At 39.7% G+C, this 71,641-nt stretch overlaps 4 protein-coding genes across 5 annotated transcripts; all 4 read left to right on the forward strand.

Moving 5' to 3' along the window:
- Positions 1-337: 337 nt before the first annotated feature.
- On the forward strand, positions 338-9,241 carry snx22 (sorting nexin 22). Its single transcript, XM_084364257.1, has 7 exons — positions 338-580; positions 4,376-4,459; positions 5,360-5,464; positions 5,903-5,997; positions 6,476-6,508; positions 8,201-8,268; positions 8,406-9,241. The coding sequence occupies exons 1-7, from the start codon at positions 494-496 to the stop codon at positions 8,516-8,518; spliced, it is 585 nt and encodes a 194-aa protein (XP_084220383.1). The 5' UTR covers positions 338-493; the 3' UTR covers positions 8,519-9,241.
- A 2,601-nt stretch (positions 9,242-11,842) lies between these two features.
- On the forward strand, positions 11,843-20,357 carry adpgk (ADP-dependent glucokinase). 2 transcript variants are annotated; one of them, XM_084364255.1, is made up of 8 exons: positions 11,843-12,081; positions 13,833-14,079; positions 14,723-14,948; positions 15,040-15,102; positions 15,845-15,965; positions 16,047-16,243; positions 16,996-17,094; positions 17,244-20,357. In XM_084364255.1, exons 2-8 carry the CDS (start codon positions 13,850-13,852, stop codon positions 17,805-17,807), a joined length of 1,500 nt encoding a protein of 499 aa, XP_084220381.1. In that variant the 5' UTR covers positions 11,843-12,081; positions 13,833-13,849; the 3' UTR covers positions 17,808-20,357. The 2 variants fall into 2 exon arrangements, with proteins under 2 accessions (XP_084220381.1, XP_084220382.1); XM_084364256.1 differs by having other exon boundaries at positions 17,247-20,357.
- Positions 20,358-21,551: 1,194 nt separating this feature from the next.
- ppib (peptidylprolyl isomerase B (cyclophilin B)) lies at positions 21,552-26,969 on the forward strand. Its single transcript, XM_084365118.1, has 5 exons — positions 21,552-21,812; positions 23,765-23,878; positions 24,206-24,299; positions 24,860-25,044; positions 26,780-26,969. The coding sequence occupies exons 1-5, from the start codon at positions 21,678-21,680 to the stop codon at positions 26,900-26,902; spliced, it is 651 nt and encodes a 216-aa protein (XP_084221244.1). The 5' UTR covers positions 21,552-21,677; the 3' UTR covers positions 26,903-26,969.
- A 24,188-nt stretch (positions 26,970-51,157) lies between these two features.
- oaz2a (ornithine decarboxylase antizyme 2a) lies at positions 51,158-68,059 on the forward strand. The gene is given in 6 exon segments (XM_084365208.1): positions 51,158-51,367; positions 61,106-61,172; positions 61,174-61,254; positions 63,086-63,258; positions 64,049-64,134; positions 65,673-68,059. Coding segments are annotated over 6 exon segments (648 nt in total). The 5' UTR covers positions 51,158-51,257; the 3' UTR covers positions 65,804-68,059.
- The last annotated feature ends 3,582 nt before the right edge of the window (positions 68,060-71,641 follow it).

Raw genomic sequence — 71,641 nt, forward strand, 5'->3', positions numbered from 1 at the left:
TTATTTGTTTGTTTGTTTGTTTGTTTTGTTTAAAATGTTCAGTGGTTGAGGGAGCACACAAATAAAATCCTGGTAAAATCTGTGCACGTGGGTAAAAGTTTAAAAATCTTACATCCACAAGTGTTACAAAACAAAAAGTTTTGAATCTTATTCGGTGCATGTGGATACCAGCCAGCTACACAGTCACAACAACAAACCAGCCCTGTGTTGTTGTTGTTGTTGTTGTTGTTGTTGTTATAACCTCGTGGACTTGTATTCCTAAATGTTGGACTGCACCTTTAATGTCCCTGGATGCGCCTGACTGTTGGGTTTGCCCAATTAGTGTGTAGGTGGAGCGCAGGAGCGACCGACCGACCGCGGAGCGACAGCACACACACAGACACACACGGACACGGTCTGTTTCAGTTCCTGGAAGCGGAGAAAGGCGTGTAAAGTTTCCTTTCAGTTCGTGATCAGCTGTAGAAAGTAAATCTCAGACAGTTTGTGGAGTCCGATGGTGTTGTCGGAAGATTTCCCGATGATTGAAGTGTCGATACCTTCGATGGAGAGGGAAGTGGATGAGTCGGGGAAGTCCAAAAAGGTGAGGACGATGATTTGTCAGTCTCACCTCCTGTCGCTTGAATGTAAACACACTTTAACTCGTTATTCCTCCATTAGGCTATCACTTCTCGCGCTGTTATTAGACTACCGCATGTTCATAGTTTGATAGTAAAGGTGAACTGCGACGCCAGGTGAGCCAGGTGACCTGCAGGAGAGAAGTGAAAGTGCGTGTGGCTCAGAGGAGGCGCAAGAAATACTCAGATCTTTACCTGTCAGCTAAAACAATGGAGTTTGGTGTTAAAGTGTTGCTTTAGTAAACCTAACAGTGGTGTGTGTATATATGTGTGTGTGTGTGTGTGTGTGTGTGTGTGTATTATTTAATAGGGTTAATGCATAAGAGATATTGATATTATTGGAGCTCATTTCTGCAAGTGAAAGAAAAACATAACATTAAAAATCAGCTTGAAAAAATATTACCATGGTAAATCATAATTATGAAATAGAAAGTCAGCATTATGATTTTAAAAAGTCGAAATAATGGGATGATAAGTCATAACTATGAAACAAACGTCAAATTATGAGATAAAATATCAGAATTGTTAAATAACAAGTCTGAATTATGAGATTTAAAAAGTTAAACTATGAGATAAAAGTCAAAATTCTGAGATAAAAACTTGTGAGCTAGAAAAAGTCGAAATTGTGAAGGAGAAAGGCAAAATGTTGAGATATAAAGTCGAAATAGTGAGATAAAAAGTCAGAATAATAAGAAAAAAAGTGGACTTATGTGATTAAAGTCCAAATTATAACATAAAAAGTGATAATTCTGAAATAAAAAGTCATGATTATGAATTATTTTTATGTTGAATCTTAAAATATAAACATTCAGGTAAAAGAAGTGGCTCTCTAAAAGTATAAGTACAGTACAGGAACAGTTTTTCCTGAAAGTAATATGTTCTTTGCCTTAAATGTGTTTGCTCTTAACATGCATGACCTCAGTTATACTCACACACCTCCAGGTGTGTGTTTGAGCAGGAGGAAGAAACCATGTTCTCAAAGTCTTTATCTTACCTGGCAGTAAAAGTACTCTTTTAATTAGTAACAGAGTAATACACCTGTCACTCAGTTACATGTAAAAGTCCTGCATACACAGTCTTACATAATTTAAATTACAAAAATATTAAAAGATAAAAAGAGTATTTTGTTATGCTGACAAGTGGCAGTGTGATTGTTTAGTGAAGGCATCATTTTACTGTTCAGTGCAGCTGGAGCTAATTCAAACTGTATCATGTGTTTGTTGGTTTAATGTGTAACAACGCCCATTATAGAAACTGATCAAATGTACTGTCGCTAAAATCTTAATCTGAGAAGTTACTAAAGCTTCAGACAAATGTAGTCGATGGCAAGTACAATACTACTTGTAATTGTACTTCAGAACAGTACTCAAGTTAATGTACTAGTGGTTTTAACCTGAAGGAACTGTTTTCTATTATTCATTACACTGCTGACTAAATAAACAAGAACCAAAGAAGGATATGTGTCCGATATTTGTCCTCTAAACTGTACTCAAATAAAAGTACACAGTCTCACAAGGTGGACATAATAATGGAAAGCATTTCAAAAATACTTAAGTAGATATACTCAAGTATTTAGAGTCCAAAGTGTGGATGAATTCATAAAGTTTGTTTCGCTCCTGACCTTTGTCTGGAGGTTTTCCTATTTCAAACCAGAGAGCCGTAAAACATTTATGACATTATCCCCCCTCTCCCTTAACACACACACACACACACACACTGACACACAGTAGCCTAAATTGAGAGCCACAGACTCGGGTGTATCCTGTGTAAAGGCTTATTGAGGCAAGAAAAGGGGTGAAATAAACACATGTGGTGTCTTTTACTTAAGTTTTCTGTGACTATAAACTCAGTTGATGTAAGAGGCAGAAGTGAAACTAGTCACACTTCGTGACAACAGTCACCTAGCTGTGAATTTATAATGTATCACACTCGCACCTACATTTTAAAATGGTAGAAATCAACACTCGCCTGGGGAATTTGTTCCAGACTTAACAGCCAAGTCTCTGAAACCACAAGATGTTGGACTCATGTTACCTTTTGTTTACGTCACTGATAAAGCGCTGTAACTGTACAAACGCTCAAACATTCAAGTTTCTCCTCAGCAACATAATGTTCCTTTCCTATCTGATCAGTGGTTCAGAGTTTTGAGTTGCCAGCATGTGTGAGGACATTAATCTAAAGTGTCTGCTATAAAATAATTATTGATTTAAAATGTTGAGTTGTGTTTGCAGAAATAAAAGCACTATAAGACATCACAGACACTGAAGCTTAAAGTTTACTGACAAAGCTTTAATTTTGTTTTTAAAACCATATGGTGTAATGTAACTAAATAACAATCTACTGAAGTACTTGTGAATTAATTTTTTTTTATTCATTCATTTACTTAAGATTTCGTTAAACTTTTTTTCTTTTTACAACATCGAGATACTTGTACTTCACTTGAGTACTTCCATTTTTTTCAACTTTGTATTTCTACTCCACTACATCTTAGGATAAAATATTGTATTTTTTTCTCCACTACATTTATATGACAGCTTTAGTTACTTTGCTGTAAGGGTAGACCTAGGGGTAGATTGAAGATAAAATAAACTAATTTACAAATGTGCTACTTTGGCTCTGATGCAGCATCCTCTCACTCAATGTCGCGTCTACAACAATATCTGATTGGTAACTATAAACCCTGAATAATCTGAATTTGCAAAGTAACTAGTAACTTCATTTATCAAATAAATGTAAAGGACAGAAGTATAAAGTAGTAAAATAATTGGAATACTCTGGTTTATTTCATCACTGGTGGTTTGAAATTTTGACACAAAGAGTTTCATTTTTGATGTAAATGAATATCTGTCCCAAATATCGGTTTTCAGTCTCCTTGATTTCTCATAATCGATATCGGCCCTGAAAAAGCCATATTGGTCGACTCCTACTTTGCAGTTTACTATTATTATTTTGTATTATTTACTAAAATTCTCTAAATAAACTTTTTAAAAACTCTCTTGGATTAGCATGAATAAATGACTTTTTAGGCAGCGACCCTCCAAACACATGGTGATCTTATAGAATATGATGCATTGCTGAAAATTAAACTAACAACGGTATATAAAGTAGTTAAACTGAGCTCAAACATGAAGTTTCAACATCTAGCATTAATGCTGCAGTAATATTGATCCACAAGCATCATATTTATAAGAAAAACACTGACAGAAACCTGTGTTTTACACTTTATCATCAAGATCTCAGCTGTTAGTTAAAAATCCCAGACTTCATTGTAGTGTAGAAGTGTATAAAGCAGAGATTTGCTTCTAGTATATACAGTAACAGCAACATTATAAATAACATCTGAATTATTATATTTAATGTTCATCTGTGTGCTACAGCTGGAGTAAACAGACCATCCTGCTGTAGTTGCCCACATTTCTTGAGAATGAAATCTGAAGCTCTGTGCCTCCTCCTGGTGGAGAGATGAGAGCATCTGAGGAATAACCCACCAACACATGGTGTCTTAGATTTAATGTTATTAGTTATATTTAATTATTATTATATTATTAGTATATTTCTAATCATCTAAACCTGATATATTTGATTGTTGTCGAATTTTTGTTTGCGCTTGATAGGTTGACGTTTTAAATGTGCTGGATGATAAAGGTGGAAAATGAATACGACAGTTGCAGAGCCACACTGACACACTTCTCCACTTTTAATAAAAAACATTACATTTACTAAATGGCAATAATTCTCCTTCTTCTGTCTTTTGTTTGCAGCTTTTCAGAGTTGAAGTCTTGTTTAACGAGAGGAAACATTTTGTGCTCAGAAGAAGCAGCGAGTTCCAGACTCTCCACAGAAAAGTATGTATATGAAGACACAATAAATACAGTGTAACTGAATGACTCTCTACTGTATCTAGCCCTACAATTATATACAAATAAAATATATAATATCTTCTCAGCATAGGATACTACTAAACTATTTTGCATTAAAAGGAAGCTTCACTTGCATTTATGGTCGATTTTACAATAACCGTGATGTTTTAGAAACACACAATGAAATGCAGTTACTACCCCCTCCATGTTACACTCACAGTAATGTGTTAACAGATATTCAAATATTTTAACTTATATTAGGATAAAACAATGAAATAGAACAAAGTGTATATAAACAGTAGCACTAAAGGACAAAATGAAAAAGAAAACAATTCTATTTACAGGGAAGAAAAACTGCACAGTTACATAGATACATACAAGGATATACACACACACAAAAGATGTGCACAATGTTTAATATTCAAGTTAAAGTGCAAAAACTTGAGACAGCAGCGTGCAAGGATCTTCTTTGCAAATATTTTGATTCGTGCATTGCTGGCTAGCTCTTATTCTTCCCGTCTTTTGTTGTTACTTGATACATTATTGGCGCCCACTTACTTAAGTCCTCACTAACACCCAGAAGGTGGAGCACATTATAGTTGTCCTTAAATCACTGCATCGGCTTCCAGTGTGCCAAAAGACACATTGTTTTATGATTTTACTTGTCTATAAAGCACTTTCACTGTCTTTCAAATGCAATTTAAAAATATTTTAATGTTTTATTTTTTACATGTTCCGCTGTCCCATTTAAGCACTATTACAAAACATGGCACTACTGGTCGTCAGAAAGTCCACAGTGTCCCTAATTTAAGTCACTTTATGTGTCGTGTGCTGTCGTGGCCGGCTATCACAGTGGATTCACGTTGTATCTTGTGTTACCTGCAGCTCCGGAAGATCATCCAGACCCCAGACTTCCCAAGCAAAAGGAACCCTCATTTGAGGACCAAACCTATGGAGCAGAGGAGGCAGGAGCTGGAAGACTACATCCAGGTAACACATCCAGGTGTACACACAGTGAGGTGGGAACATCTTTACAACAGATATCCTTCAGCAGCAAGCCTCTGTTCCTTTTGTGTGAGACAGATCTTTTGACTTCGATAAACAACCAACCAAACTTCATTTATATGAAACAGAAGTTGAGAACTGCTTTCCAGGAGGTAGATAAAATGCATTGGTAGCTGAATGGTTAACGAAGCATGCTGCACGGCCACCACAATGTCGCTGGTTTGGCTTCAGCCGGCGACATTTGCATCTCATCATGCCCTCTTCTCCGTCTCTGCTGCCCAATAAAGGCAAAAAAAATGCCCCAAAACCTGACCTAAGACCAAAGCTATAAGACAAAAGACTCATTCATAAACATTCAGTCTTGAAATTACTAACTAACCAAAAGTCAATTTTTACAAGTTGTATTGTTCTCTCATTGGCCAGGAGATCATCTATCAGAATGAAGACGTGCCTCAGGTGCTGCTCGACTTCCTCCACCTGAAACACTTTCACACAGGGAACAAGATCAGCAGCACGGAGTAAGTCCTTCAGTCCAGACTCCTCTGACTGCACCCAGAGATGTCGGACATGTTGCTATATTTAGCACTTCTATTTTTGGATTGGGGGCAATGCAGCAACATAATAAAAATGCAGCTAATGATCAAGGACATATGTACACATATGAAACAGATCAATCCAGACCTTATTTGTTTTTTGTTTCTTCATTGTACTTTGGATTATCCTCTTTTTAAAAAAAAAAAAGTATATACAAAATTATATACATATATGTGTGTGCGTCTATATATATATATATATATATATAGACACACACATATATGTATATATACATATATGCATAAATATATAGTAACTTTCAAAACAAAAAAGGTTATTTTCTGTATCCTTAACTTAAGTAACCTTAACTGTTTGGAGTTGTAAACACATACTGGATAGACAACCTTTATTTTGACAGTGTCCTTGCAGGAAACGTGTAATAGTTATGTGCTCTAATTTCAGATCCCTCGATGAATTGGACAGTCAGGATTACAGGTAAGATCTAAACTAGTGATTCCCATTTTTCTGTATACATGCAGTACAGAATATGTGCTGTGTCTGCTGGAAGAGGTTTACCCTGTGTAGAGCATGGATACCTGATTGAACCCACCAGGCTGGGTTGGCCGCTTCTGTTGACACGGTGCTTTCAAGTTCATTTAGTGAAAATATGTTGTTAAAATATGCAAAATCAGTGCTTTTCAATCCTTTTCCTGGAAGCCTCCTGTCCTGCAGGTTTTTGATGTTTCCCTGCTCCCGCACATCATTTAGCTTCATTTGAATCAGGTGTGTTCGAGCAGGGACACTTCAAAAACAAGCAGGGCAGGGTGTGAAAACACTGAGCTAAACTGACAAGACGATAAGAAACAGGGTTCTCCGTGCATCTTCCAACAAAATGCAGCTGAGTCAGGTGTAATTGTGCAAAGTGATGCTGCATTCACGGATTCTAGGATGGTCCTTATTTCCTGAGTTGGGAAGTTGTTATTCCGACTTCGGCATGTTCGTGTGTCATGTCAGAATGTGGGAGCAACATGGACGCCACAACGAAGTTGTTTTGCATTTTATCGCTCAGAGCGTTTAAACGACACGTTGTCAGCTGTTTCCAGTGTTTGAGTGAAAAGGAAGAGCAAAGGAAACAATACAATGGCTATACAAAACATGACTTTGGTAAAAGTCTCTAACCATCAATCCAGTGTTTACTTTCGTCCGCCATGTTTCAACTCAGCTGTACCCAATTTTTTTTGGTCAAAGTTATTGCTCTAGGAAGATTCACATCAAGCCCCTCAAGTCAGTCTGAAAAACGCTTACATGACAACACTTTGAATGCAACGCAAAGTGTATTTGTTACTTTTCAGGTGGCAAACATTCATTAAGCTTACATTATCTGGCTTAAGTCAGGTTTGGACATTAAAAAACAGAGCGCCTGTCGAGTTCAGGTTGGACTTTGACATATACTCAATTGAAAACAGTACAAAAACAGCATATTTATCAGTTTACCTCATCTACTTCATCTATTTTTTAAATATCTGCTCATTTTGAATTTGCTGCCAGCAACACGTTTCTAACAAGTTGGGACAGGAGCAACAAAAGACTGAGAAAGTTGTTGAATGCTCCAAAAACTCCTGATTGGGTATGAAAAGCCAGAGCTTCCTCCAAAGGCTCAGTCGTTCACAAGCAAGGATGAAGCAAGGTTCCCCACATGATTATATAAAGGACATTACTACACGGGCTCAGGAACACAACTTCATTCTGTTTTTAGTGTCCCAACTTTCTGACCTTGATGAATGTTTGATTTAGTTGAAGTCCTGCAGCTTTTATTATAAACAGGGATTCAAACCCAAAGAGGAGCAAAAACAAACTATAATCAAAGCACTGTGAGGAGCAAACATGCGTCACAACACTTGCAGGTATTATTTTTTATGCAAACTGACACTCACACACCACATCCAGGCCACCATACGTCGTGACTTCTTCTGGCTGTACATCTTGTCCTGTTAGAGTTACGGGAGTCAGTTTACGCACATGAAATGACACGATGCTGAGAACATTGTGTAAGTTGCTCCCAGGGGCCCTGGATCAACTCTGTTCAGGCTTGCGTCTGGCACATTCACACCAGAATATGCATGTAAGAGATTTTTTTTTACCGTTGCATAAGAATAATTTGTCACATTTCACCTTTTGTTTCTTCAGTTATCAGTTACCACATCAGCGAGTCTTTGGATTTTTCCAGGATCCGTATATCTCTGACTGCACCTCAGGTGGGAGAGAACAGCACGTGCAGGCTTTTGCAAAAGAGTCAAATATATTCTGGAACATTTTGAGAAACATCAGATTTTTAATTTAAAATTATGACAAACATGTCCACACAGTATTAAGTCTGAACTCTGTCTTGCAGGTCTCCCAGATATTGTCGTGGACGGGGTTCTTCAGGGGTTTTACCCCCGCGACATTCGGGTCAGCTTCACCGCCCCTATTCTCACCGAGCCTGCATCTTCTATAGAGGCCTGAAATGATAGTTAGTAAGATTTAATGTTTTAAAGTAGAATATGCAGTCCAATCAAATATGTAATGACGCCAAGAACGAAGAATGAAAGCATACAGGAGATCACAGAAGAAAACAGCCATAACTAGGTCACTTGGGTGATGCTTTTGTCACAAATCAGCGGCCCCAGAGGGATTTAAATGTGAAACAAAGGCTTTCTTTGTTTCAGGACTCCTTTTATTGTGATGTTCAGCCCTTTGAGAATCTGATATTGAGGGTAAAAGTCATCACGAAACTTGGATCTGTTTTCAGAGGTAGTCTCTCAGTTTCTTCCTGTGTTTTTAATCATGAAGATGGATGTTAGTTTAAGTAACATACAAACTGTTTTTAATGAAGATTTTGGGCACATACAAACTTGTCTTTTATCCATTTTCGCAACACTGTAGCTTAGTTAAATATTTAGGATAACAGAGCCATGTGGGAGTGTAGAGGATGAGTTGAAATCCAAGGTGGATGGGGTTTAGTTTTTTAAAGATATTCTTGTTTATATTTGTGTCATCGTTGCTACAGACCTGATAGAAGCAGAACTGACATTTTATCACAGACATTTACAGAGTTTGAATGAGGTCAAACACAATCAAGCCATCGGCCGAATACTGGTGCTAACGCTAAGCAAGTGTTTTCACTGTAAACTAATGTTTTTGAAGTTTTGTATCGTCTTGTTTATATTAAAATTGTCATAAAGAATCAGCGATGACTCATCCTGTGTGGATTCTCTATTCAAAGCGGAGCCGACAAACAAGATGATCAACATTCTTCTTTCTGAAACTAAAGGTTATGTTTTGACAGCTCTGTCCTTGGAAAATATGTGATGCGTTCATAAATAACCTTTAAGACAACAACTGGATTTAAAATGTTCCTCTGTGACATTAAATGCACGACTAAATAAGCAACAATCAATTGTGGATTTAACAGACAAAACTCAGCTGTTGTTCTTTATCAGGAGGTGGTTTGATCACACAGTGACAAAACAATCCACCAGCTACCATCAGATTTTGATTGAAAAGTTGCTTGATCATCTTGTTTCTGAAAGGAGACCACAGCTCTTAAAACCAGTGAGGGACAAAACAGAGAAAACACATCCGGCTCTTAAACCTGCAAAGTAGTTTAAAAAGTATTCTGATCCGTTACTTAAATAAAAGTACTAATACCGGTGTACAGTGAAAATACTCAAACTCTGAGTAAAAGTCCTGCATTGTCACTGCACGTAAATCATTTACCTCTGAGGTGGTGTGGAGTTGAATGCACTTCGAAAAAAGGGAACAAATTCTGTGGGTTTCATTCCCCAAACGTATACTGAATTCCTTACAGTGTGTGTAAGTCTCATGACAGAGCCTCACTCTCCTGCTTGACATAATTACTGTGCAGAAGAAGAAGAAAAAGTTGTGCAGAATTGAATTTGTAGCAAAAGTCTCTTAAGATTACTGCTCAGAAAAGTTGTGAGTTTTGATCAAAACATTCAAAAGTACTCATCAGCGTCAATTTAGTGTTAGAGAGAACGTCTTTTGAGGATATCTGTAAATACTTGGCTTCTCTGGAAAACGATTTTTCAGACTGGGACCGTCTTATTTAAATTATTGTTAATATTAGGTGGTGATTTCAGTACGTGACATTTCAGATGTATTTCTACATTTAGTTTGCAGGTTTAGAGTTTTTAAAACCGGTTTCCTCTACATCCACCACACCTCAGCCTCCAGCGAAATAGTTTACAAGCAGCAACAAGCAGAGCTGACACGCATATTTGCCTGAGGGAGAAAAGGCAGGAAGAAGGTGGCTGAGTCTTCAATTGTGTTATTTGTTTGTGGTTTAAAGTGGCTACAAATGGCCTCTGGCTGGGCTAATTTCAAGACATGGTTGGACCTGTTCCTTCAGGATAAAGGAACAAAATTAAGACAGAAAAGTATTTTTTCGGGTTGCTGTGTGAAGTAGTGCACTTATTGTAGAAACTTAAAGATTTAAAATCCCCCAGACCTACAGAGGGTAATGTTTCATTGTATCCTGTCTCACCAGATGAGCGCAACTTATTTGAATACTAGATTTGTGTTAAAAGTCGATCCAGCTACTCCAGCAGTTTAGTACTGCACTTCCATAAAGCTGGGCTACTTGCTTAAGAATCAGTGGTCAAAAACAGTGTAGCAGAGGCAGAGATATGCTCACTTTTGGTCCCAACAATGGGATAAGATCAAAAATCCTAAATTTCCTTCCTTGAACTTCCTTCCATTTCCTTGAACATCTTTTACTCTCCTAAGCTGACTTTGTAATATGTGCTTGAATGTTCCCTCCAGAGATATTATGCAACACACTGTATAATTCATCTCTTAAAACAAGCTGAGTGGTATTCTTAATGAGGAGTAAACTGATCGTGTTCATGTGTAAAATCAGTGGAGAGCTCTTGTAACAAGGCAACAGAAGGCTGTGTAATGAACTGACTTAGTAGAAGACAAATGGTGTGATCAGCATTAATGTAGTTACTCGCTTACATTATTAGTAGTGGGAGGCTACAATATGTAAGAATTAGACATCTGTTGAAATTATGCTCCCAACAAATAAAGGCAGCATGTCACCTCAGTAAATGCTAACTGTGGCTAACTGCATTCTGATCATGCATCCATGGTTTTACCTTCTCTTAGCTTGTTAGTTCAGTTGCTGTGCAGCTAGCTGGACTACCAGGGGAGTGTTGGTGTTTACATTGGTGCGCCCCATGTACCAAGGCTGTGTCCCCCTGCCCCCTGCTGCATGTCATCCCCCCTTTCTATCTCTCCCCCCATCAACTCCCAAGCTATTCTGTCACATAAAGGCACAAAAGGTGCCTCAAAGAATAATAAAAATAACTAAACAAAAGGCCTAAAGGGGCCCTACAGCAACTATTTGCCCCCTGGGCCCCCAGATAATGAATCTAGCCATGCTAAAGACACATTTCATTTAACTTTTATTGCGTATCCACGTATACAAAACAGATACAACATGTAATGGAAATGGAAATAAAACAGTATGCTAGTACAAATAAAAAGATTTTTAAAATATGTCTTGAGAAGTGGCCTCATATCTTTATTTAACAGTCTCATCACACCTAATTTCACATTTACACGTAACAATCTCCAGGAATCCCAAAGTTAAACGCACATGTGTTTCTGAATAAGTAAAAGCCTCCAACAATACAAGCAGCTCCAGTTTTTTAAGTGATTTCAGGAGTTGACTCGTGTGTGTGTGTGTGTGTGTGTGTGTGTGTGAACCCTCTGTTCCTCACACTCCGTACCATGAATGTACCCTCTAGCAGCGCATGCGCAGAACGGTAACCGGAAGCCGCCGCTATGCTGCCGTTACGTGTGTGTGTGTGTGTGTGCGTGCTGGCGGTGTCGCCTCGGGCTGCTGTCTCTCCCAATCATTGCCCCTTCAATGACCGACTCTGACTTCCTCGATCACTTCTCCCTCCACCGGCAGTGATCAGCGGGCTGAATGCTCCGTCTGTGATTCACCAGGAAACAGGATCCTCTTCCTGAACTACTAACTTGAAGGCTGCACATTATCGGTACGTTCCGCTAACAACTATGAAGCTACTTCGGTTTGAACCAAAGCTCTTGTTCAGATGTTTACAGGAAGTCTTCGGCTGACTGAAGGATCTCCCCTTAAATTAGATTGCTTGCTAATCCGAGCTACAAGCTACTTGCTACTGTCAGATTAGCTTTAATAGACTGTAGCCAAACATACATTCCGTCTGCTGCTGTTAGCATGTTAGCTAACAAATGATGTATGTCCACGTTAGCGGTAACTTAACCCCTGCAAACTGGACCATAAAGTGCATAGCTGCAGCTTAAAGGGCAGTGACACATATTATGGTTATCCCAGCGCTCCTGGGGAGTATTAGAGGACATGGAGACTAAGTTTTGAACCTGCACTGTCATCCAAGAGTAAATGCTGAGCTCATTAAGTGAGTCAAAGACAATATAAGTGAAATATCTGCAAGGAGGGCTGATGTTTAGCTTTAACTTCATGATATACATGTTGATATGTACAGTTAACATAATAAACTTAATGCTATGCATGTTTATGTGCAATCAACTGAAACATTTCATGATATAAATGTTGGTATAAACAATTAACTTACAATGATATTGTGTTAAAAGAAGATGCATGCATCGTCTCCTCCTCATCCATTTTGGTTGGTCATGAGCAGTATCATGATTGATTTTGTAGCAGCCTCCTCATTTCTACATAATGTGCCATGTAGAGCCGCAGCAATCAGTCAGTCACTCAATAAGTGGTTCAAGAAAATCGACATCTCATTTGATAATCAACTAATCATATAGGTAATTTTTCAAGCGAAGATGCCAAACATTTCAAATTTGCTGCTTTTCCTGGTCGGACATTGAAGTAAATTAAAAAAATTGGTTTTGGCTGTATCGATGAGTCGATCAAAAGAAAATGAATTATATAATAATGTGAAGTCATGTTCATTTATATAGCACAGAAAGAGAGAGAGAGAAGTGGAAAATGTTCCCTGATAGATTCTCATGACTGATTAACTGTCTGAGTTTGGATTTCTTTTCCAAAACTACATAGTGCACCTTTAAATGTGAGGATTTGCTGCTTTCCTTTGTCTTTATGACAGTGAATGAGGAGTATTTGTTTTTTTGGACAAAAGAAGCAATATAAAGATTTCACTTTGAGCTCTGGGAAATTGTGATGAGCATTTTTCACTATTTTTTAACATTTTATAGATTAAGCGAACAATCAATAAAATTGTTGTTTATTGCTGGATTGATCCTTAATACCATTTTTCACTGTTTTCTGCTGTTTTATAGACCGTATAATCATCAAGAAAATTATTGTTTGATTAATTGGATTAATTAAGTTTAACCTTGTACGGTCTTGGTGGTTTACCAACTCTGTTTATCACTTTCTTGTAATTCAATCTAGGACTGCAACTAATTTTGATTTTCATTATCGATTGATCTGCAGACTATTTTCTTGAATACATGTCCTCCTGTTAAACTAGGACACAAGGTGATATCATCAAATGCCTTTTTGACAGACAGTCAACAATAAATATTTGATTTACTATGATGCAAGATGTGGGAAAAGAAGCCAACTGTCAACTGTAACGCTGAAATGTTTTGAATTTTTTACCTGAAATACTTGAGCGATGATCAGAATAGTTGCTGATTAATTTTTTTCCTCTCCACCGCTCTGTTATCTTCTTCGATTACTTGTCGATCAGTTGATCACTTTCTAACGCTGATGGTTGATATGAGAGAGAACTGACTGGTTTTCTTGTTGCAGGAGTGTGTGGGAGCATCATGTGGAGGAAGGCTTCAGTAGCGGCCCTGCTGGCGTTAGCTGTTGGCTATTTGTACTATGGCAGCCCGGAGCTGCCAGAGCAGATTCTGCAGTACATCAGCCTGCCAAACGTTCAGTCATCATCTCAGAACAGCCCGAACAGCCAGAACAGCGTGGAGCAGGTGATCTCCGCTGCCTGGGAGACTCTGATCACTCTGCCGACCCGGCAGTGGAGCAAAGTGGCGGTCGGGTGAGTCAGAGAGCTGAACTGTGTCACTGGTACTGTAAGATAGAGATGCATGTTCTGTCACCTGGGGTCACTGTACTGTACACTGTGGCATGTTGAGCTGTGGTCAGCTCTGTGAGTGTAAAGGAATATGTGATCATGAGACTGTCCCAGCTCAGTCGCTTGTGCCAGAGTGCATTAAGTTACTGCCTATACAAGCCAACATGCTGGATCAGAGGTGGAAGGTGATGATTGGCTGGACTGTAAGGACTGTAGACCAGAGGGGTGGAAAGATTGTTTCTACCAGTGCAAAGGGGAAAGACTTGATTAGAAACAGTGTTTAATTGCACCCAGAAGCCAGATCTTAGCGTGTTTAAGTGGAAAGGGGGTATAACTGATCTGTGAGGTCACAGTGAAATTGCAGTAAGGGCTCCTTTAGCTTCAGTAATGTAAGTTAAACAAAATATATGGGTGTGGCACATGATAAGAGGGAGCTGGAGAGGACTGGTGGACCCATTCCTCCCTCGTTTTGACGACGTTTTACAAGATCACAAGACATAACTGAACAGTAAATGCTGCCAGCAGACCTTTTTAAAAAGTGCGTACAGTACGTCAGCAGGATTATTTGGAGTTCTCCAAACCTGTCTCGATCTCCTCCCTTGTTCAGGGTGAACGCCTGCGTCGACGTGGTCGTCACAGGAGTGGGGCTGCTGCAGGCTCTGGCTGTAGACCCCGGCGCCGGCCTGGATCACGAAGTGTTGCACTCCAAAGAGGACTTGAAGGAAGCCTTCATCCACTACATGGGGCGCGGAGCAGCCGCCGAGCGCTTCTTCAGCGACGAGGAAGTCTTTCAGAGGATTGCACGTGCTGCAGCAGAGTACCCCGGTGCGAAGGCAAGGCTACCTTACTACACAAACTTGGTTGTTGTTTTTCATTTTTTAAATGATCTTCCTTCCACTAAACTTTACTGCTGTCTTCTTTCAGCTTTATGTGGGAGGGAACGCTGCCCTTATTGGCCAGAAGCTCGCCACCTACCCCGACCTGATGGTACAGTAGCATATTTATACTTCTGTTTAAAACTCTGATACTCAAGTTAGATGAATGAGCTCTTTATGACTGTCTGAGCCATTTAAATACACATTTTTAATTCAAGCTGGTCAGCAGGGCTGCGACTGACAATTGTTTTTTTTTACGCTTAATCTGTTGATTACTTTCTTGATGATTCGGGTAGTTTTCTGGTCTATAAAAGAAAGAGGTGAAAATTGTTTACTGTCAAAAATGGAGTAAAGAAAGCAGAAAAGTTTCACTTCTCAGAAGCTGGAATAACAGAATTTTAACCAAACTTTATAACAAACTGACTTTCTGGTTTCCGTTGTGTATGGTTGAATCACTGGAGCTAGTATGTGTATTTCTGGATTGATTAATTTTGGTTAACCTTTACCTGCATAGAACCAACCAGGATAAAGTCAAGATTTTGCTGTAAACTTGCCCTATAGAAGGATTTGAAAATGTAAAAAAACAGTTATCTGTTGACCTTTACAAATCCAGGAATGAGTCTAACATTAGCAAAGCCGTCAGTGCTAAAAAGAAAATTCAAATCAGGTCAATTGTGACCTTAAAATCGAAAGTCAAATCCACTCATGGATGTGGAGAATTGTGACACTCCTAATAAACAATTCCTAAAAATGCCATTATTCTACTACAGGACAGCCCCTTCTGAAGAAAGATCTACCAGATATGTTCAGGATGAAGTGTTTACGGTTGACTGTGAATATGTTTCCTAACACAGGTCTTGTTATGTGGGCCAGTCGGTCCAAAACTTCATGAGATGCTGGATGAGCAGATAGTTGTTCCCCCGGAGTCTCTCCAGGAGACGGATGAATACCACCTCATCTTGGAGTACAAAGCAGGTAAAGAGAAGAACACTTAACACAATTCCTTCAGTCTATGAGGATGTTTAACACAACAGTTGTGTTTGGTTTCGCCTCCAGGTGAACAGTGGGGTTCAATTCAGGCACCTCAAGCCAACCGCTTCATCTTCTCTCACGATGTGTCTAACGGGGCGATGAGCTCGCTGGAGACGTTCGTGGCGAGTCTGGACGAGTTCGAGCCGGACCTGGTGGTCCTGTCGGGGCTCCACATGATGGAGGGTCAGGGCAGGCAGCTGTGGGAGGAGCGACTGAAGGAGGTCAGTGATGAAAAGCTGCACTGAATTAGCGTGTTTTTGCTCATTTACTGTCAATCATATATACTCAAAGTTGTAATCCTTCAGAGTTTAGTCCTGGTTGATTTTGTGACACCTGTAGATACTCAGCAAATGTGGATTAATACTGCAGGTCACAGGATTCTGGTGGATGCAAAACAGACTGTTGTCGTTTTAATAAAGAGGTCAGGCAGTAATCTGACTTTTCCATCATTCTGTGAGCAACCTGCAGCACTTGATCCAACAATTCACTGTGGCTGCATTCGATTACCTCAAGAAATGACCTTTGTCTTGTTTTGTAGAAGCGTTTTTTATTACAGTAGCTGTAAGTGGTAAACTGAACGATAACACTTTGCATTTCCTCTTACCGCTTCATAAAAGTGAGATTGTTTATCTTCCAATATATTGAACTCGAATAGCTTTTATTGCGGCAAACATTGTCCACTTTTAGTCTCTTCATGTGTGAAAAGTAAATGTGATGGATCACACATCTCTTTCATCAAAAACACTCATTTATTGAAAAAACAACGATTTGCCTTTGGAAAATGATTTGCAGTAATGTACAAAAACTACTTTGATTTTAGCTGATTCTTCAAGTTCGAGATTTTCAGACTACTGGATTGCTTTCATGTCCATGCTATTCACAAAGAAATGTTTTATTCACAGTATTCACAACTCAAACTGTTAACATTTTGGGGTAGTTTATCTGATATCTTGTACTTCCTTCTGCGCTGCAGGCCGTGTCTGCCATATCTGACATCCGTAAAGATGTTCCCATCCACCTGGAGCTGGCAAGCATGACCGACAAAGACTACATGAACAGCATCATGCAGGAGGTATATGTCGAAAACCGTCTTGAGAGAGACTTTTCACGTTGTGAACTTCAGAGTTCCTCACAGAGAAAAGATGAGTGTGCTCAAAACCCACAAATCCCCACAGAGTTCTGTGTATTTAATTAAAGTTTTTTTTCTCTGTTTCCTGTTAGCAGGTTATGCCCATTGTCAGCTCCATTGGGCTGAACGAGCAGGAGCTACTCTTCCTCTCTCAGGCTGGCGAGGGGCCTCACTCAGACATGGCTACCTGGAAAGGTATTCCAGACATGGGCCGGGTCAGCGACATCCTCCTCTGGATCCTGGAGGAGCACGGCCGCAGCGACCCGTCATCAGAGGCGGACCTGACTCGCATTCACTTCCACACGCTAGCCTACCACATCCTGGCCACGGTGGAGGGATACTGGGGGAACCAGGCGGCGGCGGTGATGGCTGGAGCGCGAGTGGCCAGCAGTCAGTCCTGTGGCCTCCAGTCTGTTGACGTTAGCAAAGTGGAGCTCAAAGCCCCGCTGAATTTTCACAGCTCACACTCTGAGCCACGAGAGAAGCTGTCCCTGAACCCAGCAGACCCGGTCACCGTGTGGCAGCGAGGAAACGTCACCTTCCACATGACGCCGGTGCTGGTCTGCAAACAGCCACTTCGGACAGTAGGGCTCGGGGACGCCATTTCAGCAGAGGGACTGATTTACTCCGAGTTAAAGACCCAGCAGCCCTTCTGAGATTTGCTTGAATCTGACACATCAGACACTCACTGATGTGAAGTGCTGAAAAGACCCAGTGAAGCTTCACCTGCAGCTGTGGTTGTTGGTTCGGAGTCATGTTTTCTGTGTCTTCCTTCCCAAAGGAAAATCCTGCCTGATGACTCCTCTCCAGCCTGCTCCGGCCTCCTCTGTTCTCCTTCCTCTAATCCTCCAGCAGACACAGAAACTGAGGCAGAACGTTCCAGAAGTGGATCTGACCGGGCTGTGAGGTGGCCTGATTCTATGCACTGGGCTCAGCTCAAAGCCATCGACACAAACTCCAAAGAGTTTTGTTGGCTCACCTAATTTGCTTTGACCTGCATACCTTCAGTATGCTGTGCCTTGAGAAAATTAAAGTTATTCTTGAATATTTTATTCATATTTTAGAGCCAAACAAACTTAAAAATAAGCACTACGTCAGTTACCCTTCTGAGATTCACATATTTACACTCGCATATAAACAAATGTGTTTGACTGGAAACTGGTGAGCGTCTTACTATAATGTAGAATCTAAGTGGTATTCTTGATGTTCTTCGTTTCTTCATGTCAAATAGTCATTAGATCACTTGAAAGCTCATTCAGACACCGATGGGTATATAACTGTTATCTAGATATACTTGACATTTTTGTTATCTGTCATGTGAGGATAAAAATGGTAGCGTGTGTGACAAAGTTTATGTTTTCTGTTTGTGGCCTGAACACTCCCTTTATAAAGATGTTTAAAGGGGCAATTTGTAAGATATGGCTGGAATTTTAGTTCAAAACGTTAAAAAAAGGGAACAAACATTATGATAGGTATGTGAAATAATAACAATGTCCACGTTATTTCAAAGACATCTACGTACCGTGTTGCAGAAATATCTACGGAAGTTAGTGTGCTAACCAGCTAGCCCCAGCCTGTCCTGTCTAGTAATACCACTTTGTACCACAAGAGGTAGTAGTCTGATAGTCTAGTTTTTATTTTCTACTTCTCACGAGCGCTCTTAGCTTTTTAAATCTAATAAATAAACAAAATAAAGTCACAAAATCTCAAGAAAGGAAATTCTCTTACTTCTATTTTCCTTACTAAACAGAAAAATACAACCGCACACCTTCTGGATTCAAGTTTTCGAACCAAGACGAGCTTAAATGCCTCATTACCTCATCTTAAAACACACTTCATTCCAACTCGACAGGAACAAATAAAACTCACCAAAACAGTCTTTAGTTTGCTTTCTCCAATCGTCTCTGGTTTTGTCAAAATAAATCCTTAATTCATCGGGTAAGGTGTGAAAAAAAGTACGGCTCTACATGCCTTTTTTCACCCAACAGTTTTCGATTAAAACTTCTATCCCAAAACTACATAGTGCACCTTTCAAGGAAGTGAGAAAAAAAATCATGGACCTGTCCCTGTATCTGGATTCACACCAAAAGTCAATGGGGTCTATTCTGTGCTGACATTCATCCTCCAACCAAGTTTCGTGGAAATTCATTCAGTAGTTTTTGTGTAATCCTGCTGACAAACCAACAAACAAACAGACACAGGTGAAAACATGACCTCCTTGGCAGAGGTGATAATATAGTAATCACTATTGATTAACGTGGATATTAAAGTCAACATGTTGACAGGCGTACGGGCTTGTGTGATCCCACTGCGAGATGTTCTCTAGTGATATACTGCCCCCTATTTGTTTGTAGCAACACGCAACAGGTGGCCATATCTTACACGTTGCCCCTTTTAAGTTTGGAAACTCCACATGGAGCAAACAACAGCAACAACTCCGTTTCTTGTTCTACATTATAAATTCCTAATGCATTGTTCGAATAAATGTGTGATCGATTAATGAAATGTTACACAAAAAAATGCAAAGTTAAACATGGATTTAGGGGATTTTTCTTTATGCAGTAAAGCAGTTTACAATCAGATTAACCCTCAAGGATCTGTTGGATTAAAGTCAATTGTTAAAAAAAATGAGGTGTAGGTCATATGTTATCAGGGTGACTGTATTTTTGTATTTACTGTTTTTTGGTTTACTGCTTTCCCTCTCCTATAAAATGTGATGTAACATGATTGGCTGGAAAAATTACCTGGCCTGTGTAACGTACTGCGAGAAAAGCTTCCTGATTTCGATTCTAGCATATACATGAATCGTGCTTTTTTTTCATGGGTTGTTTGTTTCTATTTTCTGAGCATTGTGGGAACGCCTGCATCATGTTAGATGTACAGTATGTAACTGTCAGAACAGTGTATTTGTATACCTCACATGGCCACTGAAGGCATGCAATAATGGAGTCTTAATGCAAACATGCAACAAAAAGATGTATGGCGTTTTGTTTAGCAGAATTAATTCTTTGCACTAGTAGGAAGTGGCAGGTGTGCCTGCAAAGGTGAATGTAACCTTAACTCCGAACCCCCCTTTATTTTTAGCAAGTACAATCTATTCATCTTTACTCATTTCATAGTTTGTGTCTCGTGTTTTTAACATTTGTAACTTTCAACAAGTTTCATTTACTTGTAGTTTGTCATTAAAGTATGTATGGAGAGAAGTACTTGGCTTGATTGTGCTGCAGATTATTAATATTTGTCATGTTGAAAGAACTTTGGATGATTGATTTGACGACCGACTTTCATCAAACTGCAATTTTAAATAGTCTGTAAAGAAAAAACACCAAACATTCTCTGGTCCCAGTGTCGTAAAGGAGAAGTTCAGACGAAAATGATAATTCAGTCAGTTTATTCTCGCCCCCTTGCTGATATAAAGTCTTGTAGTTCACAAAACATTTCTGGAGCTTAACAGCAAAAACAGCTTTGCAGTGAGTCTCCTCAATATATACAAAGTATGAACAGATTGTCAGTCCTTTGCCATCATATACAATAAGAAGCACCAAGTAAAGTAAGTAGTAAAGTGTATTTAATATAGCACCCTTAACATAGCAAGGCCACAAAGTACTAAACAAATAAAATCAAAACATCAAACCATAAAAAACAGTAAATGGTTAAACAGCAAACATAAGCAACAACACATCTCAATGACATATTTTTTTAGGTGAGTCAAAGGCCAGTTTGAATACATTTTCAATTGTTTTTTAAATGTATCAACAGAAGCTGCGTAATGCAAGCCCATGGGAAGGGAATTCCTCAGTGTTGGAGCCACCACTTCAAAAGCACGATCGCCTTTTGTTTACAGATGAGGGCAGGGCACAACCAATAAGCCCTGTTCAGAGGACCTAAGTGACCAATTGGGAATGTAAGGTTGGAGCAGCTCGGAAATATACATAGTCTGACAATAAAGGGCTCTGTATATAAAAACAAGAACCTTAAAATGAATCATAAACTTAACAGGAAGACATTGTGAAGAATATGAAATTGGCGTATCTCTCAGATGGAAGCAACGTGTGTTAATGATGTGATATGTTTATCAAAATACATGGCCTGATTGAAAATAACATAAGACTAGACTGTACAGTGGATGACAAGGAAGCAATACATAGAGCCACGTCAAGAAAGGGAGCTTCTGACGTAGATTTTTAATATTGTTTTAATCAAAAATCCCTCTATTAGATATGAACTCAGAGGATCTCTGTGGTCCTGTGGGAACAAACTGTATGCCCTTTAAAAGTTATCATTAACGACGGAATTACGCGTCTGCGTCTGATTGGCTGAAACGCTCCGACACGTGAACCAATCAGAGCGCCGTGCGTCTGTACGCCGTGTTGACGTCTGGCCCCTGTGTCGTAGAGGCAGCGCAGCCTGGAGCCTGGAGCGGCCGCCGCTGCAGTCCCCACCCCGGATACCACACTACTGCCCCCGGCTTATATAAAGCTAGCACGTCTAACAGGCCGTCCCCGGGCTGCCTTTTTTTCTTGTTGATGGTCAGACTCTGCGAGAGAAGGATGAAGTTCCTTGTAGCTGTTACAATCATTGTGGGCTCAGTGATTTTTCTCGCTTTCCCAAATGGCTCATCTGCTGACGAGAAGAAGAAAGGCCCCAAAGTGACTGCGAAGGTAGGCGGTAGCTCGCTAGCTAACTTTCCAGAGGATCAGGCATTGAATCAGAGCTCTTCCTCTTTGCTAGCCGTTAGCTGCGGATTGCAACAGCCACGTCACACGCAAGCAAGCCTAACGGGTTATCCTTTGCTGGATCGGTGGGCTTGCTAACAGGGAAGCTAACGTTAGCTAGCAGACGGCTAATGCGAGGTTTTGTGGCTAACGTTAGTTTGGTAGCTGGTGTTTGTGCGGTGATTAATGACATTTAAAATCCTAGATCCTAGTAATTGGTGAATATAACGTTTTTTTTAATATGACTGTTACCGGGCGGCAAACTGCAAATAAATGGTCCTAGCTAATCCAAGCTAGCCAGCACGTCGGCCTCGACGTCAACTGTCGGTATTTTTAAATGCACCATTAATAAACTGCCCCACATCTGTTAAAGGCTTTAATTCTTGAGGGCTCCTTCATTAGTTAAGCCCCCTGGCTGCAGCTCAGAGAGGCTCAGCAGATGTTATTATGTCTGGCCTTGTTGTGTCTGGGTGCAGCAGCTTTGTCCACGTCTACAGTTACATTTTAAGGAAGCTGTGAAGTGGCCAGGAGACCCCACAGGCTCTTTGTTTCTAATGTCCCGCAGTCTCATTTATTTGCAGCAACTGTTGGTGAGGAACACTGACAGGCCAATGCCTTATCTCTCTTTAAAAATGCATATTATTAAAAACTGTCTTGCACCACACAATTTTATTTTATTATTATTATTTCTGTCACCTGTAATTTTACACTACTCAAAATGAGTGATGTTGGGATATGGGTGCATTTATGCATGTGCATGGATATGCAATAATAGTCAGTTGAAACGTGTCTCATCTAAAAATTCAGATATGTCACAGAATAAACAATCAAGTGAAACAATCAGATATCCCAATATCCCTAACTCTTTTTGAGTTAGTGTATCATACTGGCAAAAGGGTAAAACTGAATTGCTCTTGGTTCACACAATAACCAGGCTCCTGGTTAACCTGCAGTTAATGAATATCTCTGTACAATGCATATATGGCTGTTTATCAAGATTGAAATGGCTGCAGACGAACTCTCCAACAAGGCATTATACTTTCCAACATAATTGCAATTAATGATATATCCCGATAACCATCAAAATATTGTTATAATTGAAATAAGTACTAAAAGATGCTGAATCACTTTGACCTTATTTTTTTCGTCAGGAAACAACTATTTTTATTTCATCACAGAAAGGAAATGTTTTATGTGTGTGAAAACTGATCAATCACAGAATCTTAAATGAATAATTATAGTCTTCCTGCACAAATAAAGAATAAATAAATGGTGGTAACTTCATCTCCCTGTCCCCATAACTGAAATAACAAGCTGTTCTCAGAGGAAAATAAGGTCCCCAGAACACTGTTTGAAGCCAGAAAGGTCGCAGGGTCCGCCAAACATAAACAAAGTCAAATGAAAATTGTGTTGTCCTTTTTTTTTTTTTTTTTTAAGGTCAGTTGAAGATCTTTCTCTTCTGATTAAAATGCGTTCCCCAAAACTACACAGTGCACCTTCTTAACCCTTAATTCAAGAAAACAATATGAGACTCAGCCTTTCCTTGTAATTTATGTGAGAATATTCATGAGTAATGCTATAATGAAAATTCATGTGTTATTTATGAGATAATATCTTCCAATGTCCCATCCTGATCTCCAACAAAGATGGACTAGATGCAGTTGTTGACAAATAATGAATTGAATAGAGTATCAAACCCTCTCATTATTATACGAATGCACTTCACTTTTGCCTATAAGATGTTACCTATTAAAAAACCTTGTGCCTGTACAGTTATGTCAACCCGTCCATTTTGATTCAAAATATTAGAAAAGAAGAAAGTTAGACAGACATATTTTTGCTTCATCATCGGAGACATTTAAGAGTAAATTAACTTCATAACTTGACTTCTTTTATAGGTGTTCTTTGACATGAGGATCGGAGATGAAGATGTTGGAAGAATCGTCATCGGGGTGTTTGGGAAAACGGTTCCTAAAACATCCAATAACTTTATTTCTCTGGCAACAGGAGAGGTGAGAACATCAAAGCTTTGTTGTTTGTTTTGTAATACAGTTGATAATGTGCCACACAATGGACACACATTTAAAGGATCGTCCCTTGTTTTTACTCTGGGGCATAGAAAAGGCGTCAGATTTCACTGTTTGTTGAGGGTGAAATGAGCCATGTTGTAAACTTTTAACTTGGGATAAACCTCCTTGTTTGCGCTCCCAAACCATAAACCTCCACTTCGTGAAGACACATTGAATACTACATCCGACTCTCTCTAAAATGTTGAATACTGGCAGCTGATGCTCCTTTTCAGATTGTTGTTTATTGTGTTGTTTGTTCTGATTATACAGAAAGGATTTGGTTACAAGGGCAGCAAATTCCACAGAGTCATCAAGGACTTTATGATCCAGGGTGGAGACTTCACCAGAGGGGACGGCACTGGAGGTAAAATGGCCACCGACACCTGCAGAATGGCATTCATTCATAGGGACACAGATTTGTTTCTGCAAGAACAAACTTGCTCACGACTGTCTGAATCAGTGTTGTCCCGAACATTCAATTCTTTAGGGTTGTTTTAGGCTTGGGTTCTAGGAATTTACCAGCAGTTCAACTGTGCAAATTGTCAGGGAAATTGTTTAAGTTGTAATTCTTCTACTTATTTCCTTGTTTTAAATGTTTAATGCTTTTATGAATTGTGGATTTATTCTATAGCTTTTTAAAATTCATCACCCAAAGCACCAAAAGATACCTGAGACTTTGTGCCAAGAGCTATTTCGTAGTGTCACTTTGTCGATTGTCAGTGACTCACAGCGCTGTCTCGTATTCATGAATAACGAAATGTCATCAGATAAAGTGGAGATAAATAATTGTCACAGTCAAGTCATCCAAGTTGGATGCAAAGGTCATTACAGGATGTTTGTAGGAATAGAAATATACAAAATATCAACTAATTGTCTGGTACAGATCCAAATGCTACAAATATCATTTTCTTTCTTTAAATGAAGGCAAGAGCATCTATGGAGACCGTTTCCCCGATGAGAACTTCAAGCTGAAGCACTACGGCCCTGGCTGGCTCAGCATGGCTAACGCTGGCAAAGACACCAACGGCTCTCAGTTCTTCATCACCACCGTTCAGACTCCGTGGCTGGACGGCAAACACGTCGTCTTTGGAACAATTCTGGAAGGGATGGTGAGTGTGAGGAAGCTAACAGGAAATGCCTGTTGGTTTTAGTCTGGCAATTTGGTCAAATTTGTCAACATGACAAGCATGAGGAGGCGTTGAAGATGAATGGTTATCAAATAACTCTGAACTAAAACATTTCTAGCCAATGAAAACTTAACTGAAATGAGCAAAACCACTCTGGGAACTAACTGAACTGAGAACAAAGTAAATATCAAACCTATAATAAGTCTTGTCATGTCTAGTTGTCCACCAGCTATCTGCAGAAATGCCAAAAATAGCAGGTGAATTTCAGACTAAAATAGACACTAGTTTCCTGCTCTGAAGTTGCCCTCCTCAGGTGCACCACGAACAGATATCAAACAAAGAAGTCAGACTTAAATGCTTCATAAAGCAGATTAAATTTAGCCAATTTCCTAAATGCATCTGAATATAATTACAACCTACTTTCACTCTGATGTCTAACAGATTTTGCAAAAAGGTATTTCATGTCCTCAGGCTTGTTTTGTTGTTTCAGTGGTCAGGAAAATGCATTTTGATGAGCATTTCGCCATGTTTATGAACGCATATGCACCTACTGACACTGTACTTTTGAATTGGCGTCGGTAACAATTGCTGCGAAATGACTCAGAATTGAATAATGACTATAAATGTCATTCAAATGCTGAAACTGAGTCATGTGCAGAAGAGTGTAGAGTCTTGGAAGTTTGCAAAATGCTTTATTTTAACTGTTCAAGGTTAGGAATATTCAGAAATACTCTTGAAATATGCTTAGTTTTCAACATAATCTGGTGTTTCAATGCCACAATCACTCATGTGAACCAAACTTAATATTATTTTGTAATTTAGATTAAACAATCCCGTAGTCATATTTATTTGTTTTTAGCGAGCGTTAAATAATCAGACCAAAGCTTACAATCAAAGTTGATGTGGACAGCTGATGAAATAAACAAACTGTAAATATATATGGTTTGCTTTGGGTATAAAGGAAATCTATAAACTTTATTTCTCATAAGTAACAATTTTAGATGTGATAATAAAGATTTCAAGAGCACCTTGAAAAAGGGCTTGAATTTTACTTGTTAAAAGCTGTACAAAACCTGAAATGTGGCAATTAAACATGTCTATATAGATATCGCTACGTCAACATGTTGACCAGAGATTTAAACCAAATGCAGTATTTTACTTGCGTACATTTTAAGATACTTAAAGTCAAGTCTTTCCACTTCATAGCAGTGTATACTCCATACTTTACACACATTATCTCAGAGGGAAATATTGTACTGCATTAATCTGGCTGTTTATTTGTAGCAGTTAAGATTAACATAGAAATCTGATAGTTCATAGAATATAATTAGTTGTTACACATTAAAGTACTCAACAGTAAAAATTTGGATACACCAACAAAATGATGTTTGTATATCAAGCAGCTGGTAATAATAATCAAACATGATGTATAATAAAAGACTAAAAGTCTTTGTACTTTTGATCTTCATGTATGCTGAAGTAAAGCACCTGAATACTTCTTCACCACTGTGGTGACAGAGATAATACCCTAGCTGTTACAGGCTAATCAAAATGATGCCTTCATATGCTAACTTTATACAAGTCTCTATATAAATGTGAAGCTTAAACAACCAAAAACATCACGAGAAAACATTTGTCTAGTGTTTTGTTGTTAAATTCACAACTTTTCAAATTAGATTTTGACTTTTTTTTTTATTTTATTTTTTTTATTTTCTAGGATGTGGTGAAGAAAATCGAGTCCACAAAAACCGATGGCCGTGATAAGCCTCTTAAAGACGTCACCATCCACGATTGCGGCACAATCGAGGTGGAGAAGCCATTCGCAGTGGCCAAGGAGTAGAGCGCTGCTGGAGGGTGGAGAACGGGGATAACAGGACTGGGGTTTGATCGTATTGAGTGGGTGGGTGGGTGGGTTTGGGGGGGGGGGCATCATGCAGGCAGGCCACCTTGTTTTTATCACTACCAGCCCAGTGGTCCTGGAGACGGGGCTTTGGGGTCATTCAGTGTCTGTGGCTGCCTTCTTAAAGCACCAGAAGAGCAAAATCGAGCAATCATGACGACACTCGGGGTCCATCTACCAACGAGCATTCCAAGGTGCACTTAACTGTTGTTTTTGTAAAAAAATGAAATCTGAAATAAAGGTTTCAAGTTTTGTTAAATTGCTGAGTGAATTTCATTACAACAAGGCATCACCAACACAATAAAAAACAAGTTTTATGTGTCGCCAGTTTACTTATTCTTGATATATTTAGAAGGAATGTGTGTATTCTTAGTGTCTAAAAACTTATGTCCACAAAGAAATTTCAATCACTTCTTACATCCCATTAACCTCCATTCACACAGTTTGTGACACCTCTTCTTGTGACCACTAGGGGTCACTATTCACACGTCATCCTATCTGACCACAGAAGTGGAAACCAAAGGATTAGAAGGAGCTGACAGGTCTCCAAGAGTAAACTTTTTTTTTTCTTCCTGTGTGGATTAGATTTCTACAGAAATCATGCAGTCAAAAAATAAATAAGTCAGTCACTGGCCAACATAACTGGGTGTGTGATGTGTGAACTCTTTGGACACCTGCCCAAGGAGAAGTGAAAATAGAGTTATGGGAGAAAACTGATCTCAAGATGTACAGCAACCTGCCAGCTGTGTCCAGAAGAAGCTGATATCTCCTGATATTAAAGGGGAACTTCTCTTCTTAAAACCAATAGTGGAAAACTACGGAAGCCCTAAAGGGCCATGCAATCATACATTTTATTTCCTCTGTTTTCCTGTGATAATGAGTTAATTTTATTTGTTTTCTCGAGTAATTATCTCGAAATAACAACTGCTGTTTTCCCGAGATAACGGAATAATTTTCTCGAGCTCTCGAGATAACGAAACTTTATTTTCCCAAGATAACGATATAATTAATTTGAGATCTTGAGAAAACAAAACGATAGTGTAGCATATAAAAAGTATATTAAATCATTGCAGGAAACATCATTCAGTGTAGCAATGTCAGAGGAGCAGGAGCATATCGATCACCACGTCACATATCTTTTCAATCAAGGCCTGACACAGGCTGAAATAGCATTATGCCTTGCTATTACAGATAATATACACATTAGTGTGCATAATATAAAAAGACGGTTAGCAAGGCCTCAACTACATCGGTGGTGCAATCTAAGTGAGCCTGATGTCGTCATTAACTACATAGCTGACCAGCTACGAGGTCCCAGGCGTCTCCATAATCTCAGGCCTATCATATCACAGTCATTATCTCGAGATCTCGAATTAATTATATCGTTATCTCGGGAAAACAAAGTTTCGTTATCTCGAGATCTCGAGAAAGTTATCCCGTTATCTCGGGAAAACAGCAGTTGTTATTTCGAGATAATAACTCAAGATCTCGAGAAAACAAATGAAATTAACTCGTTATCACGGGAGACCGGAGGAAATAAAATGTATGAATGCATGGCCCTTTAGGGCTTCCGTAGAAAACATCTCAAGTATTGTACCAAAGTACAATTTTGTGCTTCTTGTACTTTAGTATTTCCATTTTCTGCTACTTCATACTTTTTCTCCTTCAATTCAGAGGGAAAATATTCTTTTTACTGCACTATATTTATATTAAAGCTTATAACTTAGCTCCACTTTTATCATCTGCAAAATCAATGTGATACATCATACACTCAATACATCAATAATCGATACAAACATGATATACAACATTCAAAAACAGGCAATTCTACATAACGAGTACTTTTATTTATTGTAGTGTCAAGTCCTACACTTGAGTATTTCCATTTTCTGCTACTTGATACTTCTGCTCCACTTCATTTTGGAGGAAAATGTTGTACTTTACTTTGCAGATGTCTTGTTGCATCAGAGCCAGAGTAGTTCACTTTTAAATTAATGTCATTTATCGGCAATCTGATAAAAGAAACGCTGATTCAAATAATTCAGATAATAAAGTTTGCTTGCACTCACACTTTACTTTATTAGATTTACTCCCAGAAAATTACGTCCGATACTTGATATGAGATACTTTAAATTGTTTACTTAACTACTACTACTGGGTGACTTTCAGATTCAGACAACTTTATTAATCCCAGCTTGCCTTGCACACATACTCAAACGTACAGTAACATGTAGGCACAAAAACAGATGAGTGATAAATAAAATAAAATATGCCAAGGAGTACAGTGGGTACTTTTACAGATGAAATGAAAGTGTGAGTCTCGCCTGCAGAGGGCTCCCACTCACCAGAGATATCAGCAGCACGGCAGATCAGAGCAGTTCATGTTTGTGGTCTCACATGTGATTTTAGAGCAATAAAATGAGGAATTGTACGTTTCTGTGGTACTCTGTCTATTCATGATTGTTGAGGACATTAAACGGCTCCTCGTGGCTTTTCCACTTTGCTTGTTCCACTTGTATCACACATTATCTCCCCGGGGGAAAGAAAGTTGTTTACAGAAGAATTTGCTTTTGTCCTCTTCTGTGACAAACTCAGGATTTTACTGCACCGGGACACTGAGGGTAATGTTGTCATATACAACAAGAAAATGGAGGTTAGACACACATTCCTGTGATTGTCTGATCTTGCCGATGCTCATGTGGAATAACCACTCCCATCTGGAGCTTCAAGGACACAAACAAACACTTTGACTCAGGTCAGGCATGATACAGTGTGTTCTACTGGACTGGCTGTTGTCTTAAGGTCATAATTAGCTGCAGATTGAGGATCACAGTGTCTATTAAACCGGCTGAAATAATGATTTCCAGATCAGATTGGACTGTTTTTTTCATATTGAATCAGCCTGAGGGTATATTACTGACTGACTGGGTAAAGTGCATCAATAAAGAGTTTGTTATTGTGCATACAATGCCTTTGTGGGTGCTCTTAGAGCATAAAGGCCACATTGTAATACATATTATTATACAGAGATTTCAGTCTGTATGATGATCAGGGACATAGCCATACATTTGGGGCTTTATAAGAGCTACACACGTTACAGCTTTGAGGCAATCCCCCTGATAATTACTAATATAATACTAAAATAATGTGATTTATTCCCATGCAGCCATTTTTAGAAGCAGTGACTGGAAACACGTGGAGGCCATGGGAACAGTGCTGGGTGAGGGACTGGTATTCCTAAACATAACTGACCTCATCTGCTTTTGTCAACACGTCTGCAGACAGAAAGTGATCTGAAAGTTGTTCCCAAGATGGAAAACTTCATCTGTTTGTTTGAGGGCCTGTTTGTTTCTTTACATGTTTTACTGGAGATCTAAACAAAGTCACAGTTGATTGTGATCATGAGTTCGACAGTGTTACAAGAGTGCAATGCTTCATTGCTGGAGTACTTTTGGTGGCTGTGGCTCAGGGGGTAGAGCACTAAAAGCCGTGGCGAGTCGGTGGTTCGATATCCAGCTCCAGCTGCGTGTCGGAAACCAAAACAATGAAGTGAAAGATGCTAAACCACTCTGTAAAGCTTAGGGGAGACTGCAGAGTTGGATGATAATTCTCCTGGTTTGTTACTGAATGACATCTTTCACATACATGCAGTGATCCACATAGTGATTTATGCAGCTTTAGGTTAACAGAAAAATAGATGAAGGGGGCCGGCTACTTCCTGAAACTTGGCGTAGCGATGACGTATTTTTGTGGGCTAGCTGGTTCCCTCGTCAAAAAGCCTATGGGATTTTCGGATTGGATTTTGGAATATGGTCGAAAATATGTTTATTTTGTGCAAAAATGCTGACTGAATCCTGTGTTTTAGGACTACAAACTACACCACACATTCTTGACCTTACAAGAGTCCATCTTCTCATTGACTATATTTAGAATATTAAATCACAGCAGATGCACCTGTTCTGTATCAGCTACATACAAACTTTCAGGGTGAGGAGACAAATATAAAAACATGCTCCACTGGTCCCTGTCAGGAGGGCAGGATGTGGACGTTCGATCCTCCGGTGTGACAGAAAACCTCCACACTCGGTGTTGTGATTCTCTCCAGTGTTCTTTTAATCTCGTTGACAAAGCCTCCTGCAGGAAGTTATGCCAGATATGTCCGGCCTGTCACGGCTTTTCCAGTAAAGCCAGTAAGTGAAGAATAACACTGTTTCACTGGACAATCCCCAATCGCCACAAACACGGCCAAACCGAACAACAGAGGGTTTAACCAAGACCACGGATGTGCCGACTCCAGGGAATTCTTTCCATACTTTCCTTCTGGTGAGTCACTGGATGCCTGAGTGAATCTGGGCAAAACAAGGACTGCGGGGAACAGATCCTCGTTTGAAAACAGTTTGTTTTGGCTGAACTGCTGTTTGGCAACACTGAAGCATATTTCCCCTTAATCATTTTTAAAAAACATTCATTACACCGAATACAACCGAGAAAACTTACAGTTGTAAATATCAAGTTTTTACAACTTTAAACTTCTTCAGACTTGATTCACAGCTCGTCAAAGCAGACGTGGATTATATAATTGCATGATGACGCTCATCATAGTGTTGACTCACTACTCTGTCTTCATGCAAATCTACTCAACCACATCGGAAAATAAAGACAGACTTTCTCTGTGGTCGGAGTCCTTCAGTCAGGGTGTGGTGTACCTGCAGTTTAACAGCCTGTCGCAAATCATATTTTCATATCTGAGTCAGATGGTTGTGTGCAGTTATCTAACTTGTTTTTTGTGTCTGATGGCTGAGTCTGGATCATACTGATTGATCGACGTGGGCCTGAACTGAAACTCCAACTGCCTGCCTGCTGTTTTTTAAAGGAATAGTTTGAGATATGCAATGATTTTTTGAGAGTTAGCTGAGACTCTCACATCTGTATGCTAAAAATGAAGCTCCAGCCAGCAGCTGATTAGCTCACGTGTCACTTTTACAGTTTTTATAGATTCAGCAGACAGGATATTAGGTGTTAATAGTGTGTTTTAGAAGTGTTGTTACTTTTGGGCAGACCCAGGCTAGATGTTTCCCCCTGTTTCCAGCCTTTATGCTAAGCGAAGCTATCCAACAGCTGCCTTTAGCTTCCTATTTATCCTGCAAACATGAGACATGATCTGATATTTGTTTCATGACAATACCAGGATCTTCTGCGTTGTCGGGTTGACCGAGCCGACTTACTTCCTGTTTAGCGCCCAGCTTACTTGAATAGAAATAAAATGATTTAATCTAGCGACTCTTCTAGACTTTTCAATTTATATTGGATCAAATGGCTTAACTTATGATAGTGAAAAGAGTAATTTAATCAAATTATCCACCATATAACTTATGGGAAAATGTTTTTTGATCCCCGAAAGTTGGATTCAAAGCCTGGCGCTCTTCCTGGGGGCTTCCGATAAATGATCAACATAAAACAGGAACTAAAGCCGAGGACCATGAAAGTGCGTTATGTTTAACCTTGTCAGACCTAAATGTCCCTGGAATGCAATGAAGCAGAAGTGGCAAATAAAGTGGCAATAAATGAAAAACTCAAATAGAGTACCTCAAAATTTGTATGCAACCACAGTATTTGTGTAAATGTACTAAATAACTTTCCAACACTGCTCACTGATCAACCTCTGCAGGAGGCAGCTGTTTTCAGTGAAGAGTTCTGACAAAGTTAGCAAAGAATGAAGTGTTTAGCAGCTAAAGAGCCAAATATTTCCCTCAGGGGTTGGTGGAGACCAAAACAGAGCTACAATGAGAGTAAATATGGCACTTACATGTTTTAAGTGGCAACAAACCCAACAAATTCTTATGTTCTTCCACATCTGCTGAATGTGTAAATAGTAAATAGTTGTTTGCTAATAACTTTATAATGCCACAATATGTCAAATGTGGCCATGATTTTCGACCAGTTGTGGAGTTCGGTTCCCAAATGGCAAATAAAACTAATTCATATGTATTTGAAATGTCTTTTGAAACTTTTGTATTTATAGTTTTGCAGATTTATAAAAGATAAAATGTTTATTTACTTTTTCTATAAGATATTAATGTTTCTTTGACTTTGACCATTTTCTCCGAGTTCTTGTTTGTGGAGCGTCTCCTCCACAGCGCTGTCAGTCTTGATCTGGAGCATCTATTGTATTGAACTGTAACGTTCAGGTCTCTACAGACTTCAGTTCACAGGGTTCAAGTCCAAACATTGTCTGGGGTTCTCCACAACACTGAGAGACTTGTCCCAGAGCCACTCCGGTGTTGTCCGTCTCGTTTTGCATCATTGTTGTGCTGAAACTTGAATCTTCTCCTCAGTCTGAGGTCACGTGTGCTCTGGTTCCTTTTAGCCGCTCCCTCACTCTCCTCATAGCAAAGACCTGATGGTGGGTGTGTTGCAGAGATTGTTGTCCCTCGGGCAGTTTCTCCGCCCTCTGAGTCTTTGAAGTCCTCACTGTAGTGGCCGGGGCTCGTCTTGCTCAGTTACTGTGTTTGGCAGCATTTCATGCTGGTGGTTCATGTTCCTGATGGGGCTCACTGAGTTCCTGGAGGCCTTTTCAATCAATGCATGAATACAGTTTTATCTCAGATGTGTGCGAAGAGTTGCGTGGATTTAAGGGAACAGTTCACTCAAAAAAATGAAGAATTAGTCATTATGTGCATGTCGAAGGAACGTCAGGTGAAGTTTCTAAGTTTGTCAAACATTTCTGGAGCTTCACAGCAAAACAGAGCTGCAGCATTCTCGTAAACAACTGAAGTAAATGGAGAAAAAACAACCAAAAAGAAACATAGAATGGCTCCATGCAGCTCGTCAGATGTAATTCACCTCTCTGGAAACCCAGAGCTCCCAAATTGATTTGAAAAGACTTTATTTACACCCTTGATACACCATCGAGCTTGTGCACTCACTGTGTGCTCACTGCACAGCAATTTTTTCTTTTGTTGTTTTTCCCCATCTACTTCAGTTGTTTAGGAGAATGTTGCAATGCTGTTTTGCTTGAATCTCCAGAATTGTTTCGTGGACTATGAAATGATTTTGGCTCCAATTTCATCAGTAGTTAGCTGAATTTGTCTCAACTGTATTATAGTGGTGTAAGAGTAATCAATGACCATTTAAAGTTATAGAGCAACTCACAAAAAATGTGCTAAAATACATATCAGTTTATTTGAAGCCACAACAAAATGCACTTGAATAGTATTCAAGCTGTGTACATACTGTACGGTATTTCCAGAAACTCAACTGAGTGATGACTTTAAATGAATGGTTCCTGATTTTGCTGTTAACCATAAATATCTGTAATGCATTTCTGATGGGAGACATTTAAAGGATAAGGAATAAGCTCTTCCAGACTTAAATACTTTTATGAAGACCATGAAAAGGTCTCTTCATGGGATTTTGTTGACCGTTGAAGAAAACTATAACCTTTCACTTCCAAAACTCGTGAACGCACCAGGTGTAAGATACAAACCTGGCACAGGCAAAAGTACGAGGTCTTTGCAAACCTGATCAAACCAGTGCAGATAACAAAAAGCAGGTTAAACAAACCTACTTAGAAGGACATGACAGTCACTTTGTCAGTGAGATATTTTCAGTGATGGCTGGAGGTGGATGATAGTGCCTGACTGAAAGTATTTCAAGAAGCCAGGGTGTGAAAGGCAGAAATATTCACATATGTGGTAACGTTTACAGAAATGTTACATATTAGTAACAACTAGCAACAACACAGGACAAAAGAAGAGTTTATTCATTCATTTAGTCAACAATGGAGACGTGAAGCACATAGAGATGATGCCAGGCTGGTAGCTTTATTTTTTTGGGGGGGGGGGGGGGGATTTTGTTATGGTGTTATTATTCTACAACCATTACACTGTAATCAATGATACATTTAAGCAAAAACCTTCCATCTCCACTTTCACTTTACTTTCCCCTCCCCACTCAGTCTACAACTGCAGGACCATTGCCAACTATGAAACCAACCATTTAATAGACGCGTCTGCAGGTTGAAAGGCCAGAATAAAGCCGGGATCAAGCTCAAAACAAGAGCCGAAGCACGTCCACAAAGATAAGGAAACACAAACATGCAGTGTACGAGTCAGAGGGGAAACGCTTCGACAAGAGAAGTATAAATATACAACAGCAGCGTGGGAAAGGTCGCTGTGGGAACTGGGCCTTGTTTTTTGTCAATGAGTTTTTCGTAGGCCAGGCTCTGACTCCGGTACGACAGACTTTTGGGTTCCCACCCAGACCTATAGCCGAGCAGTGGTGTCACATCCATTTCTGCATTGTTCTCCAGCTTCCTCTCTGGTTTCTTTTCCCCTCCTCGCAGAGTTTGCCGTGTTGTTCTCTGGTAGGAGCTTTTCTTCGGGACGTAGCCGAGGCTGCGGTGACACGCCAGGTTCCCACGATCTCCTGCCCTTCCTGCAGAGTTAGTGCTTGCTCACCGCTCTGAACAGGAAGACGGTGCAACAAGGCCACTGAGAATGTGGGCTAATTTAGGCCGGCTCTGCTGGTTTTCTATTGTCTTTAAAGGGATTTATGTGAAGGACCATGTGCCTGCGTGTTCCCTGGAGCTCATCACCAGTAAATCGGAGTTACGTACGCGCATGCCTTACACATAAATGTACTTACAAGAAGAGAAAGATAAGAAATATTTTCATAACCAGTGAGAATATTTTCCAGTGAGCAGCACTATGCTTCCTCTGTGATTTTATCCAATAAGACAGTGGTTCCCAGCATGGGTGTCAGGACCCCTGGAGCGGGTGCCAGAGAATTCAGAGGAGTCACAAAATAATGAACAAGTTAATGACGAACAATAATAAAACAATTCTAAAATAAATGTAGTTTATTTTCTCTCTGTTTTCTTTAATCTTTGTCAGCCAGGTTAGCGTTATGGCTTAGGGGTTGGGAATGTTGCTCGTTTAATCCTTCATTATTTTAGACTAGACTAAAAGATTATTTATAACATCTTGGTGATGAGCTCTGGTCGGAGGGGCCCACTGGCAATGATTGCCTTGGCCCCCAGTAGATTCTGGGATAGCCACTGCCAGAGGATGAGGCCTACTGACTTTGGTGACCCCCTGACTGGTAGGTTAACATTTGAGGCTAACCGTGAAATTTGTTATGGACAGTCGTGTCTCCCTTAGAGTTAATTGCAGTAACTTTGGTGATCCGCTGATGTCTGCCCTTGCACCATCACCAGGTTAAAATTTCCATTTCTTCAATACTTTGGTTTATGAGTGAAAAGGCATCTATTGGCAGTCCCATCAGCCTCAACTGTACTTTGTCATTATCTGCTCAAAGCTCAGACTAACAGAGGACTGAAGAATCTTGTTTTTTGTGAAATATTTGATAGTTTTACCTCTTCAGGCCTCTAAACATCATTCGGTTGAATGAGGAGGGAAAATCTTCCCTTTGTTTGAGTGCATTGACATATATAAGCTGTGACAAAGGGCCACAAGTTGCCATTTATTTACTTTAAATGCTCTCAGGCCAGAAATGTTGGAAAACAGTGTCTATTTTTGCTAAATAGGTCACTGGCACTTCTCTTGAGCAACACTTTTTTGTACATTGTAAATTAAGGAAGCACTGAAGTGCATAAATAGCTCTTGTTGTGTGTTTGCATGACTTTGACTTACAGGTTATTGCACCAGATATTGTTGAGTCAAACTTTAATGGTGCTGCATGTTCTCCATGTTTCACTGTTAATAAATTGTCTTGATTTTCTCTCCATCATCTCGTCCTCAGCCTCAGGATTAAAACGTAGTGAATCAGTAAAATCACAGGGGATCATGGCTTTCCACTTGCTCTGTACAGACCAGGTGGCCTTAATGCTCTGTACGCTCTGTGCAGGGTACTCGGCTAATTAAAGTCATTGCCGTCCCCCCGGCCTGGACGCATATTTTTGGGGACGTGATAAAACCCTGCGGCATGGGGACACTGCTAAGTGCCCTGACAATAAAGTGCTGCTGCATTCCTGCTCGTCTCACGCAGCCGGGTGATAGCTGTGGCACTGGGTTATGCTGACTAGCTAATTGAGGGGGTTGTGTAAGAGTTTGAAATATTCATCTTACTGTAGTTCTTCAGGCTGTGGACCTGGTGCCAGAGAGAAACAGAGAGAGTTAAGACTGTATGGATGCATGAGAGGGTAAAGTGGGTAAGTGTGTGTGTGTGTTTTAATCCAATATTTATGGGCCCACATATTGAAGGAAGGAAGTATTTATACTAAAAGTCTCCTCCGTGGCGCACAGACAGGATGGTGGATGGAAATGGGACGGCAGGACTTATGTAATAAAGCGCTGTGCTGAGGGGCGAGATGGGCTTGTTTTAGAAAGAGGTGCTCTGTCAGCACTCGAGGCATCGATATGGAGCCCACTGAGAGATTAGCCACTTATAAAGTTCCTGCAGACTGCCAGGATGATCATAATACTACAGTCCAACCACTGCTACTGTTCTGTGAGAAAAGTGCAAACAGACTGGTGGAGGTGAACATGCTGTTTATTGTTATCTGCTTTAGTTGTAGTTACAGCTTATAGCTTCTCTTACTTAAGATCCAGTATTCATGCAACCCAATCACCACAATAAATGTTGGCAAAGGACATTTCTGCACAACCACAGATGAGTTAGAACTTTGTTTCTTTACGTTGCAACTTTATATTTCTTTAGGTTCAATTTTTTTTTAAATATTCACTTCTCACAACACTGTGCTTATGCTCTGGTTAGGTGTAGCCACAAAAAACACGTGGTAAGGGTTTGGAAAAGATCTCCTTCATGGTGCATTCAGACAGATCAAACGCAATGAAAATGTTTGCCTTGCGTAACATGCTAAAATTTCATAGTGCGATTATGAATTTTTATTCGCATTACGTGTGGCACCCAGCCTGGTGAATTACTCTGTCTGGATGACTGCAGCTTCCAGCGCTAACTAAGAACTGACCGGTGCCCAGTTCTCAGCTGTGGAGCGCCTGTCCATCTGTCTCTGGTGAGTTGCAGATTCTTAATAGGTGTGTTAAAAACAATAAATAGTAACTGTGACGCAAGTCACAGCAAGTAGACGTAGACTGAATTAATCTGTTTTACCACATTGGTATGAACCCAAAACAAAAAGATTTTGCTGTGATCTGATCGCAATAAACAGCTCAAGAGGACGCAAACCGCCATGTTAAGTGATTATTATCCCTCCCACACGGGCTTCATTTTTTAGACCTGAAAGCTCCGTCCACTCATTACGGTCTGCTGGCTGCAGGGCACGATCTCAGGACAGCTCCACCTGGAGTCACGAGACTCTCCTGCAGGGCTGCATTACAGAAATACAATCAGCTTATAAAGGTGCTGAGTACGAACATCATGGCTCTCAGGTGAGCTCAGCACGTGTGAGTTTTATCACGTGAGGGCAACTTCCTGAGACAAACACATGTGAAACATGTGGGAGCAACAGAAGTGGACCACGTTTCCCCCCTAAAACCCACAAGAGCACCTGACAGTCAGCAGTCAGCTGCAGTCTGACACTTTCTCTCTGAACAGACAGCAAGACTTCTGCCTCTGAAATGTTCTTTCAACTGCATTTCTTTACTGATGCAGTATTTTTTTTTATACATTTTTGACAAAATGACATGTCCTGAATTGACTGGCAGCAGTTGAAGTAGAAAGCAGGTAGTATCTACAAGGACCCATCCACACCCCAAACAACACACTATAAGCTGCTCTGTAGAGCTGCATCCGGTATGCAACTTGGAAATCATCTGAAGAACAAAAGCGGACAATTTGTCCTTCCTGTGGTCGCCTACACGCTTGGCTCCACTGTTGACGAGGACCTCACCCACAACAATCACTATCATCATCATAACTTCCACTGAAGATCTGGCAAAGAGCAACTGGCTGATCTTAAACTCACAGTCACTGTCTTTTCATCTGGTCAGGACCACGGTTACTGATATATTTGTTCAGTGGACATGAAAACAAGAAGTGGGAAGATACTGGAAACCTTGACATGAACTTCAATGTGTCCTTGTGTTTGTTGTGATTACCTGCGCAAGAATGTGGGATGCTGCCAGAGAGGAACAATGGGAACTTTAATTAGATCAAGAGTTTGTCCAGGGATTGTCATAACACACACGCACAGTCACATACAGAAGCAGATACATAAAACTACACAATTTTTCTTCTTCTCTTTCTTCTGCTTTATAATAGATACAGTTTAGCTCCAAGCATGAAACCTGAAGACAGGTGTACACATAATGTATACGAGGAGATATGATATGTTTATTTTTCAGCATGATTTCTTTAGTTTGACCTGACCTGAACTGTGCACCTGCAGGCTGTACTGTGAGAGCACAACAACAGCGGTCATATCAGCTTCTACTATGTGACACATTTTCAAGACAAGTGATGAAATGAGGCCACAACAGTTGTCAAGTGCAGCAAGTAGCCAGGATGTGAAGTCTTTTAGCTAGTTAACTAGCTTGGTAGTAACTTACTTTCAAGCCCATACACCCACTTGAGACTGGAGGCATTCGTTGAATTGACCGATTCTGTCAGTCTAGTTCTAACTTCAACAGACAAATATTATGTTCGTGTAGGAACCCATTGGTCACAAGAAGCTGATTGAGAAAATATGTTTAAGGACCTTTAAAAAACACAGAAGTCATTGCATTTTTTGAATTTATGCGCAGGTTTATTTTTCTCGGCCTAGAATAGTCAAATCTAAGAATCCAAAGTCTCCGAAAAAGCAGCGTTAAAGAACCACCAACTGTTTTTTCACTGTCACTAAACTACAAATTTGTTGGAAAATTAGGACTCTGGTGTCTTAACCTCAGTGCTACTTGCAGCCCTCGTCAAGTTCAATGAGGCAGAAGACGTCCTTGAACATGAATCTTAGTGAAGTCACTGAATAAAAAGGTGTTTTTGGTATTTTCCCTGGCGGGCTGTGTTGACCAGCAGGTTAGGAAAGTTCATTTGAGCCTGAATATTCAAATATTCAAATGGCCTCTAAATAAATTTGGATACTGGAGCAAAACACTCTGATTTGAGCGCCATGGCCTGCAGTGTGAAGTAGTTTTTGTTAAGTAAACTTCTCTGCACCCGACTCATCCTCTGTCTGACACTTCCTTTAGTGCTGATAACAACCCTGATTAGCCTCATTTCTGTTATCAACTGTCAACATCTGGCAACAACAGCAGGATGCTCTTTAAGCAACAGTTTCTCAGACTCAGTCCCCACCGAGCTCCTGCTGAATATTTCATCCTCAAAGCAGAGATAGAGTGTCCTGAGCTGTTCACACGATCTGTCTTTTGTCTTTGGTGTGAGGAGCTCGGTGGACAAAATGAAATATCAGGTCAGCGGTGTCGGCCTCAAACAGCATCGAGGCGACAGGTTGTAACATAAGATGTTTTGTTTTTCAGCCAGCAGTGCATGTGCGACGCTGTGCTAGAGTTCATGAAGGGCAGCCGAGGGACAGTTTGTCCTGGAAACTAAGATGCTCAGCGTTCACCTGAGCTTCAGCCCGGGCTCACATTGCTTTATGTCTGCTGCTGCTGTACGTCGGCTGCAAACTGTAAAAGAAAGGACCGGTGCTGTGCTGTGGATAGAAATGTTTTTGGGTTGTTTTTTTTTTCATTTTATTTTATTGATTGTCTGTTTCTTGATGAAATGATGTCCTCACATAACTGCTATCTAGTGTAAAATCATGTTTGGTGGCAGTTTTATTTGGGAAAAACTTCACTTTCACATATTTTTTGCCTTGTGATCGCTGCCATCCCTCAAATCGCAGTGTTGTTGGTTGGTCTCCTGGTTGGTTGGCGTGCCACTTCGGCCTAGACTGAAAAATCTCAACAACTATTGGTTGGTCTGTCAGGAATTTTAGTACAGACAGTCATTGTCCACCGAGGATGATGCCTACCTCCCCTGACTTTACCTCTAGCGCCACCATCAGATTGACATTTGTGGTTTTTAACCCTTGAAAAATCTTCAATAAATTGTTAGACCAGATCATGTGGATAGATTTACACAAAAGCGCAGCAAAGACTCCTCCAGCTGCATAAATGAAGGAATTTTGAGATCTGCCAGTGCTCTTTAATCAAAGCATGTCGGTCGTTAATTGAAAGTAGACAAGTATTTTCTATTTCTATTGCTGTGAAATTTGGTGTGGATATGCATGACTCCCTCGGGATGCATTGTAATAACTTAGATGACTCCTTCCTTGGTTTTTCCTCTCACACCATTATCAAGTCAAAATATAAATTCACCCAATGCTATTATGTGCTAAGGGAATTCATATCAGCCTCAGCTGTCAGCCTACTTTGTGTTTAGTGCTAGCATGTGTTAGCACGCTAAATTAGGACGGTAACAACGGTAAACATCACCTGCTACACATCAGTATGGAGAGCCGAAGTCATGCCCCTTTTGTTTGGGACCTTATTTCTGAAAAACTTTGGAGAGAGAAAAATAATTTTTAGATCCCGTTTGAATTTTGCCATGAACTTCACATCTGATGTTTGTAAATTTAACAGATAATTTTCCAAGTCAAGAAAATCACACTTTGTCGTAATTAAAGTAAAATACCATCTAGTTTGTGTTAAACCGCTCAGTGAACTACATCGTCCCGCTCAACACGCATCACCAACACCAACATGGCTGCTAACTGCACAGAAAAGTTCCTAAAAAAGGTGAAAGCCACAATAAAACTGGTCCTATTGAACACTGCAGTTATGTGAAAGGAGAGTTTGTTCGTTCTGCAGACAGCTCATGCTGCGATTCAAGCAGGATCAAAAATTATTAGAACATACAGTGTTTCACATACAGTGAAAACATACAGTGCATATGAACATTATGCTCAAGCTCTGTTTGCATTCTGCCATTTAGTGCTGATATGCTAAAATCTGCCAAGTGCTAATCCAGTAATCAGTCTAATCTTTCTTTAAGGGTTGCTGCTCTGTTTATTATTTGTTATAAGTCTGTTTTTACCTGTATTATTTGAAGTAGGAAACTAAATACATACTGCAAACCTTTTGTCATGCAATCAATATAAATACAAATGTATTGAAAGATGTGTTTCTTTTTATTCCCACTAATCTCGGATTGCCCGTCACGTGGAAACAGCAGCAATCCATCTGTGTTTGAGACAGAAAAAAAACACACAGGTCAGCAGGGAAACATTCTTTGCATTACAAGTAATGAGGCCAGGAATTTGACCTCGACCTCAGTATTTGTTTGCAGTCTCAGTGAGACTGAACTAAAAACATTCTGATAGAAGAAAAAGGCCATAAATCTACTGGTCCCATTCAAGCGTGAACTGTTAAATTATGACAGGCTGACAAATACCTTTAAATGTGGCTCTTAAATACTCAGTCTAGCTGTGAAAAATTGGCTAGGGAGACAGAAGAAAGAAGATTCCTCTCCCTAATCAACTGAGCAGCCCTTGAGCAAGGTATGTAACCCCTAACTGCTCGACCGAAGTCACCCAGCAGCCACTTAAACAAGATTGTGGTTGTACTAGGCAGCTCGAAGTGTGAATGTGGCAACAGATTGTGAACCAAAAGTCTCAGAAAGAACAAAAAAATTAAAAGGATTTCAGAATCATAAGGCTTTCAGCGCCACTGATGTTAATGTTGTTCAACAGAGATTCGATTTTAAATTGTGACAGAGCTGTGCTTATGGTCTGGTTAGGTTTAGGCACAGAAAACACTTGGTTATGGCTCAGAAAAGATCATGTTTTGGTTGAAAATACCTATTTTTGTTTGCCACAAACACAAATGGAAATTATCCAAAGTTCTCCCTAAAAATATCCAGTGGTTTTACACTTACAGATGTTGAAACACAGTCTTGAACTGTGGTCACTGGCTTGGCAGCCTTCCCGCCTGTAACTCTGCTGCCATCCCCTTCACCTCCGCAGAAGTACACACGTTCTTTACTCAAGTAGAAGTGCAGATACTTGTGTAAAAAGGAGTAGAAGTACTGATTCAACTTCTTTACTTACAGTAAGTAAAACTAGGAAAGTACAGGCTCAAGTATAAAAGTAAAAAGTTTCCCTCTGAAGGACATTTCTACCTGCCATATCTGTGCAAAGCTAACTGAAGCTCACGTCATATTAATATAATCCAGAGACTATTAAACTTAAAGGTAGAATCAGTAAGATTTGTCCGAGCTGTTCGTAAACACAACAGATAGACAGTTGTTGAGTCTCATTCCAAAAATAATTGATAATTCCCATTAAATTCATTAAAACTTAAGTAACAAGCCTGTTTTGACAATGTAAGGAGTAGAAAGTACAGATATTTGTGTTAAAATGTTGGTAGTAAAAGTAAAAGGTTGTCAGAATACATAAATATTCATGTGAAGTGATACCTTAAAAATTCAAATGTACTGGATTATAAATCCAGTAACAAAGTGTTTGTACTTAATTACTTCCACCTCTGCCTGATATGAAAGTCAGGTCATAAATATGTTATGCGAATGTGATATCACACGCTTTGTAGAAATGGTACGTGGGCCTATGACACGCACAAATGTGAACGCATCAGTGGTTGAAAACTTTAACTGCCATTTTACAACATTTAATCTGGCTGTTGGACTGTTTACTGTTGAGTCATGTCAAAAACAATTAGCAAAATTATCACATTCGTTTTTTTTCATGTTTTACCCAACCTTTGAGTTGTTAGGGTTGTAATTTTGAATTATTTGAGATGTAAACGTCTACTTTTAAACTTGCAGACAGTCCCTCTTGACTCTGCTGCTGTCATTTACACAACACAGACTCACAGTTACGTCATGAGGGTGCTGTTGCCCAGTGGCTGGCAGGTGGCAGTGACCCCTGTGTCCCCTGCTCTCCCAGGCAGGCTGGACAGGCAACATTTATGCTGTGATGTGCCAGGATCAAGTAGCTGGGCTGCTATCTTGTTACTAATCGGATAATCTGTTTGGCACAGGGGCTCTTTTCCATTCCTCCTTACATAACTGTGTCTATGTTCAGATCAAGCTGAGAGTCTGGTCCAAAAGTTGACCGCTGTGAGGGACAGACAGAGAAAAGGACTCGACTGATCGGTTCCAGGAGTTGTTTTTTCTGTAGTTTGCGTTGATCCCTACACAGATCTTTCTCCAGAGGGGTCAGAGGTCAAGATCAACTATAGTGAACTGCAAAACATGTTCCAGACCCCAAAACTGCTTCATTGATCTAAGGCCATTGATCTCTGTGTAAAGTGTTTCCTTAACTGGAATTACCTTGTGCGTCTCTTCTTCAGTCTAATTTGGCATCCATTTTCTCAGATTTTAAGCATTCACATCACGAAACTAGAGACCAATACGGGTCAACTTGTTCGCATTGTGACTTGTGAATAGTCAGTAATGACCACTACCACACCGATCTTCAAACTCCGCCTTCAGTTTGATCTGAACTACACACCTTAAAAAGTTTTCTGATTCTATCTTGCACGGCTGCTACGCCATCGTGCCTTCTGTCAAAAATCTGCAGACAGACAAACATATAAACACCTGGCAGGTACTCAACGCCGCTTCTGTGGTTATTCTCGCTACAATCTGTGTCTCCAGGACCACAATTTACCACGACAAACACACACAGACTCACAAGGTGAAAACATCACCAGCTGATGCTGTCATGGTTACAAAAACACCCACAACAGGAACTTTTATGGGATGAGAATTTGATTACCTATGAGCAAGGGTAGTGTTACCATTGCAGCTGGCAACGAACTGAGAAAGTACTTCTTATTTGAATTTTTTGATGAGATGTAACGCTTATATAAGGAAAAATCAACATATTAAGGCATTTTACAGTGAAGCATTACGTTGTAGAAGGTAAAAGACAACATTTCCATGTAAAGAAGCCATAACAGAGAATTAAACTACAAGAGAGAGAGAGAGAGAGAGACAGAGAGAGAGAGAGAGAGAGAGAGAGAGATAACAGTCATCAAGACTATAAAATTACTTAATAAAATCTTCATTTTGGGCTTCAGGGACTGAAGGCCAGGCCACAGTGTGTTATATGCAACATTTATTCTGAAGATGGCAGGGTGTATTGTATACCGCCCTGTTATGCAGAGCACCTCAGTCAGGCCATAAGTAAACTAATGCTGGAGGGATTTAGAGAGAAATACATTTGCAAAAGTAGGTCAATCCCTCAGGGCAAAGAACTATAGAAATACCAAATCCATAGCATGTTATTTTTTAGAATACCTTAAATGCTTAAATGTATGAGCCAGGAAGAAAAATGCCTTTTTAACTCCAACACTCAACAGTAATATCAAGGAATGTTTAGAAATGAAAAAGATATTCAATACATTTGCAAGTAAAAGTAGAAATACAAAAAAAACATATGTACATATTAAATGCTTCTTTGTTTATTTTTGAACTGTACATAACATAAATACACTAATTCTACCATTCATACTAATTATCTGTTCTGTTTAGGGTGTATAGTTACTGACATATCATAGCTGCCTTTACTCTGTACATCCTTTTACAGCTGCCTAATTACTACCTAATTATGCATTTTTAAAGCTGTATTATATCTGCAATCGGATAAAAACAAAAAACAAACCCCTGATTCCAATGATCAGAAAAATGCAACTATTGGTAGGGGGGCTTGGGGATGGACATAACGCTGTCACGTCATGATTAATGCCAGGGTAGACTCAATGCGCCCTTTACGCACAGCTGTGGATAAACAAAGAAATGTAGCCTACGTTTTCGGAGGTGCTCTCAGTTGCTCTGCTCCCCTGGCTAAATTATCTCGACCTGATCGTTGTTGCTATTTCAGATTATTTTGGGGGTTAGTCTAATGATGGAATCTGCAAAGAAAAAAATCTAGATATTTCGAGCACAATATGGATATTATTTGTGCACACAAAATATGAATCTTTGCACAAAATACAAGCTTTTGGGACTCCAGGATCTCTGTGTTAATGTTATTTATATTTTAATCCGATAGTTGTGTGCTTGGTGTACATGTCTTCATAAAATGTAACATGAAAGGAATGGCTGGTGTAACTTAATGGTATTTATTAAGCTGATTACTCGCAGTTATAGGTATTGTTCTTAAAAAATAAAACAATTGCAAAGTTTGTAATGGCATGTTTTTATCATTTAGTGTCAAGCTCTGGGCAGCACTGCCATTAAATGTGAGTCATCTGTTTTTACTGAATATACTCGAACAAAAGTGAGTCGCTCAAAATGGAGTTGCGTAATAGAAAAATGAAGTAACTCAAGGCAGCACAAGTACAGCAATGCTAATGACTTGGTGATATGTTGTGTTAAATGTGAGGCTAATGATGTAGTGTGTAACAATGGGACATATGATGATGATGATGATGATTTTTATTATCAATATCATTATTAATGTATAATATATTCCACAGTGATCAGTTCAAAATAACTCAGCCAGGGCAGCAGAGCAACTGAGGGCACATCTGAAGGTCATATTTCTTCTGCGTGCGTTTATCCACAGCTGTGCGTGAAGGGCGCATTGAATTTACCCTGGCATTAATATTGACCTGACAACTGCGCGGGGAGACGACCTGCATTCACACCTCTTTTATTTTGGGATATTTACATACATAATCATTGATCACATAATTATGATCGATTGATTGATTGGTTGACGTTTCTGGTTGCTATCTGGAACTACTTGGTCGTTTTATTGCTTCTTCGCTTCCGCCAAAGTGTGTGTGCGTTTGTGTGTCTTGCGTATCCGTGTCCGTGTGCGCGTTTGTTTGCATTCTAGAAGACGCGCGTGCTTTCATCTTAAATAATAACAGTTCCAAAACGTCATGGAAACGTGGATGTAGATACAGTGCAGGTACATCAAAGCTCATTCACTTTGTACTCCTGGCATCTGATCAGAGCAGACCACAAGCTGAAAAAAACACAGTGAGGATTTCCACATCATTGGACGACTTTCATCAAGTTTCATACTAACTTCAGCAAAGTAACAAACATGTTCATCGTGAAGCAGCACGGCTCCCCAATGGACATCACCTTGATCGTCCGTCCGACAGCTCTTCGGTCCATCATGCGAAAATACTTGGACAGAATCTCTTCAGCAGAGTGGAGGCTGTTGTTTGTCGATATTTGTGACCCAGGTGTTGACACAACGCTGACTGAAATGCTCAGCGAAATTGTACAGGAGCTCTGTACATCGGCCATTCGCGTAGCCTTACGAAGGCTTCCAAAGGTCTTACTGAAGAAGGATTCAAAGACTGACATAAGTACAGCTTTGGAACAGTTCAACGTACAGCTGGGAGACGTCTTCACTGCTACTTTTGCGGAAGTTCTTCACCTCCCAAAGTACAAATGCAAGAGTGCAGAAATGCTGACAGAACTGATCGAGAACGAAGTTTTACAAAAGGTAACTCTGGCGATCAGCAGCTCTATTCTGCTGAAAGACGTTGCCGGTTTTGTCTCTCGCTCTATGTCTGACACACCATCTATTTGTGAAATGGTAAGTCATGCTACCACATGTCTGAAAAGATATGTAAGTGAACTGAACTACAACTGCCTACAATGGTGGTGGCGGCCAAGAAGGACTGGATCTACCTCTAAGCCGACACTCAAAGACGAGGGTGCCTCTGACAAAGGTTTTCTTTTACCAGGAGTTGTACCAGAGTCTCCAAGGCCCAAATCTGAGGCTTGCATTCAGACTAGGACAACGCCATTAATCAGTGTGAAAGAGAAGCTGCCTTCTCCACCAGATTCAGTCAAAAATGATGATAAGACCTTGTTTAATATTTCACGACTGCCAGAGAAATCTGCACCACATGGCAAGAAAAACCTGGCAAACATGGCCAAGCAGCTTTCAAAAGAGCTGACTGATCAATCATACGGTCATGTCATGGCTACCAGCACAATTCCCACTTGGAAAGTGTTCAGTGTAGTAGGCAACATCAAAAGGCGATTCACAAAAAGAGTGTCCCCGGACATCCAGACTTCAACACCGTATTGTACAACTCCAGTAGAACCTTTCAACGATTTTGCCCCATCTCCATCTTTCTCTGAAAAGTCAGAAAACGGACTTTCAGTAGAGTCGGCTGACACCTCATCTTTGAAATCAGAGATGACAACCAATGATCTTGTCACGGCTCTACTCATGATGCTCATCAAAAATGTCCCTCAGAACACCAGAAAGTCCCTTCAGACAGGAGACATTGACAACATCATTAAGCGTCTCTCAGAAATGGCACGGGATAACATCAACATCAATGACTCTGCTGTCAGGAAGACTAGAATAAGCATGAAAAAAGTCAGTAATGCGGTGATCAAGGACCTTAAGCGGGAGTTTGGCTCTCCTGAACAGCTACTGAATGCTGCAATGGCATCAAACACTTCATATTTTGATGAAGCAGTTTTGGAGTCTCTGGCAATCCATCTGGATGCCCTCTACAGTCCAGAAAGGTATACAGCTGCCAGATTGTTTTTAATGGTGGGAAAAGTTCTGATCAAACCCTTTACGCTTTTCATCCCTGACCACGGCGAAGAATAAAGACCCATCTCCACCTTTTTCACCACCCCCAACATCTTTTGGAATCACACAGCATTCATCTTGAAGGAAACAGGTTCATCACACCTTCCATCAATTGTTGCTGTGTGGAGTTTTTCCGACTCCCTGGATTTTAACGGGTTTTCACCGGGACGCTCCAGTTTCCCCATTGTTACAATTGTAACATTAAAAAAACTAACCAGGGCATTAAGGTGGTGCATCGAGGACAGAAGCAATAACAAAATCACCATCTCCCCCTTCACCTGGGATTGAGGTTATCGCTTAGGTGTGTCGTTAAGACACTTCTAAATCGAAGTGGACAAGTCAAACATCGTGGTCACACGGAAGCTCAGTGTTTGGCGATGGTCAGGGTTGGATTCCCAGCCTCAATCGTTGCCTTGTGGAGTTTGTTGACTCCCCGTGTTGGCATGGGTTTTTCCCCGGATGCTCCGGTTTCCTCCCACAAATCCTAGCATCAAATAAATTGACAAAATTAAATAAAAACAATACTGATACTGATGTCATTTTTCTTAAATACACTTAAATAGTAACATTGCCATCATTTCCAGGGTAAATCAAATAAACTTTTTATATGCCATGAACGTTTATGGGACAAAATAATTTACTGGAAAGTAATAATGATAATAATAATAATAATAATAATAATAATAATAATAATATGATAATAATAAATCAAAACAAAGTAGAAGAAGAAGAAGACGAATTGATAGATATAAACCATTTCTTAACAATGCTAAAAATTTCTTAACAAAGAGGGAAAAAAACCCAGACAAGGCAGATATGATGGGTCTGCTGATATGTCAGGAGGACATTCAGCAGCACAAATTGAGCTAATTCAGATTCCTATCTAAAGACAGTCACCAAAACACCAACACACTCCCAAATCACCCGAGCATTACAAGACAGGAGTTCTGGGAAATGCTAAATAGTGCAGATGTTTAGTTTAAGGAGAGGTTTGTCCACCCAGATCTAGCTGACTTTCAGAAGCTAGAGGTAACTCTGCTGATTGGAGAGGTGAGTGTCCAACTTACCATGTTTTGGTCCAAAACACTTTAAGGTGCCCTATCTAGTTTGGGGGTAGACATTTTAATCAGAAGATAAAGAACTTCAGTGACTGATTTTTTTAATGCCAAAATAAACAAACTGATCTTAAAGGACAACACATTTTCATAATGTTTCAGTGTGTTAATTTTTGGTGGACCCTGCCACTTTTCTAGCTTCAAACAATGTTCTAAAGGCCCTCACTTTCCTCTGATAACAGCTTGTTTATTCAGTTATGGAAAAAATAAATATGCCCCTTTAAATATGTTCCCCTTCAAAGTGATGGATCTTATTACCCTACTTGTTCCACGACTTAGGAGGTCCTATTTGTAAGACAAGCTGATTTTTGAGTGTCATTCCCAACTCGACAAATACTGATGCTTGGGAATGGGAGTTGGGAATGAGACTTAAAAAATATGCATTTCTTGCAAATATCCTTTAAACTCAAAAACAGGAATTGCCATTCCAGAAATAAAGAGAAGAAAATGAAAAAAACACAATGATTACAAGGTGTTTCTTGCTTGCAAGTGAACAAAATCTGCCAATGGATCAGTGAATATTTTCCAAGAAACAAGGTATCTTGATTAGAGGCTAGATGATTTAAAACCGAAAATAGACATATTAAAGTTACGTCACATTACGCCTATTTTAAAGTCTTCACGCTGGTTGCTTGTTAGTCTTCGTATTGAGTTTAAAGTTCTTTTATCAGTTTATAAGACACTACATGGCCTTGCACTACATCACACAAATGCTTTTAATTTATGAGCGAGGAAGGCCCCTCAGATCCTCTGGCTCTTCTCTTTTAGTAGTTCCACAGAGCAGAACAAAAACATTTGGTAATGCTGCTCTCAGCCATTATGCTTCGAGCCGTTCGAACAGCCTGCCAGAGGATCTGAGAGGAGCTCGAAATATTGATACTCTTAAACGTAAACTAAAAACGTATTTATTCATTCTGGCTTTCATGTATTGTCTTAAGATATGTATCATTTAAATTTGTATACTTTATTTATTTTGTTTTAATCAAAGCCTCACATTCTTTTTACTATATTATATATAGATTTGTATTTACATTTTACTGCTGTTCTTATTATTCTTATTCCTATTTTATGTTTTATAAACTTTAAAAATCTAATTTTAGGTGCAATATTTAATTTTATTTCTATTATTATTAGTATTGCTTGTTTTTTATCCTTTATCTTTTATTATTTTAACTACTAATGTTTTTGCCATTGGTGTGCATTAGTCTCTAAACCAGTTTTTATACCATGTTCTTTTTTCAGTCACTTGTCAATCACTTTGAATTGCATTTTGATTTGTTTGAAAGGTACTATGTAAGTAAAGTTTGTTTGATTAATTGATTGATTGTTTGTTTGATTGATTGATTGATTGAAAGTAAGTATGCTACACATAATTAAAACCACTATAAAGTGTGATGAAATTGCAGTAAACGTGACATAAAATGTCAAAACGTTGTCATCAGATAAATGCTGTTGTTATTGTTGTCATTTTATGTGAGTTTTAACCGCTTGTGGCCAGTTTGTTTACTTTGGGTGCCTCCTGTCACTTCCTGGTATGAATTACCCATGATGCCTTGCTGCGCTTATAAAGCCCTTCGTGCCGCTGCAGACCGCAGAGTTCCTGCTGTAAGGCGAAGTGAAGAAGGCAAACGCATCTCTCGCACGAACAGTCGCGCTAGAGACTTTTACTGCATCAAGGTTTCGTCTTAATTTACGGATGGTGAATTTTTCAGTGGAGTTTTTATCCAATAGTAATCGTTTTAGTTGTGAAAAAGGATCTAAAGACCCGTGTTTCCTCGAAACTATCATGCTGAACACCGAGGAAAGGTAAGAGGATGCTAATAACCGTTAAAAAAATAAATAAATAACCGTCGACGGTTTTTCTGGAAGTCAGCTGGTATGTGTGTTTCAGTGCGAGTTAACTTTGAGAGTGTAGCTGTGTTAAAGTAGTTGCAGCCTTCTTCAACTAGCTTGCAAAATTGCCGGAAAACAACTGTGAAAGAAAAAAAGGAGACTGTTTGTACATACAGCACAGCGTTAGATGCTGTGGATGAGTTCAGACAGGAGTTAAGCTAACAGTGATGCAGTAGACACAAATGGATGTTTTTCTCTGTGTGTGTAACGCAACACCAAAAAAAAGAGCCTTAACATGTCACGAGCTATTACTGAATTTAGGTGTGTGTGTGTGTGTGTGTGTGGAGGAGCTGAAAGGCCATTGAAGGTCACACTATAAAGATTTAAGTACCCATTACAACTCATAATGTAGATTTAGGATCTTTTCCAAGTTGTTTCATGTTTTTCAAACACAGTAAGAAACGATGCAACCTACAGTTATGTACATTATGTTCACTATCGATTATTTTTGACTGATTAGTTATCTGTAACATGGCTATGGAGCTCAGGGTAGCGTTTAAACATTGCCTGTATTAAGCAACTGTCTAAAGCTCAAAGATATTACACTTTTATATAATTTACAGACGCTGCAGATCTTTATATACTAGAAACTCCATAAGACATACTTTTTGCTAACTTATCAAAATACTTTCAGCACTAAAGAAATTAATTCAAGGCCCAATGGAGAAAATGCCCTCCTCCCACCTAGTGCAGAAATAATTAGGCGATTAATGTACATGTATGGACAGAAAATCAATTGACGACAATTTTGATAATCTCTTATTTGTTTAAGTCATTTTTCAAGCAAAAATGTCAAACATTTCTTGCTTCCAGCCTCTTAGATGCAAACATTGACTGGTTTTGTTTATGTTTTTATCATATTGGACTGTTTTGGACAGTTTTGAGTTGCTGCGGTAGTGTCGGTGCAGTTATAGCTAATAAATAAAGCTGATGATATGATGCCGAATCGTCTGTCACAGTTGTATTGTCCAGTTTGATGAGTTTATTGGAGCTATAGGAGATTAAATAATCCATATTTGTTCACGATATCTTAAACTTTCTTACCTTCAAGTGTGCAAAACAGGTTAGGAAATTATTTTCAAAATACAAAAAGTGTCAACTAACTGGTGACCTTATTGGTATCAGCCATGAAAAGCACCCAATTATCAGTTATCCTTAAAGATCAATAACGTACATTGCTATTTTATTGTTTGGTACTTCTTTCTTATGTTGAAAGTGAAGTGAAACTAAGATAAACCTAACGTATATATGAGCAATTAAATGGATGATTTGTTGCCCGAGTGATTTGTTTATCTTTGCAAAATCAAAGGTAAAAGCCTTGTTGTTGTCCTCTTTATGATCTGAATGAGCGAGAGAGAACAAGATGTCCATTGACGCTGTGAGCCAGAGCAGTGACTATATTAGCTCTCTGACTGTTATGGCCCTGTCAGCTTAAGGCATCAACTGGCCTACATCAGCCTGGTTGCGTAAGCCCCCCCCCCAAACCTCTGGTTCACTTCTCAAGCATCAATGGAATGTGTTTATGTGTGTGTGTGTGTGTGTGTGTGTGTGTGTGTGTGTGTGTGTGTGTGTGTGTGTGTGTGTGTGTGTGTGTGTGAGGAGTACGGGGGTGCATTGACTCAGAAACAGCTGGATTATCTAACCTGAGCTACCTGAGTGTAAGTAAGTGCCCCTTTGAGTGCCCAGCAAACTGATCTCTTCAGTGTTTGCTGGGAGAGTCTAGGTCAGACAGCTGTAAAATTTTCCATTAAGTAACCAAAACATTAAGTGTGCCAACCAGTTTCAGCTGACATCTGGAGTTGTCAGGTGTTGTCAGCCATTATAGTTGACTGCAGGCGAGGCTGCGATATAAACCTAGTTGCATGCACATACAAGTGAGTAGCTGACGGGCTTGAATTAACACATACCACTGGAGAAAATACCCCAACACTGGCAGAAAACTTGAAGATGTACAGAAGTATCAATTTTAGAGCCAATTTTATTATCATTGTTGTTAGACCAGTACTCTTTGGGGCTGATGCGATAGGAAGTAAAAATTTCCGATAACGATATGTCGGCCGATACACACACTTTTTGCAATGATCCCTCAAATGTCAATATCAAACACTCGTGGCAAAGATGATAACCGGCCAAGTGATAGATAGGTCGGGATCTAAGTGTTTGGCTCATAAAATGTCAGATAATAGTTAAAATCCCCATTTCCCAAAGCCAAGGGTGATATAGAAATCAATCATTTTTGGCACTTTCAAAGTGAAACATGGTCATAACTTCTAAAATATTTTTTAAAACATCGTCAATCTCATATTTTTGGGGAGTTTGACTGTTGTCGAAACAAAAGAAGACATTTAAAGACATCACCTTCGACTCTGAGTCATTTTCACTTTCTGAAGTTTTATTGACCAAACGATTAATGAGTCCTCAAGTTTCCTGGGGAGGTTACCGGAGAAATGATTATGGGTGATACTTCTGGTGCTCACCGGAGCTAGCATAAGTAACAAGTAGCATAATAACTCACCGTTAGCATTTTCAAGGCTTTAGAAGCATTAGCTAAGTCTGCTTAGCATTAATAATGTTAGTAGTATTCAAACTGAAGAAGCGTCTTGGATGAGAGGTGAAATGTCTCTAAGAAAACAAGTCCAGTTGCCTACGATACAGCACTTACAGTTCTAAGAATGAGGATTAGCGTCTTGTTACCACGGAAAATGCCGCTTCTGATGAAGTGACGGGACGCACCGGATGTTGCACCCATGCTTTGCCCGAGGTATCATGGGGGCTAAAATAAGGTGGATTAATCAAGAAAATTATTGGTTGCCAAGTAATTAGTTGCTGCCCTACCAATGCTATTTAGTTTAATAGCATATAAGGCTGAAGAAACCAGGAAATATTCAAACCTGAGAAGTAGAAACTTATAATATTTAAACATTAGTCAAACCAAATCAGTTGTATTAATATAGTCCAAAATCAATCATCATCTGCTGATTAAACGGCATCTTTGGCAAGTTCTGGTTTCATCCGCTTAAATGCAGATTGGCACTTAATATGGTGCAACACCCACGCCACCACAGATAATTTATTGCCAGACACACACATTCTTTGCTCTGACATGAACGTGGTTCCCGCTAAAGCTTATGTTTTCATAACAAGCAACAGACATGAAGGCTCAAGTGTTGTGTCAATATGATGGTAAATTATATGTTTCATTATGTCACTTGGCTATCTGTACTGTCATACTTACTGTTCCTGTACTGACAAAGCTACTGCTGACTTAAACTATGCAGGTGTTACAGCCAGCTGTGTTTTTGTTGGGTGTCTGTGATGTTTTTCAAAATTGCCATGTAACCTTTTAGGGCTGCCTGTTTTCATAAGGCTGTATTCCTTTCTTACATCTTAACAAATCTGTTGTAGCTACTGTGTTTTCACAGTCAGACATGCAGAGTTTTGTGATGCCTGTTTACTTGGATTTTCAGTCAAAAGACTTGATTTACAGCAGCCTGTTTAGCCATGGTGACTGTCCCTGTTCATTATCAGTGTGGCTCCAAGAACGTTAGTGTTGGTCTGTCCACCACTTTGGTCCAGACTGGAATATCTCAACAACTATTAGGACTGCCATGAAATTGTGTACAGATATTCAATGTCATGAGCCCCAACGGTTTTGGTGATCACATTTTTTTTTCTCTTGCACCACTATGGAGTGGGCATTTGTGGTTTATATGGTATGTCTAGACATTTATGACATTGGTTGTCATTTAGAGCTGCCACAATTAATAGATTTTGAGGTTTCTTAACTCCTCTGTGACAGAACTCTGAATATCTTTTGGGTTGTGGACGAAACAATACATTTTAGGATGTCATCTTGGACTTTGTGGAAACACTGACTTTTTTTCACCATTTTCTGACATTTCTTACAAGACCAAACAACTTATTGATTAATCAACAATAAAAGTGATCGTTAGCTGTAGCCCTAATTTGATTGGTTTCACACTTTGGTTTATGACTTGTGATAATTATACCTGCTATACTAGCGACGTTCCTGTCCTTAGCCATTGGTGTTTAGCGCTAATTAACAAATGTTAGCCTGCTATCAAGCAAAGCTAAGATGGTGAATAGGCAATGCTAACATTTAGCTAAGCTAAGTTTGGCTCAACTTTTAGTCTTGTGTTTACATTAATGCATCAAATCCACTGAATGTCGTTTTAATAGAGTGACTGACCTGACATTTTACAGTTGAAAAAGAAACTCTTTTGTGCTCTCTGGTTGGCAAACTATGTCATGGTGATTTTGTTTTTGTTTCGTCTTTAAATAGATCTTTGGCATTTATCTCTTATCTGTAAACGTGTCCATGAAAGCATCCGTGATAAACTAATCTTGAGGTGATCTTGAGCTAAAATTTTCATAAACATTGCTGAGTCGATCAGTTATTTGCTTTAACCCTTGACTCCTCTGAATATCCTGCACTGTACTTATTCAGACTCATCTGGTTGGTCATTTACTCCACTTTGTCCCCAGGGGTCAGACCGACGGGTTTTGACAGGGTCACATCCATCCACACTCAGGTTTCAGAGCACGTGTCCCTTTCCTGTTTCTGTCTCGACATCTTTTCCGACATGCTGCTCTGCCAAACTTCCGGGGGTCGGAGGAGGTCTGAGGACTCTCCTGTTTACTTTCCTGCATACAGCATCGTGTCTCCAGCCTAAATCATTCTCACCACATGTTTATTTTGGGGGCCAATAATAAGCTTGTTTATGCTGACAGTCTGGGTTTAAGTTGAGTCTTTTTCCATTACTAGCTGGTAATTAAAGTGTGAGAAGTTGGTATGGTGTGTTTCGGTCTTTTTGGAGGACCTACCACAGCACTTCCTGTTTTGGTTGAGTCGTGTGTTTCTTGGCGGTGGGTCAAACTAGAGCAGCAGGCCAGCCCGGGCTGTTCATCCCCTGAAACAATTCACCTGAATCGGTTCTCAAAACAACTCGCAGCTCAGGAAGAGCAAACTGGCAGAGTGAGGACACACACATGCCCTCGGCTGTGCTGGGAGAATTGGACGATGACGCACTTGGCATCTTTTGAGTCTCTCTGCAACACACAGATGATTAAATCCTCACTGGCATACTAATACAGCCCAGGACTGGGTGTGCTTGGCCTTCATGTCGGAGTTTTTTTTTTTTTACCCGTCAAGTTGACCTCCTGTAGCCTATATTCTGTTTTTGGGGTGCCCTAATGACCTATTGCAGGGCTAAAGGTTGCTCCAACTGGAGTGGCATTATGGGGACAGGAGGGTGGGGAGGGCCGCTTAGAGTGTGGCTGAAATGTCAGAGGACGAAAGTGTTGCCTTTCAAAACAAGCTGGCATTTGCATCAAGGACAGGCTCTTCTGTTTATTGCTGAAAGGGAAGATGGAAAAAGAGAAGCAGGTCTTGACATCTTGGCAAGCATGCTGATCTCCTCCTACATTTGTGTCTTACCTGCTGTCCCCGATGCAGTCTGATACAGTCTGTTTCAGTTTTGTTTCTCTGAAATAAATGAAGAGAGTCTTGGCTGTCTAGACTGTTTTAATGTTGTGCTGCCAATGTGCATCTCGGTCCAAACTGCACTGTTTTCAAAGGAAATCCTAGTAGATTCAGTAGATTTTTAAGTTGCACCTGCTGGGTGCTGAGACTGCAGATTTTCATGCATCTGTTTTAGTTATTAAGCATATTTATATGTAGTGTTCATATCGGGATATTTATTCCATTCCATTACTGTATATTAATATTTTGCACACAATCTATGTTGACCTAATAAAATTTGATGTATTGTTACAAACTTCCCAAGAGTTTATTAAAGTTATTACATTAGCTCATCCATGTAAGTAACAATGCTGCTTACGTGTTCATGCATCTGTAACAACAAAGTGTCATGTTATTGTGACACAGACAGGAGCTGTTCTGCTGCATAATGTGTACAATACAAGTACATTTTTGTTAATAATACATTTTAAGAGCAGGATTTTAACTTGAAATTGAGTACTTTTCTAGTGTGGTTGCCACTTTTTAGGGCTGCAACTAACAACTATTGTTATTTTTTAATCTGCAGATTATTTTCTTTATTCTTTATTATTCTGATTATGAAACACTGTCGTCTCTGCATAGTTAAGAAACAAGGAAGTGTTGGTGCAGTTGTTGCTGTAAATGTGAACAGGCCAGGCATAATGAGCTTTGTTTTCCATCACTCACTCTCAGGGTGCGTAGCTATGCAGATCAGGTCGCCCAGGTTACCTATCTGGTCTGCAGGGAAACAAAGGCACAGCTCCTCCTCTCACACAGATACATGTACCTGATGTTTTTCCGTAGCACACGTTCTCATAAACCAATATTCACTCACAAACCAGTTGGACCAGCTAGCAGTTTCAGACATAACAGGGTTTGTCCCTGGGACCAAACAGGGTGGTGGTGTTATTTGCCATGGCCTTGGGCCGCAGCGAACATTTTTTGATGGGCCATTTTCATAACATTTTAAATTCATGCCAATTAACCACAATTTCACATACTTTAGGCTAATCAGTTTATAACAACTCAAAAAGATGCCAAAATGCATCCTTTTACTTAGTATATTGTTTTTTATTTTAAAAAATAAAATATACTAACACACAAAATATATACTAATTTACAGTTAGTGCCAGAAAGGCTTTTTTAAAGCATGATATGGGCATACTGCAGAGGTACACCTACAACAATTAATGTAGAACCACATTTTTTTTTAATTATTATTATTATTATTATTATTATATTTTTGTTACTTGAATGAATGTGAATAAGAAATGTGACTTTAGGGCCGTTTAGACAGTCCTGCAGAATTTCTCAATAAGATCATTGCATTATTTGGATTTATTCATGCATAGCCTTTTTTAAATACACAGGCTTACAGACTCTAAAGGACATAGCATAGCCCACTAGCTTCAGCACCGTAGTATTTGCTTGTGCTGGTCTTACAATGACAGGTGACTCTAAATGTCTGGAATGTCTGTCTAGACTTTGGAAAGTCTACCTGTATTCTAGGACAAATTTCATTAGGCACTAAAGAGGAAATTTGTAAAATGCATCAATATGCATTCAATCAGAATCAGAATCAGAATCAGAATTCCTTTATTTGTCCCGCAAATGGGGAAATTTCTTTGTCACAACAGCCAAAGGACAGTATCACACTTAAACAGTAATAAAAGTAAAAAATAAACAATATAATAAGACATAAGAAATAGAATTTAACTGGTATATACATAATAGTAGGCTAATACCAACGTGTCTGTCAGTGGTCTCATTTTGTAAGCTCAAGCTAATTTTAAACGAACACATAGCCTATAATTAACTAAACGTCAATCTTATCACTTCTGTGTGATACTCCAAATCAACATTGCTTGCCACTTGAGGATCATAATGGCCAAGGAGTTGGTGAAGTACAACCAGGGAAAGTGGCATATATAGCTGCTAGCTTGAAAAGCTACAATAGAGGTTGATATGTGTGGAACTTTTAACCTGGTTATAAGATGATAATGATCGATAAAACGCTACAGCCTGTGAAAAGTTAAGACGAGCCGGTGTAACTGAAAGCATCTGAGCGGGTCAATAATGCGGCGGCTGATGGGGATTGTCCAGGTGTGCCAGATGGCCAGTCCACCACTGCACCTGTTCAAATATCAGTACACTGCTTGACACCGAAAGCTCTTCGGTCTGGAGGAAATTTCTTTGAGGAAAATTAAAGTTTATTTTCTTCCTTGCTCCCATTCTGGGATGTGGACATAGTCAGGCACCGCGAGAGCACCGACAGCACCGCGATGGACAACTGCGGTCATTGCATGTTAAAAAACTGTGATGAAGATGTGGAATGATTATATTGTTAGTTTTTGCAGACATTGACCATTTTAAGTGGTGGCGGCCTGGAAATCGTTGGTGGTGGCCGCCTCCAAAATTAATATGCAGGAAAAACCGTGTATAAGATTGTGTAATGAGTCCTCTTTCAATACAGTCGCAGGACTTTGCAGGGTGTGTCTGCTCAGGCGAGAATTTGACAAAATCTGAATCCCCAGCCTTCATGTCATGTCCTGTCCCCGCTGTAGGCCGGCTGCCATCATGTCTGGTATGAGATGTAACTGAAAGCGACTGAAGATGTGTGTTCCCGAAAGCTTCCCGAGCTATTTGCAGAGGTGTTTACAGATCATGTGCTTGTTTATGATACATGCCTTCCACCGCATGCACAACCCGTCAGGAACTCTTTGATTGCTGTTATAAATCATAGCTTTAATTTTGTCTGCGTGGTAGCGCCGTCATAAACAAAATGGCTGTGATGGATTTTCAGTGGAGGTAATGGACTGAAACTTTTGTCGAAGTAATCTAATAATTTGCAGAGCGTGTCTGCATCACATGCTTGATGGATTTGTTCATTGTTTGAATATTATGTTTTGAATTGTGGTCACAGATGCCGAAATCTATCTCTAAGGTTTGAGGCCTTTTTTTCTTTTGATTATAAACTTGTCTGGTAGATAATTCAGTCTGAGACAGGTTTTCTGATATCCGGTATCTACCATATTTTTACAGAAAAAATAGTGAGGCACACTACCATATTACTCAAAGGAGTAAAGTCAAGCAGGAGGAGTTTGTTCAGTTTGTACCATTATGTTTGAATAGATGTTTGGATCAACTGTTGGAAACCTGCTAATTACAGAAAGGATCCAACACATGAGCAGGCGGTATATTCATGTTAAATCCCTTGGGCTGTCCAGCGGTGGGGCGTGCTGCCACAGGTGCTTTAGATTTGCTAATTACAGGATTGTCCCTTACGAAGTTAAATTGGGACTGTGTGTGTGAGGCAACATGCTGAGGGGGTTTGCATCAGCAGCAGAGCAGGATTAGTCATCATGCATCTCAGTTTTAGTTGTTGTTGCTGTCTGTTTGAGTTAAAGGTACCCAGTGGAGCTTTCTAGTAAACACACAGAAGTTCTGTTTACTTTCAGTGTTTCTCACTAAAATGCGTTGTGTGAATCCCTAACAAGTCAAGTGCATTTCCTTCCCTATTTAAAAAAATTATATATTACCTTGCCTTGTTTGGCACATTGCACTTTGTTGGTTTGTTATCACCAGAAGTGGCTGAAACCAATGGCAGGATGTTGCAACGCCAGCACCAATGCATGTGACTTCTTCTGTGCATGTTCGAGGATCTATTTGTTTAAAGATTTAAAGATTACACAGACACTGCTGTTGGGAGTTAAAAACAACACAGGGCACATGTCCTGATACAGCTGAAACTGAGGTTTTTGGCTTTCGTGTTCAAACATTTTCCTTCATCAACGGTTACATTATCAAATGAAAAGAAAATTAATCTGAACAGGTCACACTGGATGGACTCTTAACTTTGTAATCAGCCAACAACAACAACAGTGACCATATAGTTGACTTTGGCAAGCTTACAGCTGGTAGTTGTGTGTACCAATGAGTGCAGGTCTTCATTCATGCTTGTCACTGTAAACAAGGACCTCAAGAGGCCTGTTTCCTCTATAAAACAGATGTGAGAAAATTTTAATTAGAAATGTGTGAGAGTGTGAGTGTGAGTGTGAGCGTGTATATTAGAGCCAGTACAGGACAGAAGACGATCTGAAACACTAACTGAATCCTCTTTCTCCTTGCAGCTCCTGGTTAGCCGGATCTCGGCTGCCCAGCTCCATCCCTCAGTCTCCAGGGCCTCTGTGGTGCTCCTGATGCCCCTCACCCACAACTGAAGATCCCGGGTGGGCGAGGGACTGTGAGGGATCACTCTCTCGGCGTGCTACTACACAAGGTGATACTCCTTGACTTCACACAACAACACAGAGCTGTAGTTCAAAACCTCCTGGAAACATCTGCATATGTGAACCTATAATACAAATGGCTAAAAGCGGCCTCTAAATGTCACATGCACTGCAGTGATAAAGAGTGAACATAATGACTTAAAATGTGACATATTTTCATTTAAACTCTGACTTCAAACGTTATTTAAAGCGAGCTGGATAAGTCTTTGTCCCAGATTAGTTTTTTAAAGGCTTTTTATGGATTATATAGTTTCAGTGTGGGCATGTTTTGTTCTTATTCAGTGTAATCACTTTAGGTAATAACTGTGTGTAAAGTGCTTCATCCCTCAGGGACCACTCTGACTCAGAGCACTAAACACAGGAACACCTTGCTAATGAGTTGTACCTTCAGTCTGGAAAGTCGCCTTTTTTTAAAGCTTTAAACCTTTTAATCTGTCTCCATCTCCTCATCTGCATCTGCATTGGATTTAATGCACGATTTCATTCTTTCACCTAGTTTCCTCTCAGCGGGCTCAAATTTTATAATGTAAAGAAATTAGTTTATTCACATAGCACTTAAATTAACTTTTTTTTAGGCATTTTCGTAAACACCTACACACAAACTGCTGTGTCCTCTCTGCTGTGTGTGTGCATGTGTGTCAAGTTGTACCCCAGACATGTGACCGACTCGAGGATTAGAGATTTAGGATCAGACAGATCAGTCACAAATGTCATATTACATCCTCATCTGTCCTCCGTGGGCAGAAAACCCTGTGACGTTTGGTCACCACTCTGAACACAGACTCTTGCTTGCATTCTCACAGACTTTTATTTACTGTTAAACATGGAAGTTGTGAAACGCGGTTTAACTTGACTTTCAAGTCTGATTCAGTATCTACATATTATTACTCAATAGTACATCTATGACACTTTCATACAGCGCTGCTTAGCTTACATGGCAACATTAGATCCAATAATTGCAGACATTTGGCAGCAATCCCATGACCCAGATTATTGAATAGCTATAAAAGCTTGAACTGCACAGGGGAGAAAATGATGTACCAAACAAAAAGGCGATGCATATATGTTGTACATCACTGCTTTTGACACAGGACTCGTGCTGAGCTGTCATGTTCTGTCAGCAAAAAATCATATGACTGGCAAACCAAGAAAACCAAAAGCTCAGTGAGTTAATGAAGGTAGAAGCAGTTTGTCTAACTATATCAGCTACAGTACAGGACTGCTTTGTATGACTACAACCACTTCCTCATTTCACTTCAATGCTGCTCTCAGATGCCATAACTAGTGGTGTAGATGGTAAATAAACGGCACTATCTCTGATTTAAATGTCAACACTGAACTGTTTTGAACCAGCTTTCACTTGGTCTTTTAACAGACTAGACAACAAGTCTATTTTAACCAGAAATTACATTTTCATCTATTTTCTGAAGATGTAGAACAGGAAAATGTCTGTTTATTGAGTTGTGATCAGTTTAGAAAAAGAAGAAATACTAAATACTAAGCATTTATAATTGAATCTTTTCTAGTATGTGACTGGCTCAAATATAAATGGTGAAATTATGGGTTGGACCTTTTAAGGTCGTATGGTTAATGTTAGGGCTGCAGGATATGGTAAAATAATCATATTGGGATTATTTTGACAGATATTGCGATTTTACCATTTACTATCAAAAAATTGCAGTTTCTGCCATTTGAATTTTGCACTTATGTTATACATTGTGATTTCTATATTATTTTAATAACATTTTTTAGCCCTACTTAATGCTAAATAAATTAAATTGAACCAATAAACTAAATCATGTTTTTTCTGTATTAATCCAGGATGAGAAGTTAACAGTAACACAGGCTGCTCCAGTGGGTGGGAACCCCTCTTTTCTCCGCTTCCACTACCAGCTGAGTGAGCGCCGCTCGGCCTTCTGGGATACGGCTCTATCAGAAGACAGCCTCTTCCTAGAGATCGCTGCTGGGCCGCTGGCGGAGGGGAGCAAGGAGGGGTAAGAATGTGTTGAGATCCTTTACTTGAAACGCATGAAAAATGACCCTCTACAGGGCACCTTCTTAAATGAATACTCTGGCTTGAGATTGAATTCTCACCCTGGTTAGGTTTGAAGAGTAGCTCTTAATGGTCTGTTTTGCCAAGAAATTGCTAAATATGCTCCCTCCTGGAAGCGATGAGGAGGTGAAGTAAATGTTGGAATCATTGTAACTGCTATAAATCTCACTACAACTGATGTTTTTACTGAGCCACAGTTCTTTAGAGGGATTTTTATGTGGAGTATTTGATGTTATTAAATTCTCTCATTTCACCTTGGCTTTAATGCACGTGTCACAGAAATAAATTGTGGCTTAAGATGAGAGAAACTGTTAGTGTCTGAAATTAACCGTGTTTTATAGAACTACCCCTGTCACGTCCTCTCTAAAAGAGCAATTTAGTGGAAGTCTGCACACTGTATGGGTCTAACTTGTCCATGAGAGGCTGTTTATTTAATTTAGGGCACACACTGATAGCCTTAAAAACATGATAGATACTAATAAGTTTCTGTTTCATCGTCTGTCTTTGTGTTTGGCTGTAATCGATGCCTGGACAGAGTAACCTTGCCTGCTGAGGGCACAGTGCCAGTCGGTTTTGAGCAGCCAGCTTTGCAGCTGCCACTGCATTATTATGTAAAGTTGCAGCGCTTATGTAAAGAGAAAAAAATAAAAAATCTTTGTGTGCGTCATCACCTCTCCCCTCGTTCACTGGCTCTCTCTCTCTCTCTCTCTCTCTGTTCATGTCATCCTCAGGCTAACGGCTCTGCTCGAGTTTGCGGAAGAGAAGCTCAAAGTTAACTATGTGTTCCTGTGGTTCCATAAAAACAGAGAGGATCGATGTAAGTGCTCCTGTTATTTTTAAATACCTTTTTTTTGCTTCTCGCAACCTGTTTTATATTGATTTGAGCATATGAAGCTTTAACTGAGTCAATAGTAAAGATTTTTTACTTGATGTGTGTGTTCATGACTGGTTTAACTAGTTCTGGACACCCGGGGCAAAATAAAGGCTCTCTCGAAAATTTCAGAAACACAACAACACCTTAAGGCCTCACTACTTAACATGTATCTAACTTGTGTATTTGACACAAACTGAAATAGAAAAACGTTTGTGGTTTCAGGGGGAATTGTGCTGTAAATTTTTCTTGTCAAACCGTTTATCCAACTGCAGAGAGGGTTGCCAGATACAGTTGGTAAGCACAGGTTCTGGTATTGGGGTCTGTTTAGACAGTTTTATTTGACAATAATACTATGGAACCTGCATGCAGTTCAGTGCTCCCAGCTGTTGTTATAGCATCCTTTTTTAACTTTATTTAGAAGGTTTATTTATATTTTTTCCATGACAAAAGTACAGAAATCTGAATATTTCAGTAATGATGACATGTAAGTGTCCCAAGTGTGATAACTCCGAACACGCCCTCCTCTAGGTGACCACCATCAGGGTTGTCAATTACATTACAAAAGTGGAATAACGATAATATATAGTATATTGATCCAAATATAATACTAAAAAGAGGGTAGCCCTGATAGTTCACTTGGTAGAGCATGCAAACCATGTACAGAGGCCTCAACAGTGGAATCTGTTCAATTCCAGACTCGGCCAAAAGCCTTGAAGCTTGAGCTTTGGAGAGAGCCAGACTGGCCGTTTCCCCCTGTGTTAAGTCTTTATGCTAAGCTAGGCTAATTACTCTCTGACTGCAGCGCAGACATGAGATTTTATGTTGATCTCACTCTTGGAAAGATGATGAATAAGTGTATATGCAAACTGTTGAACTCTTCCTTTTTTAGGAACTTAATATTGTGCTATTGTAGTGCTAATTCCCCAACAGAATTTTAATTATTTAAATGGAGAGTACTAATTAACATTCAGTGAACCTTCATTGACTTCACTGATAAATGATCCCACCAGGCCCTTCTTCTTCCTAACCCAAAACTGAACATGGGCACTCCATGTAGGGCTGGTAACTCGGCTGGACACGGGAACTGTCACATGTAGGCAGTAGTAGCATCATAAAATGCAGTATTTAACTGCACTACAGCTGTTAGTATAGACTAATATTTCAGCATCGCTTGTAATTCGTTATCCATGTTGATTTAAGCGCTAGTAGTCGAGGCTGGTGTCTGCTGCTGTTTTCTTTCAGAAAAGGACATGTTAGGGGCGGTCATCTTGAGTCATCGTTTCTGCCTGTCCACATTACAACGCACATTATTTCAAACTAAACAGATGTCAGCAGCGTTTCCAAAAGTCTCAGTATCAGGACTTGGAGTAGTGTAGGCTCACTACTCGTATGTGTATGCGTTTTTAAAACAAAAATGATGTGGATGTAGCTTGAGACTTGACATGACACCACCTCTGACTGTGTCCTTGTTTCCTCCCCAGTGTCCATCATCAAGACGTTCCACTACATGGGCTTTGAGATGGTGAAGCCAGGTAACCCCATGGTACCGGCCCGGTCTGATCTGGCCTTCATGGTTTACTCTCTTGACAACAGCAGCTCAGACGAGGAGTGACTGTTACACCATCTCCTGACACCTCTCTCACCCACCCGTACTCCCCTCCTTCCCTTCCCTACATCCCCCACGCCTTCTACCCATCTTCTTCCTCAAGAAATCGACTCTCGCTCTGACACAGAACCTTCCTCCCTCTCTGAAATCCTTCATCGCTGACTGGGAGGTGTCACTTTTTTATGGACTTGTGATTAAAGGGGAGCGGTAGGATTTCCATGTGATGCAGACTCCCCCTCCTCCCCCCTTTCCCTTCCCCGAGGATAACTACAGGGAGCGGCATAGCTTGAACTAATACATCACATGCATCGTGGGATTTTAAAAAAAAAAGAAATTGTCTGCTTAGTGGTTCCTCTGTTGGCCACATTGTTTGTGCTGCCATCAACAAGACAAACAACTGTTTGACCTTCAGGAGAAGGTGGTGTTTTACATTAAAATTCAGCATATCTCCTCTGACAGCTTCAACTTTTGCAAGGAAAGAGACTTTGGTCTGTCTTTGTGTGCTGTATACAATGCAAGTGGTATTTGTAAGGCTAAAAAATAAAGAGGGAATTATGGGTTTGGTATGGTCTATAAAATGTTGATTTGCTTTTTGATTTTCGATGGGTAAAAGCCTGATGTGTTGCTTTTAACATTAAAGCACATGTAAACATTTCTTTACACTTCTTCCTGATATATGTTAAGGCATCATTCCAGCACATCACACGTTTGTTTGTTTTTTTGCTCTTATCCACCCAAAACAATCACCTCACAAATGTGTAAACCCTGTTAGTCTGTGTGGACGTGTCAAGGTTAAGAAGCAGCCTGTATGTTGAATGTCGCAACAGGGCGGCTGCCAGCTCAATGAGACATGCACCTTCTCTCCTCCACCCTCTCTCTGCAGTAATCAAACTGTCAAGCTGACGGTGTGAGTTACTGATGGGCTGGAGAGGACGGTGGCCTCACTGTTGTTTCACGTTGCACGTCACACAGAAAGAAACGCTTAAAGTTGTTTTTGTTTTGTTTTTTCAGAGATCATAAGCTGAATAATTGAGAGATGGTTTTAAAAGAAGCTCCCCTTCACTGTTACTTTGCATTAAAATGTACACACGATGATTAAATCTAGCGGAGCTTCAGCCCCAGTTTGTGCTCCTCATGTACTGGTGTTGAATTCAAGTCAAGCTAAGCATCTGTTTAAACTGGCGATTGTAATAAAAACAAAGGTTTATTAACAACTTTTATCTTCGTTCTGAAGTTGTTCAATAAAATGCTCAACTTTATATCCAAGTTGCCTGAAAAGACATGCTTGTTCTCTAAAACTAAGAACAATGTTGACAAATATAACTGATAACATCACTTTTAAATTCTGGCTTCCATCGTTATCTAGATCAGGAAAAAGAAGTTCAAATTGGAAACATTCAGCCGCAAACAGGATATTTTTCCATCCAGATGGTTCTGGAGATGCTTTCAAAACAGTGAGTTTTGTTAAACCTGTGACTTGAATAATGGTAATACATGGGAGGTAGAAACTGTGAGTAGTGAAGCTTCGTTCAGCCCCGTAGAGTCATCAGTGTCACCATCCCAAACCAGTTGAACGCTCGATTGAAACGAGGCTTTTTGTGCCTAAAGAGGAGAGTGCAATGTTAATATTTTTTACTCATGAGTCTTATTGAGGAATGTGCCCATTTCAGATTCAGACCCATGCTATGTAAGGAGCACTTCAGGTGATTATGCAATTAGATTAAAAACGCAGGAGGAATCCTGTGCAGGTTTTTTTTTTTTTTTTTTTTTTTTTTTTGGTTTTGTGGTTCTTAGTACTTTGAACAAAACGCCAAAGAATCCATTCTGTCTGTAAACATGCTGTTGATTCAAATCATCTTGCTTTCCAAATTTAAACCTGGTATGTAAAGCAATATTAACCTACATTCCCCATGCCAGCCATACTACCTGTAACACCTCAGAGAGACGTGATAGTAGTCTGTTCCATGTTGGTGTTGGGATGGGGTGGGCGCCTTTTTTCTTCTGCATGTGTTCAGATCATATGAGTCTTCGTTGCTACTGATTGAGCCCTGACTATAAGCTGTTAGGAAATGTCAATATATAAATTTTTTCAGAGGTATATTTTTATGTATGTATATTTCTCAAATGTTTACTGTGATAGTTTAGGGATCTATTTTTTGTTCTCGGTGATTAGTTAGCAAGCATTCGATGACAATCCACACTTGTATACTCTGGAAATTTTTGTCTTGGGGGTAAAACAATAAAACTTGTTATCTAAATGGATGTTTTATGCTTTTTTCCCTCTTAATGGTTTTGGTTTCAGGTTGTGTATGAATCTGTGTAGCTGTCACATGTTTTCTTGCCATGGGGCTCAATTAAACCTGACCCCAAAAGTTAGTTTGGTGTTTTACAAGCAACTGTCAGTGTTGAACTACAGAAAACATGCAGAGAGAACAACACAGGAAGAAAGGCAAGCTATAAAACTGAGAAACATATGGGACTTTTTTAAATAACTACAGCTATACAAGCAGAACAACATGGTTGCCAAATTAAGGTTGATAAAACATGTGAAAAAGTCAAAATAGAGCAGTGATGAAGAGGCTGATTTGAGGAAATGAAAGTGTGTCTTGCTTTCAGGAACAGTAGTTGTAGGAAGCTGTTTCAGCCGACTGCTGACTCAGGCGATAATCTCCAACCAGCTCAGCTCACAGCACATTACAGCTCACCGCTGGCTTCTCGCCAGAGACTGCAACCTCCCAAGTCAGTTGATCTATGAGATCTATTTTCAGTGACCGGGCCAGGATGGACTCAGCTGTGCTATATCGGCCTCCCTAATACAGCAGCAACCCGTTTCAAAACCTTTGTTGTGTCCTCCTGAAGGAGAAAAGCCATTCAGTCTGTGTTCAGAGCTTTAAGCTGCAGTACAGCGGCCCGGAGGTGCCAAAAACAAAAACAGTGGACGAAATATATAAAATAGGAAACACAACATTACAGAAAACATAAATGAACAAAAGCTATGTTAATTATTTTCATTGTTTCTGACCAGATCACATTATTTTCATACAGACAAGTGACTCAAGTCATTTGGTCGAATCCTTGGTCACTTTTTCCCCTCCGAGATCCTGCAGTCTCACCTGCAGTATTTGGTCTTTGTAAAGAGAAAAGACAAGGTATCAGTACCTGTCTAATAATGATGTTATTTGCCCATTTATGTGACCTCTTAAAAAGTCTGAAAATGAGTTGAATTTGTATTATAATCATTGATATTCTGAACAATGAAGTGATCAAACAAAAAGCAAATAACTTTATAAAAGCTTAGTCTGATATTCCTTTCCCATCAATTTTACTCAGTGAAATACTGAAAAAAAAAAAAAATGAACTGAAAACATAAAATAAACACAGACAAGTCATCATGTCTCACGTCAAGTCTTTAACTTTCAAGTCGAGTCAAATCATTTGTCATTGCAAGTCATTAAAACACTGATTCGAGTCAAACGTGTGTGGAACAGATTCCCTTCCAAAATTTTGCCAAATTCTTTCATAATATTTTAAATAGTTAACACTGATTATTCACCCTCGCTCAGTCTTCTTCACTGCCTTTGCTGACACATTGCTACACAAATTTGCGCATTACCATGACCACTTTGGCTCCACAGAATAATGGGTATCACCAGCTTGTGTACAGTACAAAACAAATGGGGACCCACTCATACAAACATTGCTCCATAGAGCTACAAGTGGTCAAAAAAAGTTGTATTGTTTTTTCCAAAATATTTGAGTTCCCTGTGATGTTTTTTGCTCTCCAGGGTCACCATATCTCTCATTCTGAGTGGCAGCTATCTATTTGGGGCCTTGTCATTACAATAAAACAAGACCACACCTCAAAAGCATTTATATTTCACACATCAAGACAGTCTGGAAAGTCCCTGTGTTAGTGTTATAGTGATATTTGACCACTAGGGGCGCTACAAAACAGTTCTCACCTGAAAAATGTGTCTCTAGGTCCCAGAAGATGAATTCATCTTTCTGGCTTAAGGTCCCCCTGCTGTTTCTGGCCTTATATAACTGCTTCTGCTTACATCATGTCATCATGACACAACGGTGCACTGAAAATCTGAAGTCAGTCGTTCAAGCTGTGTCAGTAATCCCCTGGACTGCAAGACAAGAGGTGGATAGTCCCCTCCTGACCTTAATCTCATGTCCATTTTATATAAACTCACCTCAGATTGAGGCTGATGAGCAGCTACCACATCAGCCGCACTCAAAGCATGGCGTTTCCCAGAATCTGCCTATGTTTGTCCTCGCATCTCAGTTTCCAGTATCCGTTTAGCCGAGTTAAAAGCGGCCAGTCAATAGCTAATCCTCTCTAAAGAGACTTACACTGCTGCAGACCGCAGATCAAATGTAATGTCCTCAATGAAAACCTACTTTTACACTGTATTATCTCATAGTGTACCGACATTACTACTGCTGACAGAATAATCTCCCCACAAGGTCCATTTAGTAGCTCCTCTGGAGCTTCTGATCATCTGATATGTTCTTTAGCAGCAGATAGAGACGTTCATATTTTGTTTTTTCTGGTTTCTTTTAAGACTTATGTGATGAGTTCATTCTTGACCTCAGTAACAGCAGCTCACACAATAACCTCACCACACTGAGTGGCTGTTCAGGAGCTGAGGTTCATTCTTGACCTGAAGACAGCGGTCGAATAAAATAATAACCACACTTAGTAGCTCAGGAGCTTTCACTCATATCACATCATCTTCATCAGTAGATACTTATTTCCATTTTTCTGTTGGCTTTAAGGACTTATCGTTCATGTTGGTAGGAACAGCTACTAAATGGACCTTGAGGTGAGACTGTTCGATCAATGTGCACTCTTGACCTCAATGTAGTCTATATTGTCTTTAATCCTACAACAACTGATTTTTTCAGATACTTGGGAGCAGCAAAAACAAGCTGAACACATCGCTATCGCTGACTTGTCATTACCTTTTAATGGCTTATTGGCTCACAGTTAACACCTCATCATCTAGTTGGAGTCGTGTTAGTGGCCACGTGAAGAATGCAAGTCAGACTATTTGGTTTCTACCCACTCCTGATGTAAATATCTAACTCTTTAGCTGCTAAATGTTTCGCCATGTTCACCAGCTAGAGGCAGATTTTGTCTGTCTGCTGTCGTGTACGGGGGGCTTTAAGAGTGTTTTTGCTGAAAACAGCTGCCTGCTGCACCTGAAAACCTGACACTATGAGTGTACCACAACAATAAAGTTGCAATGACAGCTTAACATTGAACTAAAACTAAATACATTTCTGAAAACCTGAAAAGAGCTGCAGATTCAGATGACACTTCTGTAGATTCATCCGTGCTCATTTCACACATAACAGTAAAAATGCTGATTACAGCTACTTTAAATTAATGTCACTGATGTATAATGTTTAGAAACTACACTGACAGTATTGGCAAAACTTTCCTCCCGACCATCTCTCTAAACTTCCTGTTTTACAAGGACTGGAAAACACCTAGCATCCCGACTTAAACAGAGTTAAACATTTATATTTGTCATTGTGTAATCATGGTCTCCTATTTCATAACAGTTTTAAAGTATGCATTACACAATTCATGCAGAATACATCAAGACCATCTGCTCTGTCCTACAACAGACTGAGCACACACATTCAGCTCTAATCCTGTATTGATTTCAACTCTAAATCCACATAATCCATGAAAGTAATAGAAGGGATAAACAAGAGCTATTCAACATTTGAAGTGGGATGAAACAAAAAGAGCAGATTCTCTTTAACTACTCTTGCTAGTTCAGTTCTGCCACTTCACGATTGAAAGGTAATACATAATTCTTGTTT

This window comes from Pagrus pagrus, assembly GCF_965226575.1.
Source record: "Pagrus pagrus genome assembly, chromosome: 10".
NCBI classification, from domain to species: Eukaryota; Metazoa; Chordata; class Actinopteri; order Spariformes; family Sparidae; genus Pagrus; species Pagrus pagrus.

What these genes read in the sequence shown, in the direction of transcription:
- ppib (XM_084365118.1), top strand. Translation starts at nt 21,678, where the DNA reads ATGGTCAGACTCTGCGAGAGAAGGATGAAGTTCCTTGTAGCTGTTACA. An exon ending in TTTCTCTGGCAACAGGAGAG is followed by an intron (nt 23,879 to 24,205) that starts GTGAGAACATCA and finishes CTGATTATACAG; the next exon opens with AAAGGATTTGGTTACAAGGG. An exon ending in CAGAGGGGACGGCACTGGAG is followed by an intron (nt 24,300 to 24,859) that starts GTAAAATGGCCA and finishes CTTTAAATGAAG; the next exon opens with GCAAGAGCATCTATGGAGAC.
- snx22 (XM_084364257.1), top strand. Translation starts at nt 494, where the DNA reads ATGGTGTTGTCGGAAGATTTCCCGATGATTGAAGTGTCGATACCTTCG. An exon ending in AACAAGATCAGCAGCACGGA is followed by an intron (nt 5,998 to 6,475) that starts GTAAGTCCTTCA and finishes CTCTAATTTCAG; the next exon opens with ATCCCTCGATGAATTGGACA. An exon ending in TATCTCTGACTGCACCTCAG is followed by an intron (nt 8,269 to 8,405) that starts GTGGGAGAGAAC and finishes TCTGTCTTGCAG; the next exon opens with GTCTCCCAGATATTGTCGTG.
- adpgk (XM_084364255.1), top strand. Translation starts at nt 13,850, where the DNA reads ATGTGGAGGAAGGCTTCAGTAGCGGCCCTGCTGGCGTTAGCTGTTGGC. An exon ending in CAGAGTACCCCGGTGCGAAG is followed by an intron (nt 14,949 to 15,039) that starts GCAAGGCTACCT and finishes GTCTTCTTTCAG; the next exon opens with CTTTATGTGGGAGGGAACGC. An exon ending in GGGAGGAGCGACTGAAGGAG is followed by an intron (nt 16,244 to 16,995) that starts GTCAGTGATGAA and finishes TCTGCGCTGCAG; the next exon opens with GCCGTGTCTGCCATATCTGA.